This window comes from Condylura cristata, unplaced genomic scaffold, assembly GCF_000260355.1.
Source record: "Condylura cristata isolate star-nosed mole 26May11 unplaced genomic scaffold, ConCri1.0 scaffold00024, whole genome shotgun sequence".
NCBI lineage: Eukaryota > Metazoa > Chordata > Mammalia > Eulipotyphla > Talpidae > Condylura > Condylura cristata.
Window position 1 is genome coordinate 29,305,127 of NW_004567125.1, and position 53,831 is coordinate 29,358,957.

Here is a 53,831-nt window from a genome sequence, read left to right on the forward strand (position 1 = left end):
CAGTGTTTTTGTGTCTTTTGGGTAGATACCCAGGAGTGGGATTGCTGGGTCATAGGGAAGCTCCATGTTTAGCAGTTTGAGGAAACCCCAAACAGTTTTCCATAGTGGTTGTACTAGTTTGCATTCCCACCAGCAGGCACTGCTATTTTATAGATGTGCAAACTAAGACACAGAGAAGTTAATAGTCACTCTATCACACAGCTGCCAAGATTCAGTGTCAGCAATTCTGATACCAAAGTTTGAGCTCTACCGCAAGACTATTCTGTTCCCTGTGAGTAAAGGCTTACGAAGACACCTGTCCCTTAAATGGTGGAGTTCCTCTCATAGGTGAGCTGCAGAAACAGATGGATACATTCAGATTTCCCTGACACACATCACATGTGGATCACATTACCTTCTCCCCCGCCACACACACACACACACACACACACACACACACACACACACACACACACACACACACTGGTCTCAACACACAGCCACCTGAACATCTGTGCTTTCTGGTCAGGACCAGCATGGGGCACCTTTTCTTTTCCTCAAATGTACTGATTTGTCAGTCATTTAGGTAACTACATAATTTGGGGAGTGCAACATTGTGTCTCCATGTGTACACATGATTCACTTTCACCTGCTGCCCTGTGCCAGCCACAGTGGGAGGAAAGTAGGAACTGCCAGACTCTTCTTTCTCTCACACCCACGTCCAGTCACCCGGGATCCTGAAGACTCTCCGTCTCGCCCCCACAACTACCTACTCTCCCCACCACCTCCTTCTGGCCCAACCTGTCCTCCAGCAGGTCACCCCCTCTGCACAGCTGGCTCGGCTTTTCAAGTTGCCCGGCCAACTTCTTGTTTCTCTGATTGGATTTCTCAGTGGTTATTTTACCTTTTCAGGCACCTTATGGATTAAGCTTTTCTTCTCCTGCTTTATAGCAACACACACAAACCAGGTACAACAGACACAACAGGCACACCCAGCCCAAGCCAGTGTCTCGGTGTCTGCTGCAGCCGATAGGAAGGCTTCCTTCTCCCCCAAGAATTCTGTGAAGTGTTCAGACTAAACACTGGTGCTGAGGTTCTTTGTGGCCACTCATGCTCAGACAGTGAACGCTAATTCGGCTGAGTATCTCTTCTCCAGTCATAAGCATACGGTTCATTCAGACTCAGAAAGAGGATTTCCCCATTTCCACCTCAGCTCCTGAAGCTGGATGAAACACTGCTGGCTGAAGCCAGGACACAGGAAGAGAAAGACACATGGCGACACCATGTGTCTGTCCAAACGACAAGTGCTTTGAGTGCTCTAAGGACCAAGCACCCCCCGGTCCGCAAGGTTGACCACTCTGAAATAAAGAAACAGGAACAGGTGATCTTTCTTTCTTTCTTTCTTTTTTGAAAAATTTTATTGACTTATGCATGCAAGAACTGCAGTAAAAGTCAGAGGTGCCAGGGGTTAAAGGATTCACCAAAGGCAGAGTGGGGAGCAGAATAGGCAGATTGACTGAAATACACTGCTGAGGGGAGCAGCGGGTGAGGCAGGAGGGCTCTCCTGTGCATGTGGGTCACTCCCTGGAGAAGCGGACTCATGCTGCAGTGGTTGTGGATAGTTTCCTAGTGCTGAGCTTTAGCGCCTGTGCCACCAGGGAGGGCCCGGAACAGGTGATCTTTCTATCACATGAAAGCCAAACAAGGAATGCTCACCTTTCTTTTTTGGCACAGACCAGGGAGGACACATACTTGGTCCCACAGTAAAGCTAGCTGATTTTTCCAGAAGCCCTTTGCATTCACTTCTCAGTATCCAGTCTGAATGGGAGTCACAGGGGCAATATGTGGCTAGTCCCAGGTGAAGCCCCAAGTCAGCTGGCTAGGTAGCCATTTGTCATGTGTGTGTCACCCCCAGACCTGCAGTGAGTTCACCAGGCATGTCACCAACCTCTGAAAACAGAGCAGGATGAGGCCCATCCAGACTGAGAACATCAAGCACCTAGTTTGCATCACCCACAGCAAACTCAATGCCATCCAGAAGCAAAGAGTCTGCAAGGCTGAGATGCACCTGTGCTTGCAGTTCTGCAATATGAGGTCCACAGCTGCCCCCTGCTGTGACCCCTAGGGCAAGTCTGAGGGAAAGGAACGGAGACAGGGCTGGCGAAGTTTAAGTTAGTCTGGGAAACTCCAAGCCCATCCCGGGGCCCCTGCTACAAGTTTATCACCCAGCAGCATCATGGTCAGAAATATTGGTTTTTGGTATTATAACCTGTAGAAATTGTAGATGGGGGTGAGGAGGCATTTCTAGAAGATCATGCATTAATGCTGGCTGGGACTGTCTGTCTTTGTGGATGTAAACAGTAGCATTTTAGCAGGCAGATCATGGAAGTGCTGAATAATAACTTTTACTCCCATTTAAGCAACCCTTACACCAACAAAGAAAACAAAGAACTGGACAACGAAGGCAACATCACAATTTCTTGGTGACAGTGCTCACTGGCCAGACCTCTCTGAACATGGAGAGGGAGGAAAGCGAACTGCAGTGGGGTCACCAGGGAAGTTCATCAAATGCGTGATAGGAGCTAAGTGTCCAAATTCAGAGTAATGCAGTTGCCTCGGATCCAGCTCTGTGTTATGAGCATAGTCTGCTGTCAGCATGTCCACTACAAGACCTGGAGACTCCCAGAGGCAATGAGATGACATGTGACATCCCTGAGGTGATGGTTGTGGAGTCTGAGTTCCCTGAGGTGATGGGTGTGGAATCTGAGTTCCCTGAGGTGATGGTGTGGAGCGAATTCCTGAGGGAAAGTCTGTGGTATTCAGTGAATTGCAGTTGTATAATTTAATAATTTATCAGAGGGTGTGCTAATATACACTCAGAAAGGTGGATGTATAAGTTTAGTAGTGGCAAAAGAACTTAAAACTCACAATAATAGGCAAGCTCTCCTGTATAGAGCATCCAGTTACAGTATTCAAGTCCATGCACAGTATGTCAGTCTTACTACAGTATATAAATTGAGTCATACTGTGTAAGTTTAGTTATGGTATACAAGTTGGCTAGTGTGCAAGTTGGCTGTAGTAGCCAAGTGCAGTTACAGTATGTACCTTTGGTTACAGTACAAATCAGTTCAGGTTTAACTGTTTAAGTTCAGTCACACAGTATAGGTTCAGTTACACTGTGTAAGTTCAGCTACAGTGTATAATTCTGGTTACTCTTTATGAGTTGTTTGGTTACACTTTATAAGTTATAAGACATGTGCTTACAATTGTCTCTCAAATAAGCCAGTGTGTGAAGAGATTACAACATCGTTGATGGGAGACCCTGGGAGTCTGGGGTCACCACGCTGTGTGGTGACACCTCAGGAGAAGAGCTAAGGTGAGAGAGCCCAAGAAACATTTGAGAAGGTTTAAAGTGGGAGATCAGGGCTCTCCCTAGTGGTAAAATGGGTTAAAGTGGCGCGGCAGACCTCTCCTGACCCTCCCGCTGCTCCCCTCAGCAGTGTACTTCATTGATCTGCCTGTTCTGCTCCCCACTCTGTCTCTCATAAATCACCTCACTGCCCCTGCACCTCTGGCCTGTACCCCAGTTCCGTATGCATAAACAAACAAATCTTTAAAAGAAGAAACTTAACAAAATAAATAAAGGGAGTTCAGGCAGTCCGCAGACACAAGCCGAGACCATCATTCCACAGCGGCAGCGGCAAACAGGCAGCAAAGCCTTGCAGGAAGCAGTCACAACAGAGTGGCTGTGGTGGCTCAGCACCGAAACCGAGGCCAGCACTGGGGGAGGGCCTCGTCCTGGACTCAAGGCCAGAAACCTGGGCAGGGCAGCTCCCTGCCGCCAGGACAGCTAAAGAACCAGCAGACGCGCCTCAGGGCCCAGTGCAGGTGTGCAGATGGCTGTACACATGTGCTGTAGCGGCCTGCGCTGGGGGCGCACCCCATGGAGAGTGTGACCCTGGTGGGGACCAGCTTACCCCTGCTAACACCTCCTACCCCCCAGGGACAAAGCCAGCCTCCCTCCATGACCACACAAGAAATTTGCGTTTGTTCCTCTAAAATGCCAATTGATTTCATTGTGGAGAGTGCCCGGTGCCATTCTTTTCTGAACTGAGTCCCCCACAGACTTTCAGCATATTACTTGTAGGCAGGTGGGAGCCACGGCTGCTCCCTGCTGGACATGCTGGACACTGAGGGGCAGGGAGCACACACAGGCGCCTTTTCTTTCTTGTTTTTTTTCCATTTTATTTCTTTTGTTTGTTTCACACGGAGCCTTTCATAGTGAAGACTGAAAGGATCATGTAGAGACACTGAGGCATTAAAGGAAAGAGTTTCCAAAAGACCACAGGTTGGGCCCTCCCTGGTGGTGCAACGGGTTAAAGCTCAGCACCATGAAGCACCATAAAGCTCAGCACCATGAAGCTAGTCGCAGCCACTTCAGTACCAGTTTGATCCCCAGGCAGGGAGGTGACCCACATGGTGCGGCAGACCTCTCCTGACCCACCTACTGCTCTCCTCAGCAGTGTACTTTGTCGATCTGCCTGTTCTGCTCCCCACTCTGTCTCTGGTGAATCTTTTCACCACCCCTGTACCTCTGGCCTGAACCCCAGTTCTGTATGCATAAATAAGTCACCACAGTCCTAATACAACCATAGCTTGTCACAGTCTGACCATGGTAACACATCCATACTCTGTCTATTAAACAGCATGTCTGGGTCCCTGAAAGGACAGGCACCTTACTTGAAATACTGAGGTGTCTCCAGTTGCATGTGTAATGTTCAAAGGAAAGTGCTAAAAGGAAGGAAACTCGCCTGGTGGTTCTGCCCACAGGGGATGTTTTCACTGTCTCAAACTTTGGGGCAGCCAGGTGCTGCTCTGTATTTCACAGTACACTGGCCAGCCCCCAGAGACTCCCTTGGAGAGAAGGCCTGCCCTGGAGAGCTGGGTAGTCAGGACTGGGTTCCACCTTGTGACCCTGGATCCGCATCTTCCCCTGCTGCCAAGACTGTGTGCTCAGAGAGCAGTGATGAAGGCACCCCTGACTGGCTCTGTGGACCGCCCGATTCCTTCCCCCGCCCTTCAGCTCACCTATCCTTGGGTAAGTTTTGGATTCAATACCATCCTTCTCTTAGACTGGTTTCCCAGAAATGGGGTTAGTGGCCCCCGGGGGATGCGTGTCTCCCTGGCTTTCCCTAAAGAGTTCCCACTGCAGGCTGTTGCCTCCCCTGTGGTGAGTAGACTTTATGTCGTAGGAATTCTTGTTTCTGTTCCCTTCCAATTCCACCTAGTTTCTTAGGGGGCACAGCTCCTCTCTCCTTCCTCCAAAGACAAAATGCCCACAGGACCTCACTTCCTTAGAAATGTTCCTTGCCAGCAGGGGTCGCTGGTGAGGGACCATCATGATTTGTCCTTCATTTCTCAGAGTCAAGTCTTCCAGCAACTTCTGTCGCCATGTATCCACAGGTCTCCAATTGATTCAGCAATAAAATAATCCAGTAAGAAGAACTGTGAGGATCTCCCTGGTGGTTTAGGGGTTAACTCTAGCACTGTCACTGCTGCAGCTTGTATTTGGTACCCGGCCAGGTAGCTGACCCATATGCACAGCAGACCTCTCCTATCCCACCTGCCGCTCCCCTCAGCAGTGTATTTCATTCAGTCAGTCGGTCTGTTCTGCTCCCCGCTCTGTCTCTGGTGGATCCTCACCCCACTCCCTGCACCTCTGGCCTGTACCCCAGTTCTTGATGTATAAATAAATGTTTTTCTAATATTAAATAAATTAAATTTAAAAAGTTATAATAAAAACAAGAGGCCACCATTTACACCAGAGCATCAGTGAACACCGCTGAAGAAGGCGGCCTGGTAATCCAGGGCAATGGCTAGGCTGTGCCAAGCTTTAGTGAGCAAGGCCACCCGTCCAGGGGCAGTCACTTGTATACATCTGGGGAATGGCAAGAGGCATACCACCCCAGCCCCTCCCCAACTGGCCATGGTCTACACCTCTTCCTTTGTTGAAATAGTGAGATTTCTGTTCTCCTTTTTTCCAGGGTAACTTAATCTCCTGATTAAGTCAATGGAGATGGGACAGAAACGACCCTCCCCTGCTGGCATCCCCACCACACAGGGCTGTGGGCTAAGACAGGAGTCACTAGACTCTCAGGGCTGGAGGTTTGGTCTCCTCACCCCTTCCAAGTTCCTCCAGATCCTCCTTGCTGACCAGCCCCAGAGGCACATCTCCTTGTGGACCCTCACCTCTCTCCAGCCCACTCCTCAGGGTGAGATCTGTGGTTCTGGGTCCCAGGGCCTCTTCCTCAGAGGTCCTGGCAAAAAGAGAGGCCCATCACACACTCAGTCCATCGTATGAGACTACAGAATGGCAGAGATGCCTCAGGGGCACAGCTCTGTGGGGGCCATGCCCCTGTGCCCTCACTCCCCTCAGAAGACCAGCTGAAGGACCTTGGCTGTTGAGCGCAAGGAGCCTTCCTTCCCAGGGAGTGTCTGGGCCTTCCAGGGCAGAAAAGACCTTGACCACAGGAACATGCAGCTGCGCTGGGCTCAGACCCTACCCACCCCAGCCAGGGGCCCAGGGCTGGTGCACAGCTGGGCCAGAGTGAAGATCCATTTTGGTGACTGAGGAGGAAATAAATGATTGCTGCATTGGAACTTTCTCATAGCTGGTCAGCATGTGGAGCCAGTCAGGATTGGGGGCCACATCCCTCTCAATGTCTCAAGAGTCCCAGAACCCCAGGAACCTATCGACATGGAGGACTGGACCACCGTCGACCTCATGACTGCCCCTCTGATGCTATGGCTTTTCAGCTTGAGGGGCAGACTAGCAGGGGTCCACACCTCCCAACTCAACCACTTCACCTACTTCAATCCCACAGTGGCACCTTGGACACATTTAATGGAATTATGGGTGCTAGCAAAAGGAGAACTGAGTGGCCCTCCTTGGCTATCACCTTTGTAGCACTGTGCTACCCAGAAAAGCTGAGTCACTGCTCATTTCCCCTGCACAGTTGGTTTTACAACAGTAACGCTATGATAAGACTGTGAGTCATCTTTTCTAGAGGACCTGGGCATGTCACAAATTGTCCCATTACATTTTTGACCTATTTTAAATTTTAAAGATTTTTATTTATTTATGCATACAAGAACTGTGGGGCAGGCCAGAGGTACAGAGGGGATGATTCACCAGAGACAGCTGGGTGCAGAACAAGCAGATTGAGTGAAATACACTGCCGGGGAGAGCAGCAGGAGGGACAGGAGAGGTCTGCTGCGCCATGTGGGTCAGCTCCCTGGCCAGGGATTGAACTCATACTGCAGTGGCTGCGGACAACCTCACACTGCTGAGGTCTAAACCGCTGTGCCACAAGAGCCCTGACCTATTTTAACTTTGACGTTGTTTACCAGCAGATGTGCTCAGGACATGTGGTAGCTGGAGGGGTGTGTGAGCTGTGATGCATCCTTGCACCCACTCATTGGACCCTGCCTGCCCTCCCATGTTCTCCTCTGTCGTGTCATTTCAGACAGGTTTAAGTCTGTCATAAGCTCAGAATTTTTCACTTTTTCTTGTTTTTGTTGTTAACGCACATTCTGCCATTTTCAGTTGAAATGTCATTAGAGACATCAACATCTAGCTACTCCCCTGCATCTGTACTCTTGAAGTCTTGCTGGCCAGTGTCTAGGCCCCCATACCCACCCCCTCCCCACCCCCTGCTCCCATTCTTGCTTCCTCAATGGGAAGATCAGATGGGACCAGTTCAGATGGGACCTCCCTTCTGGTTCTAAAGATGGTAGATCTGGGTTGTTGAGAGAATTCAACAACCTCCAGGCTCAGGGCAGTGTGAGACCCAAGCAGGCGACCCACCACCCCCTCAACACAGCCCTAACCCCACGTCAGCATCCACAGTGACCATTAATGAGCTTTGGTCTGGCCTGGTCTATCACTTGACATGTCCCAGGAAGACACCCATGCTCCTTCATACCAGCGAGCACCCAAATCCTGACCACATATTTTTGGTTCTAAGAGCCTTGTGGCTTCTGACCACAAGGCTCTAAGAGAACCACCTGTCCTGCCTCCACCCACTGCAGCCAGATATGAGGTCAACCTAGAGGAGTCCCATGGGCGGAGGGGCTGCCGGGTCACAGTCACCAGCACAGCAGGGTCCACTGTGTCCCCTCTTGACACAACTCAGCTTTTCTCCACCCAATACATCTTGGAGTGGGCACTTATGTGTCTGGCAAGGATTTTTCTGCCATGAATGAAGTGCCACAGTGGGAGCAGCTTGGGCCATCTGAATATTTACGTGGCTCCCAAAGCCAGTACCATGGTGCCCCTCGGCTTGGCATCTCTGTGGCGATGCTCTGGGGCCTGCCTACTGGGCAAGAGTCACCAAGCCCTCCCAGGGCACCTGTGACCTTCCACTGAGCCCTCCCAGCTGTGCTGCAGCCCCTCCCAGCAGCAGGAACTGGGTGGTGCTGGGAAGCTCCAAAACCACAGCAAGGGGTCTCCGTCAGTCCAGGATATTGTGGGGCCCAGGGCATGAATGGCCATGAGGGACAGCTGGGGATGAGAGGGCAGACATGATCCCTTTGCCCACCTTGGCTAGGTCTACCCAGGTACCAGCCAGAGATCAACCTCACAGCATCCTATGGGTTTTCCTCCCATTGGTAATTTGGGCTTCTTTTATTTGCAGCCAGAAGAGGGCAGCCGACTGCCTCCCTGTGCCCAGGTGCCTGCCCTCTGTCCAATTAACCCCACAACCCAGTGATTCATGACAGATAGGGGCCCTGCTCCCCAGAGGCTACATGAGAGAGAGAAGAGAACAAACATGAGCAGGAAAGTCTGGGGGGCCAACTCACAGCTGGCTTTGGGATGAGGTGATTTCTGATCTTTTTCTAAATTGTGATTATATATGTGTGTGTGTGTACGTATACACACATATAATCAAAATTTGCCATTTTAAGTGGCCATTTCAGTGGCAATCACATCCACAATGTGGTGCACCCACCACCTCTATCTAGTTCCAGCACATTCCAGCAACCAAAAGGAGACCCTGTGCCCATAAACAGTCACTCCCCACCCCCTCCCCCAGTCCCTGCTAACCACTGATCTGTTTTCTGTCTGTGGATCTGCCCATCCTGGACATTTCATATAAACGGATCACACACTGTGTGTGGCCTTTTGTGTCTGGCCTCTCGCTGGGCATGGTGTTAAAATTTGTCCATGTCGTGGTGTGCCAGAACTTCACTCCTTTTGATGGCTGAGTGACATTCCACCGGGGAGGGTGCCTTTTGAGACACAACTTTAGGGGGGAGCGTGCAGAGATGAGAGGTGGGCGGGACAGGCACTGCCCTGACCCAAGATGCCACACAGGTGGGCGGGCAAGAGGTTGTGAGTAATGGGGTTTTCACAGGCTTCCGCCCCACTGCTGTGATGAAGGTAAGCCACAGACAGGAGTGTGGGAGGGACCTGCTATCACCAGGTGACAAGGTGGTCAGTTGCAGGGGAGGGACCCGCTGGGCTCCACACATGTGAAGGCTCTGCAGAACCTGCTGGTCAGAAGGAGCTGGTAGCCTGAGCCACAGGTAGCAGATACAGGGGAACTGAGGAAGAAAGGTAGTTCAGCTCTCGATGGTCAGGCTGGGTGTGTCCATCCTGCAGATGGGCGACTGAGCTGAGTTCTGGGGAGAGGTCTGCTCTGGAGAGAGAAATGTGGAAGTCAGGAGAGGACAGAATAACCACGAAAGAGGAAGTGGGAAGGACAGGTGTCAGAGCAGAGCAGGAGGTGGCCGCTAACACCGGCAGTTCAACGGAGGGGGTGGGGGGCGGCTACCGCCCGGTTCAGAAGGGAATCAGAAGGAATCTTGAGACTCCAGCTCTCAAGAGATTCACAGCAGAGCCGTCTCCGGAGTCTGGGGGTGTGGGGAGGGAAACTGAGGCAACGACCGCGGAGAGCCGGCTGGCAGGCCCTGACAGGAGGAGGGGCCGGGATGTGCTCGCCTAAGCACCTCAGAGAAGCAGGGGAGGCGCGGAAGACAGCCGCGAGCCCGCGTCGGGCAGCGAAATGCCGGGAGGGGCTCCCTGCGCCCGGCAGGCGTGGCGGCCGCTCGGGCGCGCCCCCTTGTGGCCACGAGGTGCTTAGCGGGTCGCCGTTCTCCAACTGGGTTTGGTTTTCTTTTCCTATCCCACCCCACCCCCAGGTCAAATTCTACAGTCTCCTTTTACTAACATCGCATAACGCGCTATTCAAATACTGAGCCTTAAATGTTACAGGAGCACAGTGCCAAACCGCTCCCGCCTGCTGAGAACAGGTGCCCATCGAGCCCTAAGGGGACAGCTGAGTTCACAGAGGCAGTTGGTGGGACTGCGCAACGGTGCAGGTGTTCAGGAAGGCAACCTTTCAAAATGGATTAATATTCAAAACGCACGCCCCTTTCTCCCACCAATTCCCCTAAGGATTTTTCTACAGTTCCATGTATATGAGTGCAAAAAAAAATTTTTTTGTAATAGCAAACAACTGGAAACAAATGTCTGTCATTTGTTGACTGTTCCAATCGGTGTTCATCAGTCTCTAAGTGGAATACTCTACCATCCTTCAGAAGAGAAGTCGCTTACATGCTTTAGTGGAAAGAATAGGGAGGGACACCATTTGTGTGCATTTTTTAAAGTGAAAGAGGGGACTTTATCCAAATATCTTTGGAAGGAGACATAAATCACAGCTGCGGCCTCTGGAGAGGCAACCCGGGAGCTAAGAGGCGCAGTATCTTATTGCCTACATTGTAAGAATCTAACGGGAGCCGGAACCCTTGGAAATCTGACCACCCCCTCAGCCAGTCCTGCTCATTACCAGCACCGCCGCCGCCAACCTGAGGTCACGCTGGAAGATGCGTGACCAGGGATGTTTCCTGAGATGGGGCCATCCTCCAGGAGGGGAACTGTTGGGCACAGCAGATGAGGGTGAGGTCCAACCGCTTCAGCCAAGCAACGGCCACCAGGGGTCGCTGTGACTCACAGACCCTGCAGAGCGCAGAGCTGCAGACCTGGAAACCCAGCCCAGACCTGAAGAGCAGTCGCAACCGCACCAAAGCACCCTCGCCTGTGACAGGGGGGTTCAAGGGCTGGTCTACATAAAGGGCCGTGCTCAGGGTAGGAAAGGGGACTTCCATCGTTACTAAACATTATTTGTTAAAACATTTCCTACGCCATGCATCTGAGAACCCAGGTCCCTTTACTCAAGTAAAACTTGCATGTTTGTTGTTTGATGTAATTTGCATGAGTCACGTTACTGGAATTAAGTTTGCAATGCACTCGCATAGCTTTATCTTGCTTCATTGAGCCAGTTTGGTGGGAAAGAGACTGGGGGGAGGGGAGTGGAATCTGGGTCCTGGGTTACTTCTGAGAGATGGTTATGTTACAGGACACCCCAATGTGAATTGGGTTGCCTGCCTGTGGGTCTTCACCCGTGCGCTTACGATTTAATCTTATTATGGACACACTCAAAGGGTTAAATAATGGATTTATTTATAAGGAGAAAGGTAAAGGAATAACCCAGGGAAAGAGGGAGAGAAACACAGGTTAACTAGGATGTCCTACCAGTTCTGCTGACTTGGACTCTAAGTCACGCTGAAAACTGATTGAGCGCCAAAATGATCAGCTGCGAACCACCAGGCCAAGAGACCCCAAGAGCCCACTTGTCTGGTTTTATCCCAACCTGGCTGCTCAGCTCCGCCCTCACGTCCCTGCGTGCTTCTTCTTGGTACTGATGGGATTTGGAGTTCCAGCATCGAGTGGGGGCGGAGTCCGTGACACCTGTACCTGTTACAATTGGACATTGTAGTCCTGTTACAGGGTAGGGAGAGAGGCACCTCTGAACCCCCAAAACTGCCTGCTCTAAATAGGTTCTGCCATCCACTGCATCGAGACAAACATGTCAGACCTTTATTGGAAAGGAACTTTAATACAATTGTTTTGTCCCAACTTCTGTGACCAGCGATAAGAAAGAAAGGCGGGAGACAGAAAGGCTGAGCAAGCAGAGTTTATTGCTCCCGGACAGCAGCTGAAACGGGAGCCCCTAGGGTGGGGTTCACAGCTACTGCCAGCCCTATGGGGGGAAGGGTCTTTTATATAGAGTCTAAACTCAGATTCCAAAAGGGTGACTCATTGCTCTGTCCCTTGATGTAAGGCCCAGTTCGTTATCACCTTCATCTAGTCCCATCACTGACCCAAGACCCCGTTAATTGGATGCAAAGCCCAGTTTATTACCACCTTATCACCCTTGGATGCAAGGCCTGATTTATTACTGCCCTTATCCAGTCCCTCAGTAAATCTCCGCATTTGGTCACTCCCAACAACAATCAGTGTGCAATACAGAAAAGACAAAGAATATAGTTTCTAAATCAAACATCCAAAGTTCCCCATCCCCTCGTGGGTAAAAGTCCACCCAAAAGGGATTAGCCCAAAGCAAGGCCCGAGAGCCCACCACAAGTCTAAAGCACCTTGTGGCCGGGACCCATAGAAAAGGGTCAGAAATGGTCAGACAAATCTGGGAGGAAAAGAGCAAAATCAAAATCAAGATAAAGGCTGCCATTGTGAACCTTCCCACTGATCTCACACCCACTTCTGTTTCAACAAGTCCAGGACTGTTACAGGACACCAAATTGTTACAGGACAGGGAGAGAGGGACACCCCTGAAGCCCCAAACCTGCCTGCTCTAAGTGGGTTCTGCCATCTGCCGCATCAAGACAAAACAGATAAAGCTATAATGAAAAGGGACTTTAATACAGTGGATATACAATACAGAACACAAAGCATATAACTTCTAAATCAAACACCTGAAGTTACCCCTCCCCTCGTGGGCAAAAGTCCACCCAAAAGGGATTGGCCCAAAGCAAGGCCTGAAAGCTGCCACTAGACTAAAGCACCTTCTGGCTGGGACCCATGGAAAAGGGTCAGACATGGCCAGACAAGTCTGGGAGGAAAAGAGCAAAATCAAAATCAATATAAACACTGCCATAGTCACCTCCCTACAGGTATCTCACCCACATCTGCCTTAACCAGCCCAGGGTCAGGAAACAAGCACGGCTTCTTCCTCACAGACTTGCTGCTCCCATGTGGCTTCCTCACTCACTCTCCATCCTGCTTCGTTCCTTCTCTTCACTCCTTTTTCTCTGCTCAGCTCCACCCTCCTCCTGGGTGGGGCAGGGAACCTGGAACCTCCCCTTTTCCTGGGTCTACTTTGTTACAGTCCCCCTTCTTCAGGCATTGTGAAACCACTTCTCCATTCATCTGGCCAGGTGCCCCAGGTATGAGTGTTCTGTCCTCTGAGAGCCACGGACCCCTAGTAGGAAGGGGCTGGGGCAGAAGTTACGGCAACCTGGGCTGGATTCCAGGCATGGAGATAGTATATACTGATTCAGAGTCTCCAGCCAAGGGAGCTCCAAGGAGAGGCCTCGGCCAGCGCCTCCCTGACAAGTCGCCGATAAGGGTTTACATGCAGGTTCCAGTTGAGTGGACTGGGCTGCCTAGGAATTTGTATTTTCACAGCCCCCAAGTGAAGCCAACATTCTGGCCAAGTGTCCAGGTGGTAGGCTGCTAAGATTCTTTTTTATTTTCTTTCAGTTTTGGGGTAGAACTGGGATGTGGGCCAGAAATGCCAGGGCTGAGAGGATTCACCAAAGACAAAGTGGGGAGCAGAACAGGCAGATGTGCTGAAACACATTTCTAGAGGAGCAGCGGGCGAGACAGGACAGGTTTGCTACACCATGTGTGGGTTAGTTCCCTGGCCAGGGATGGAACTGAGGCAGTAGCTATGATAGCATCGAGACTTACCCCTAGGCCACCAGGGAGGTCCTAAGAATCCTCCTGATTTACACAGTTTATATTTCAATGTCCACATACTAATTAATTAGCACAGCACCTAAAATTGGAGATAAAAGAAGCTGGGTTTCAGGTTTGTTTTCAAGCAGTGGTTAAATGCTTGGCATGTGGGGTCTTTGCCTAGCCATGGACCCACACTTGTCACCTGAGCCTCAGCTTCCCCCTCTGTGAAGTTGGGCTCAGTGGGAACCACGGGACGCATCCACCCAAAGCTCTAAGCCTGGTGTCCATGCAGGGGCCCACCAGAAGGTTATCTCATCCCCCCTCTGCCAAGAACACCCAAGCAGCAAGACAGGAAGCCAATGACCAGGCAAGATCTGCCAGGCTGTGGAGCCAGAGGGTAGACTTGAGGAGGGACTGGGTCCTCCTCCCCGTCTCCACTGGGCAGCCAGGGGGCGATATTCCACAGTGAATTGGACGGGGCCTGTTTACTCACCCTTTTCAGTACCCAGCCCCTGCCCTTTCTCCCTTCATGAACCTTACAAGGTCCTCTCTGAGGTCACCTCCAGCTCCATCCTCCTCCCACTCCCCCTTTCAAAAGCTCGTTCCTGCCTTAGGGTCTTTGCATGGGAGTTCCCTTTGCAGTTCCTTGTGAGAGCCCTTCCTTCCTTTGTCCCCAGGCCTCTCTCCTTTGCTCCTAGTCCACTCCCCAGCCCCTCTCCCCACGGGCCCTGACATCCCAAGTGTCCCTGCTCCAAATCCCTTCTCAGCTTCCTGCTCCAGTAGCCAGTGTCCTAAGACCTTGTGGTGCTTGGGGTGTCTGGGGGAACTGTCCTCCTCTTCTTGGGCAGAAATGGGACAACTTGGTGGCTGCAGGCCTGACTGCAGATGTGTGCTCTGCTACTCTCGCCTGCAGGCAGGGGCTGGAATGTATATTCTTAGGCACCACTCCTATCCTCCATGGGCCGTTCTTCAGCCAGCCTGGGATGGGAATTTTCCAGACAGGATCCCTGGGAAGGGGTGAGGAGCCCTGAGCTCTATGTGTGGAGGTCTTTGACCTCAGTCATCCCTCACTGATCATTCATCAATATTTCATTTCCCCTGAAACTGCACAGAGAATTAGGAGACCCCATGCTTAATGAAATAAGCCAGAAAGAAAAGGAAAAATACCAGATAGTTTCTCTGGAGTATAACGGACCAGGCGAGAAAATAATAGGAGATCCACTGCCAGGTGATCTCGGTCCTCTAGGACCTCATCATGCCTTATTGTGGTGTTTGGTCTCACCCTGATCCTGGCCCTGACCCTCCTCTCCTGCTACTTCACCCCTGGCACCAGCTGCTCCAGGACCAGACCAGCTCCTTCTCCAGCGAAGATGTCAGAGATGTCAGGGTTCACCTGGGGCAGAGGACGGGGGGAAACAGGGCCCATCCTCCTGCTCCCTAGACTCTAGGAGTAGAGGCGCTCAAGTACAAACACTTTTCAGGTTTCCTTCCCTCCTGCCCCTGTCTCCACCTGCAAGAATGGCCACAACCTCCTCTTACAGGGCCACCAATATGGTTGTGCTCCCTCAAATGGGAGTTTTGACACCACCTTCTATGGGAATCCAGAGGTTCTCTACTCCTGAGCCCTGGTAGAAATTTCCAGATGTCCTGGGCCAGTGCATGGGAAGATTGAGAGGGGTCTCCAAGTCCAGGTCTCAGAAATCCAAGCCCAAGTTGGTGGTGTGTGGCAGCTTCAAGGTCCCCACAAGCAGTTTCAAGGTTCTCCACATCAAGTGCCAAGTTCCAGCACCCCCTTATCAGTGAATACCCAGGCCCTATACCTCAAACCCTATCAATATTTCCACTCCCCTAAGGCTTTAGCAAGTTTTTCAAGGCCAGCCACAACAGAGCCTTGGAGAAAGCCTGAAGGCCCTTAGAGCCTGGTGGGGAAACTGAGATCCTGATTTGGTTGTCTTGGGGAGTTTTAGCCTCCCACACAAGCAACCCTGGTACTGGCAGCAGATGAGGGGGGAGAACAACATCAGAGGCTGCTTGGGATAGCCCATTTCAAGTCCCTCTTCCTCTCCTGCTGTTACTGAGGGTGACAACAGCAGGTACCAGATGTCTGGGGCATGCCAGTCTGTGTTCACCATGACCTAAAACGGTTACTGTGGGTCTTGTCCCCACCTGAGGCTGTGGGGTGAGTGGTGAACAGAGAGTCAGGCCTGGACCTGACCCAAGAGGTCAGGCTTTGTGCTCTGGGGTCTCTGTGGTGGTCCAGGGCTCAGAGCCAGAGCCACTGCCCCCACCAAGAAGGAACATGGAATGACCAGCCAATGCACACATGACCACTTGTGACCCAGGCTACTGTTCCCTGGTTAGGCACCAGGAGGCACCCCAGTCAACAAGCAGAGTGGCCCAGCACTTGATGCATCACTATCAGGAAACTGGCTTCACTACTAGACTCTGCCCTGTAACCCCAGAACACCAAGTCAACCCTCTGAGTCTCAGTTTTCCTGTCTATAAAGTGGGACCAGCTTCTCTGAGCAGGGTCAATGAAAAGATGCCAGAGAAGTCCTTAAGCATCCAGTCGGCAGTCAGAGGAGGTGTGGGCGACCTGCCAAGCCTTTGGCTCTGGGCAAGTGGAGAGATGGATAGCATTGAAATGTGACATGGGGCCAGGGGCACATTCTGGGGAGAGACACTCAGGTTCCTTGGGGACACGCTAAATCCAAAGGGCCTGGGAAGGTCCAGAGGCCCAGGGGGAGGCTGGACCCATAGAAGAGTGTGGTAGAGGACACGGGCTTCACTGACCTCCCGTCTAGTAGTCAAGGAAGATCACCCCAAATTATAGACTCCTAGGTGTCAGGTTCGACAGCTGTAAAGGGGTGACATCCCCATCATCAGAAGCATTCAAGTAAATCGGGAGTCTCTAATAGCAGCGCTGGGCCAGGAGCCCAAGCCAAGAGGCCTCATTCTCCAAGGACACACTAAAAGTCAGGTCACAGGCTGATGACAGGGCAGCACTGGCCAGCGGCTGTATTCCCTGGTCAGACAACAGGTTCCAAACAACTACGGAACAGACATTCCTCAACTCCAGGCGCCAGGCAGGCCACTCCTGCCTAGTGAAACGTAAGCTGGGCCTGGCCTCGTGGACTGCGTGTTTTTCCAGTGGCTTCTTCAGCTATGGCCTGACCACAACCTAGATTCCGTTGGGTCGGCCATTTCCAAGTGTTTGTGTTCATCTGGGCCAGACAGCAGGCGGGGGCCAAGGCCAGGGGCCCAGGCCTCCCAGAAGGACTGGAGAAACACCCATGGGCACTGTCAGATACCCCTCTGCCTAGAAACCCCCCACTAAAGCTCTTTAGTAATCAAATGATCAAAAAGGGAGCTTGTATGACCCATAGGAGGCGCCTCTCTCCCCAGCCAGGATTCCAGGTGCAAAGGCACCGCCCAAAGCCAGGCTGACTTGTTTGAGCCGCTCTGGGTTGACTTCAAACCTCAGGGTCAACTTGGGGCCAGAACTGTGGGTCAGAGGCCAAGGTTGTATGTGAGTCCTTCCCTGGGGACCCTGGGCAAATGGTCTCTGATCAGGTCATTTCTGTAGCTGTGAAATAGGGGTGTTAGTAGGACTTACTTAAAGGGTTGTTGACAGGGTCCAAATGCAAAGCAGTGCTTTACAAAGCTAAGCTCTCTGGCTGGGCCCTGTTCTACCTCCAAATGGACTAAATGTTCCCTGAGGTCAGAGTCTGTGTCCTCAAGCACAGGTGGTGAACTGAGACTTGTCAGCCTGCCCCTTCCTTGTTCTCTGTCCTCACAGACAACATGTAAACTGTATAATCAGCTTTCAGGATCTTTAGACATCTGACCTCGGTTTGACAAGCTCCTACTCACCTTCAATTCCCTTATCAAACGCCCTCTTCTGAAAACCCTCCCTGGCCCCACTCTGGGTTTTCCCAGCCCCTGCTTTCCTGTCTGCCCCCACAGGTTAGGGTGTCTATGTCTGGCTGTTTCATGCTTCAGAACAGGCCTCAGTGAGGGCCAGTCCAGGGCTGAGTCAGGCATGATTAAGCACATCCCTACAATGGTTTGGATGGGAGCATGTGCGTATACATCTCTGCGGTACGTGAGTATGTGAGCTTGTGGTCCCTGTGTAGGGCCCCAGGATGGGCAGGCAGGCCAACTTCCCCCTAACCCCCCCCCATCACCCCAACCCCAACCTCAAAAGGCAACTGTGTCTTTAAAGGGCAGAGAGAGGCTGAGCACCCTTCAGGAGGGAGCCATGTTTTGCTGAGTTCATTTGCTCCTTAGTGGGCAGAATTGGGGTGTGAGCTCCCAGACTGGGCCTCTACCAAGCTGGCCTGAGCTCTACCATTAAAGCTCCAGCTTTGTCTGGGGCCCAGGGAAGGGTTGCATTCTAAGAGAGAACCACTCCCCGCCACTCTCAGGGCCACCCCCTCCCCCTGCCCCCCGCCTTGATGAAGGCCCTGCCAGGCTGTCTTTGAGAACATACCTGAGGTTTGGCAGCACCCGGCCCAGGCCAGACAGCCCCCAGGGCTGAGTCAGCAGGAAGGGATTCAGGACTTCCCAGGAAAGGCAGTTGAGACCTTGAGGCCCCCCTCCCAGCCCCCAGCCCCTCACCCACCCACCCCTTGCACAAGCCCCTGAAAGGCAGGAGATAACTTGTGGGCCAGTGTGCAGGGAGGGTCTGGATTGTGGGGTTCCTGGAGCAGTTAGAATTAACCCCAATTCAAGTGGTCTTAGTGGGGTGAGAGCATCCCTAAGTACTGGCCTGGGCCTATATGTGCAAGGTGTTTCTGCCTATGCAGCCGTGAGAGGCAGAGTGACTGGCATGTCGGGTGGTGGGGGTTCAGCTCGTCTGGAAAATCCAGCTGTGTGCACCTTGCAGGGAGAGGTAGGCTGTGTGGGGCTGCCATTGGAAGTATTAGCACAGCCACATGGGTGATAACAAGAAGGTGGCAGGTAGTGTGGGAGGGCATGTCTGACTGGAAGGACAGGGACAGGGCAGGATGAGGACGGTCAGACCTGGGGACTGACGGTGAGGGTGCCTGGCTTCTTATGCCACATCTGTTAGGCTTCATGAGGGCTGTGAGCATGGGCAAGGCAGGATATGACCTACACACCCACCCCCAAATCTTCGTGTCTGTAGCTCCCACATCCCTGGGTAATCCTGCCTGCCCAGAACGCCCACTCCAGGCCCTGGCTGCATGCACCCAAGCATCCCCCCACCAACAACTGACTGAGGCCAGGTCTTCCCGCCAGGCTGGCTCCCATCTTTGGGGTCTGAAACTGGGTCATTCCCAACTCCCAGAGCTGATGAGAGAGACAGGCAGGGCCAGGGAAGTGGTGGGTGGCCGCGCCAGGTCCTCGAGGCCCTGATCAAGGAGCCAGGGATGTTCAGCCAAGACAAGAGGCGGGGAAGGGGGTAGGGGGAAGAGGAAACCCAGGGGGTGCTGGACTACAGGGTCTGAACCTAGCAACCATTGCTGTGTTAAGGCGGGGGTACCCCAGTTCCATGGAAGAAATGCTTTCCAACGATCTGAATTCCATACCAGTTCCAGGGCAGTCTTTGTTATGAGAAATTATATAATCTTCCCCTGCCCTAGCACCGTCTATGGCTCCTGATCACCTGTGTGGGCATCTTAGGCTCACTGCTCTGCTGTCTCCCTGCTGCTGCTTCCCTCCTCCAGCCTTCACATGAACCTTTCCAGCTGCCTGGAATATCCTTCCTGTCTTGCCTACCTGGAAAACTCCTATACATCCTTCAGGACTCAGGGCCCTCTACCCCCTCCTCTGGAAAACATTACTCCTCTTCCGGCTATGGTGTCCCCTCTTGCAGTGTAACCCTGGGCAAGCTATGAAAATCACTTTCCCTAAAAGCATATCTTGAGCACACAAAACAATAAACATGTTAATTGCCCTTATAGTGAGCTAGGGGAAGCAGGAAAGGCTTGCATCCAGTCAGTATTTAGTATATGTTCACTTTTACCTTCTTCTTCCTGGATCCAGTGGTTTTAAGACTCTCATGTTTTAAGGATTGTTCCAAGATTTTTTTTCTCCCACTCACGGTGCTAGGAATTTTAAGAACCCCTGGTTCTAAAATTATAAAAGTCTACAATGCTGTGGGTGGAACCAAGGGCTTCCTTGTGCCCTGAGCTGACCCAAGGATAGCTGAGCCAGGGTCCCTGGGGGAGGGAGGGAAGTTGTTCCCCCACTCTCTCCAGGCCCAGGGGATGTGATCTGGCAGCTCCAGTTTGGGGGGAAGCAGTGAATTTGCCAGGAGGCCAATGGCCAACTTTCCAGGAGAGCAAAGGGGGGTGAAACTCCTGGCTCAGGACTAGAAGCGGCCGTCTCTTAAGGCTTAGGGAGTCACAGGGCTATCAGCTCAAGGTAATGGCTCTCTTCTATTGAGGCCTCAGTTTTTTCATCTGGATATCAGGGTCCAGTACTATCCCCATGAAGGGAGAGCTTCATGGGAAGGAACTGAAACCGTAACTCCTGCCCCATGCCAGTCATTTGCCTGGGCTGTGCCATCACTTGGAACACACACACACACACACACACACAGAGGCCATTTCCTCCCAGTATTTAGGGAAGGGGCTTCAGGGTGACACCCACTCATCCCTATCCTGCCCGAGGAAGGGCACCACCCTGAGCCCTGCCTCCCCAAGCCTGGCAGCAGCTTCTGTCCTAACACTTTCTCAATGAAAGGTATTTGGCCACAGAAACTGACACCTCATCACGCTCGGCCTAGAAACCAGCTTCTCCTGATGGCTCCGGGGGAGGCGTGCCCCTCGGTGGCTCCCGTGAACCCCATCAGACAGCCCTGAGCAGGGCTCAGGGGCAGGCAGGTCCAGAATCCAGACTGCTCTTAATGGGGGCAGGGGTTTCCCTTTTCAAGCAGCCCTGTCACTTGGGGGTATAAACATAGTAAGTTTTACACAGAACACAGGCTCCTGGCTCCTGAAGGGTCTCAGAGCTTCTCCCCTCTCACAGCCTACCCAGGGCCGGGTGGAGTTGCTAGCACCTCCAGATCTCAAGGAGCCATCCTTATGGACCAGAGCTACTGTCCAGGGTTTGACAGTTCCTCCATGACCCTCCAGGCCCCCAAATCTACCTCCTGGGTGGAAAAAGATGTGAGGGCTGAAAAGGTAGGGTGTTGTCAGGTGGAGAGGAGCTGGTGGGCCATAGGGGCTGAGCACAAAAAGGGATTGGGGTCTGGATGTGAGCCTTTCTCCCTGCTAGGGCCAAGGCTTTTCGGGGTTCCTAATGTTGCACAGAACATACACCTCTCAATGCTGAACAGGTAGGTGGTCGGTTAAGTGCGAAGGGGTGGGCAGGTACGTGTACAAAAGGCCTGAGCATGCCCTGGACTAGGGGAAAACCCCACATGTTCACCCCCTGCCATTGTCCCTCCCCAAGGTGATCTTCACATCTCCAGTGCCAAGTCCCTGACACTTGGATGCCTTTCAGGAGCCAAAGCTGACAGTCAAGGGAGTCTTATTTGCTCCAGGGAGACCCTGGAGTTGCTGGGGACCCACTGCAGGGCCCAGGAGCCTTTTGCCTCTGCTTTCGGGGCCTCTGTTTCTCAGTCTAGAAAGTAGGGGTGTGGTAAGAACAGCGCCTACCCTTGGGGTATCCAGAGTACTTAGAGTGTGAGCAAGTGATGATTCCACCGCCTCCAGACTGCAGGTCCTGGAAAGGCCAGAAGAGCCGGGACCAGGGCTTGGGTAGCCCGATCATAACATGGTCAACATGTGGGGTTTCATTTGGGTGTGGCCCAGGGAGTGGCAGCTGACCCCAGCTGAGGAAACACAGGGCAGCCCGCTGCCTGCCTTCCTGCCAGGGCCCCTCCTGGCCTACTGCAGTCCCAGGGCGCGCAGCCAGGCGGGAGCTGCTGGCCACAGCCAGGAGTGCAGGAGGCCAGGGCAGCAGCAGCTGCCATGTTCAGCAGTCAAAACCAAGCAGGCTCAGGTCACTCACGAGTCGGCTCGGCACACACGTGTCACAGACACACTCTGCATGTGTTAGCAGGACCCGTGGACCTGTGTCAGGCATGTCCATGAAACTGCATGCATACCCACACCTGTGAGTGTTTCTGCCCACCCAGGTACATCTGGGTGTACCAGCAGTCACTGTCTCCATCCTGAACACAACACTGAAGCCAGAAGCTGGAAATGAAGCATCTTTAATGGATTCCCCGCCCCTACCTCTTGGGGTGGGGGTGGGGTCTTAAAGCACCAAACATGAGAAATGTGCCCTATTCCTGCCCCAGAGTCAAGAAGTCCCTTACCCAGACTTTCTCTGGCCCAGAAGAGGGAGACCCTCTTCTCCCCCCTGTGACTAGCCCTGCAAGCTTTGTTTCAATAAATAACCCCTGGAACAGAGCTCGGGGCAGAGGACCTAATAAAGCACCCTGAAGAGAGAACTTCAGGACGAAGGTCAGAAAATCCAAGGAGCAGAATATCTGAAATCAACATCAAAATACACATGAAATCAGCCAGCATATGAGCTAGGAACATTTCCCTCCTGCCTGAGGGTATCCCAGGACGCTGCTCCCAGTCATTGAACTCTCTTTCTTGTGAATCACTGCCTAGTGATTCTACCATCAGACCTTCCAAGTTCTGGTCATCACTCAGTTCTGGGCAGGAGTGAGAGAGGGGACCCAGAGACTCCGAAGGGACCATCTGAAGAAGAGGGTGAGACTTCTGGGGAACAAAGGAGTCTGGAGAAAGGCAGAGGAGCGAGGCAAGAGCCCAGGTCACTGCCGGGTCCTGGCCCGACGCGTGCGGAGGGGATCTGTGGCTTGGGACTGTGCCCGGACTACCTCACCCATCTCTCTTCGGATGTCACCAAGTGCTCTCGCTGGGGACTCCAGCAGCCTTTGGAAAAGGCTGGGCCTGCCGGCTGGCAGCTCCCGACACTGGAAGGTGACAGCTGTGCCAGCATCTGCCTTCATCTCTCTAGAGAAGCCGTCAGAGGAGCCGTCAAAGCAGCGGCCAATGGCAATCTCCTTGGCCAGCCTTGGACTCTGATCGGTGACTGTGTAGACACCGTAATTGTGACCTAGAGGGTCCAGAGGAGCCAGCATGGCAAACGCTGATGAGTCATTGGACTGAGCAGGTGGGGGATGCCTAGCTAAATAATCCCTCAGGAGAGTGTTAACAGCCACACGGCGGCAGCTGCCCTGGGGCATGATGGTCACCAGTGTCCTGTCCACCTGTCGCTGGTCGAACAGCATCCCGCTGCACTTAAACTCCACACAAGCAGCAGAGGTACCGGGGCGCTGGGGATCTCTTACACTCCGGGCATCCCGAAGCCCATATAGCTGCCCCTGGGTGCGTGGGTGGCTACCCCCCGCATTGTGGGAGCGGATCATGTATTCCTGGGGACCCTGGATTTTCACCTTGAGGAAGCAGGCCCGGAACTCCTGGGGGTTGGGCCACCAGGACAGGAGATCTCCGGTCCAGGAGGCCGGCGTGCCCTCACGGAACGGGACTACGTTGTACTCATATTTGTCTGCCTCCACACGCGCAAAGCGGAAATGACTGGCAGTCACCGGGGCTTCCTGGCACTCTCGAAGGCTACGCCATGGGTACACCGGGCCGTTGGCCTCAGAGGGGTGACCTGGCCTGGGTTTGGCGAGGTTGATCTGGAAGCCATTGCGTTTGAGGGCGGGGTCGTCGTGGTCTGTGCGGCGGTACCCTAGGCGGTCCAGGTAGGGCTGGGCCACGCCTATGGTGGCCGGCGGTGGGCGGGGCCGCGACGGGGCGGGCTCCAGCTCCTCCCCACCCAGGGTGGCGGTGACCAGGGCCGTGTAGGCATCTGGCTGCTCTGCGTCGCAGAAGGCAGGGAGGCAGGCGCCATTGGGACCCGTGACAGCGCTGTCAAAGCGGCCCCAAGCTCTGGGGTTGGCAGCGAAACCAGGGGCGGGTTCCAGGTTGACCAATGTGACCACCACACCCTCCACCTGCTCGTTGGGGTTGAATTTGTCGTTGCCGTAGGCACGCACCTTCACGAAGCAGCGCCGGCGCTCCGGCACGTCAAGGTTGAACAGGCGTCTTTCTCTGATTTCCACGTTGCCCACCAGGAAAACCCGCTCCTCCCGACGCACCCGCGGGGCCGAGGACCCCTGGCGCTGGAAGTGACTCTCTTCCTCCCACAGGCCGGTGTCAGGGTTCAGTGACCACAGTTTGAGGGCCTCTGCGTGGCCCATCATGCGGATCTGGCCAGCGGCCACGCGCACCTCCACGGGCCCCGTCTGCAGCTGCTCAGTTGAGCCAGGGGCTCGGAGGTCGACTGAGAACATGCCGTAGGTGCGCAGGGGGGCCAGCTCGCCATCACTGTCTACAAAGCGCAGGTCACTTGGGGCGGCCGCCGCAGAGGAGAGGTCTCGAGGGTCCACGAACGTCACGCGAGCCTCCACGGCCCCGGTATGGGGTTTACCATCGGCCCTGCGGAAGGATCCCGGCGGGAGGACCAGCTCGCCCAAGGGGGCCTCATCTTCCATTTCCCCAAGGGGGATCGTGTTGCTCTGACTGGCATCCAGGATGACCGCCGCCTTCTTTCGCATGGCTTTTACCTCATGGTACACCCCAGCACCCCGAGGATCAAAAGGCAAGACCCTGACAGTGTCCACGAACTCACCCGTGGGGTCCAGGAAGGTCACCACCAAACGCTGAGTGGAAGGTGGCACCTCCAAAGTGAAGTCACCTTGGTAGGAGGTGAAGCCAATGGGCTCCCGACCCAGTAAGATCTGGGCAAAGCGCAAGGGGTCCCTGGAATCAGCTGCAACCACTCTTCCCTGGACCAGTCCCCGAGGGGGCAGACATTTTTGGCAGCCACACTCAGCTACCACCTTAATTGGGAGGAGGAAGCCAGAGCAGTGGATCTCCCTGCTCTCCAGGCGGCGCACAGAGCAGCAGCGGGAGCTGGCATCGCCACAGCGGGGACTGGACCCCACAGGACTGGGGCAGAGGGTGTCAGGGCAGAAGCCCACGTCCAAGTACGTGGGGCCACTGCCTGGTGGGCTGCAGCCATCTGGGAGCTGGATCAAGTGCTCTCGAGGCTGGGGGTCGCAGGCTGCCTGTCCAGGTGCTGGAGAGCAAGAAATTGACCAGATCAGGATAAGGGAAGTGTTCCCATCCCAGACCAAGATGAAGGGGTTGGACTGGAGTCAGGAGCTCAACCCAGGGGCTCAGTGAAGGCCTGGCATGAGACTCAGCGAGGTCAGAGAGCATTCTGAAGTTGGGGCTCCATTTGGAGTAAAGTTTTAGCTGGAGTCAGGGCTCAATTTTGTGTCTGGGCTTGCTCAGGGTGGGGGGGGGGCCTGAGGATGCTCACCAAGCACGGTGAGCCGGGCAGTGCCTGAACGAACAGCGCCTGCGTCATTCCACGCTTTGCAATGGTAGGTTCCTGCTTGGTCTGGGCGTAGCCCCTGAAGCTCCAGGTGGGCCCCATACCTGTGCTCTCGCCTGTCCAGTAGGGTCCCATTGTGGAACCTGGGTGGAGGGTAGCAATACCGTGGGGGTCCTCAGTATGAGAGAAGGGCTACATCTGCCCCACCCTGAAGGCAGCCCAAGGAGATGGTAGCCTCCCCCAGTCCTCCCAGGTACCACATGTCACAGGAAGTCCAATCCAACCCCAAAGCTGGGTGTGAGGCCATTGAGCATAGGGTAGAACACTCACCAGGCGTATTTCTTTGGCATGGGGGTGCCCGAGGCTTTGCAGCAGAAGGTCACATTCTGGCCAGCCTCTCGCACTCGGGACTGGGGGTGCTTCACTAGGTAGGGCTTCTCTGGAGGCAAGAGGGCAAAGGTCAGGACACTGCCCCACCCTAGCTCTCCCAACAACCCTCCCCAGAGCAGGGCCCATCCTTGCCTTCTCCAGACATGTCCTATTTCACCTGTGTCTCTTCTGATGACCTTCCTCTCACTCAGGTTTACCCCACTCGGCTCGAGACGGTATCCCATCTTAATGCTTCCTTCTGCAACGCCATATCTCACCGTCTCTGTCACATTTTATTTCTCCCCTCAGTGAGCCCTTCTGAATCACCTGCTCCCAAGTGCTGAGTGTCAACCAGAACTTCCTCCCCAGGTCTCAGTTCCCTTATTTCCTTACCCAACTTATCAAGGACAACAGTGACCACTGCAGAGATGGAGCTATTGGCCTGGGCTTGGGCCATGGCTGCAGAGAAGCCATTCTTTTGGACACTGACATTGGCCCGGCTGCTGGCACAGATTCCAGGCATCTGGAAGTTTCCATGGTCATCGGTGGTTGTCACAGTGCCAGGTTGGTCTTGCAGAGAGACCCTGGCTCCTGGTAGTATTTGCCCAGATGGGGTGACCACTCGGCCCAGGAGAACATGGTCAGGGCATCCACATATCTTGGGACTGCACCCTGGCAGGGACACAGGGAGTAGAGAGGTCAGAGGGACTACGTGATTCCCTCCTGAGGAAGACCTTCTACTCACTCATCAAAGATCTTCCCTTGTGATCCTCAGATGCTTTGCTTGGCCCCCTCTTTGAAGCAGCTCTAAGTGTGAAGGGGGGAGGGAAGAGGTGGAGAAGTCGACTGGGTTGGGGGAGGGACCTGGGGCCCAGAGGTGTAAGAGATGTCCTGGAGTTGCGGACAGGGGTGGTGACTCACAGGACAGAGATACTTCTACCAGCCTGAGAGCAAATGTCCAGGCTGGGGCTGGGGGCCCAGGAAAGGATTGGGTCTTGGAATAAGAACATCTCCTTCCCAACCCCGTGGTTTCTCTATAAAATGGAAAATTCCACTGGAAACTTCAGGGCAGAGGCGTCGGGAGGGCAGAGTCAGGCTGGGTAGGGTGGGGACCCCACCACCCCATTGGCCACCATACTCCCCCACCCTGCTTTGGGCTCTGCCGGCACAGTCTCCAGACCGTGTTTGTGGAGCCCAGGCGGGATCGGAATTTCCAGTCGCCTCCTGGCTGGCCTGCTGTCTGGCCCTGGGAGAGCATGGGCATCCTGTCTGCCAGGGTGTGAGCGCGTGTCCGCGTGGGCGTGGGGGACGTGTGGGGGCTGCAAATGCCACACGTGCGTGCACCCCAGTGCATTAGCCAGCTTCTCTGTGTATGCATGTGCACGGGGACATCCAAACACTCTGCCATGCACACGGAGAAAGTGCCCCTTCAGATCTGCCCACTTAGGCATGCCCCAGGTGGTGTCCTGGGGACCAGATGTACAAATTCACAAATATACGTGGGGGGGGGGCGGGGTTAAGGGACGGGTAGGGTAGAGGGGATAGGGTCTAGAAGGGAAAGGCCAACTTCAGGTGATCCAAGTTTTGGCCCCCTAGGCCCCGCCCCTGCTCACAGGCCCCGCCCATTCCTACAGAGCCCTCTCTCTGGCCCCGCCCCATGCAAGGCCCCGCCTCTAACCCAACCCTCTCTTTCAGGCTGTACCCCTCCTACCTGGACAAGGAAGTCTCACGCATTTCTGTGTCTCCAGGGGACGCCCTGGACACCTGTCCCCAGTGGGGCTTGGGCAGCTGCGACGGCGCAAACGACGGCCTGGCCCGCAGCTCCTTGAACAGGGGCCCCATGGGCCCCAGGTGCTCCAAGCGGCCTCTGTGAGGAGGGCAGGGAGGGAGGGAGGGTTAGGCGCCATCCACCCCTGGGACTGAGCCTTTTGAAAACCTGGAGAAAAGGTGAGACTGGGAAAAGACCCCGCCTGCCCACTGGCCACATCAGTGTTCCCCAGGCGCACCTGTGGACAGTTCAGTGTGGTATCCCACCATAGCTTCCGCTTAAAGTTCCCCCGCTCCCGAGGTTAGTTAGCCCTATTGTTCTCCCTGCGTCCCATACACCTTTTAGGCTCAAAGCATTCCACAGAAGTAAGCTGTTTCAGATGTGCAAATGAAGGCAGCGACAGGGAGATTTTCCGGGCCCTTTTCTGCCCCCAACCAGCTATTTGTCGGACTCTACCTTTCAAAGCACGGTCTCTAACTGCTCTAGCTTCTCTTTGGTCATAGATCCTAAAGGTTCCTGCCTCTTCATACCCTCATCCAGGTCCATGAGACCCTGACCATTCACCAACGGAGTCCCATTCTTGCCCCACCATCCACGACCTCAGCGGTGGGTTCCATCCTCCCCACACCCCACGCCGCCCAATTTACCTCTGACACCTCCCACCCTGGCCCAGCCCATCCACAAGGCCCCGCCCATGCATGGGCGAGTGGCTGGGGGCGTCCGGGTGCGAGGGCCCTTACCAAGCGGACAGCGGAAGCGCACGTGGTAGTTGGAGCACCGGCGGCCGCGCGGCTGCTCGCGGTTGAGGCACCAGAAGCCGCGCGTGGGGTTCAGATGCACGCGCTCGCCAACCGCGGACGGCAGGGCCCAGTCGGTGGTGCGTGCCTCCAGGGCCAGCGGCCGCGGGCACACGCGAGCTGGCCCGTAATAGAAGCGAATGGCGGCCAAGCTTTCGAAGTCACCGTCGCCGCCCGGATGGTCCACGTTGAACCAGGACGTCCACTCGCTGGCCTCTGCGAGCACATCAACGCTCTGGGACCCGGGCCTGTCTGTCTGTCGGGCCCCATCACTGAGTGCAGCGAGGAAGCTGCAGCTTGCCCAGCCTCAGGTGCCTGAGGAGGTCCTCCCCTCCCCCTTATAGTACACGGGCTGGCTGAGATGCAGGTACCCACCCGAGCAGAAGGAGCTGTAAAGGGATCAGAGAGTCTGACCGCCGCACTCCACCCCCACGCCTGTCCTAGTGCCTTATGTATTAGCTGACCCATTGGTGGACGCTGAGATCTTTTCACTTCTCATCAGCTCCCACACTCAGAATTTAGAACTCACAAATGTGAGGCAGAGAAGGGAGCTACCTGTGACTAACCCTAGCTGTGGCTTTCTAGGCCTGGCAGCTTCTGGTGAGAACCATCTGGAAGCTTAAACCCCTGGGGCAATCTCTGCTGAAGCAGAAGCAACTGGAAAAAGGGCCTGACCTTCCCACAGGTCATCTGCTTCTATCAACCCCAGTTTCCAGAATGCCTAGGTCCTTGCCTTACCTGAGAAGATTGGCCCACCACCCCACCCTACCCCCAGCTTCTTTCTTGGCACACAGCCTGGACTTTTTTACTCCCTGCTCCTAAAACTTAGACCTCCCAGGGTACCACTACTAGGAATTGCCATATCCAGGGATTCTGCCTCTTCACCTAACCTGTATCCTCTCCTCATGTGACCCCCACCAGCCAGAGCTCACACAGTGAGTCCATGGGAGCGCCAGTACTCAGTCACAGGCTGACTCACCTTCCCAGTCCTCCAGGGCTGGTGAGGGCTGGCCAGGACCGAGTGTTGGACCTTCAGGGCCCCATGATGAGGATGCTGTGGGCTCCTCAGTGGTGGTCGTGCCTGAGGGAGGAGTGGGGGTGGGCGGAAGCATACTGTTGGGACCACTATGGATTCCTTTTATGCAAAGTGCTATCCAATCACCCCCATTTCACAGAGGAGAAACTGAGGGTATGAAAAGCCAAACCCAAGTACTATAGTGCTTCCTCCTCTAGAAGCCTCATGACCTCCCCGACTGTTCCCCAAAACCCTTATTTCCTTCTGACAGCCCCCACACTATGGTCTAGAGGAGTTTCTCCAGATCCATTTTTCCTCCAGGGTGTCTTCATCAACTGATAGTTCAGCCAGCTGTCCCTCTACCTCCAGGTTGGTCTGCATTCCCACATTTGGAGGGTTGGAAGTCCATCCCTCAGTACCTTCCCTCCCTGCACTCCAGACTCAAGCTGTCAGTAGGAAGCCCTTGGAATCTAACTTGGATTCTCTGCCTGAAGTTCTCTGAGGTAGTTGGGCTGGGTGATGGCCTCTGATAATCCCCTTCCCTCTTGGGGCCTCAATCTCTTCATCTGAGATATGGGCCCAGTTCCCTGCACTACTGAAATTACAGGAGATAGAAATTTCTTTTCTGAGTGGTATGTGTGTGGGAGGGGGAGTTGGGAAGCAATGGCTCTGTCCTCTTCACCAGGGGCCAAAGGATGCTTTAGGATCCTTACACTGGGGTTCAGAGAGCACCCTGCAGTCCCGGGGAACCCAAAGGAACCTGCTGTCCAAATCTACATTTCGGGTGCCCCTAGCGTCTCTTCCAGGAGGGCAGAGAGCAAAAGGTGACCCTCCCCACCCCAGATTCTCTCCCGTTGCCCCCCTCACTAGCTCCCCCCTTACTCTGCCACCAGGCCAGCCTGGGGAAGAGATCAGTCCCTGGGTTCTTTCTCCAGGCCCGGCTGCAAGTCAAGCTGCTGCCAGACACTCGGTGCCTACAGGGCTGGGCTGGGGTCTGGGGGCGCCTCACCTAGGGCCCCCGCCAGCAGCGCAGCGGCGATAAGGAAGCAGAGCAGTAGCGGCGGTGATGCCATGGCCGGTTCTGAGCATCGGAGGGAAACTCCTGGCTCCACAGTGAGCTGGGGTTGGCTCGGGAGGGTTTAGCAGGAGGCAGAGGGTGTGGGCGGGAACCCACGACAAGCCACGCCCTACGGCCACGCCTCCTGCCCCCGGGTGACTTCAGTACTCTAGCAACCACTATGGGTCGCCCCCTGGGTTTGTCCGCTTGTGCCTCCGCCCCCAGGCTGACCTGAGTTCCGTTCCTTCGGTCGGCTAGAGTCCCTCTCACAGCCCACCCTTCATCCTCCTCAAGCTGCCTGCAGGAAGAGCCTCTTGGAGTTGAGCCCGAAGCCGCCCGAAACTCCACGCTTTCCGCGACTGGAAATCCTCTTTCCAGTCTAACTTCAGTCGATTGGCTACTGGCCACCAAGCAAGCTGCAAGTCTCCCCTCTCTTTTTCTCCTCCACCCTCCACCAGACTGTGGGAAGTGCCTCCAGAGGCTGCCCACCCTCACGGCGGCCCCGCGGACAGAGGAGACTGAGCCGGGCGGCAGAGGAACACGTTTATTGGCACGGGGGCGGTCACGGTCACAGCGCCGCAACGCAGTCGGTGCCCGAGTACCCTGGAAGGCGCAGGGCGAACTTTCGGCGCACGTCGTCGGGCACGAACCTACCGGCCACGAAGTGGTGGCGCCCGGAGAAGCGGCCTGCGCAGCGCTTGGGCGCCGCGAGTGATACCAGCACGTCGGGCCGGAGCCCGTCTTCGGCGTCGCCGCCCGTCTCCGCGTCCCAGCCTTAGGGAGGAGGGCGGGAGAGGGTCACCGTCAGAGGAGAGTCCCGTCGCCCCGACACCCACTTCCTCTTCCGGGTGAGACCCAGGTTCTGCTCTGATACGTGAGTCTTGGTCACACCTGCCTCCCCAAAGAACTGAACCTCCACCCTCCACCGGTCACTTCCCATCCTTGGAGGTGATTCCTTTTCCCTCTGACCAGAGCCTCTGCCCTCATGTTTTCCTGGCCCTGCTCCCATCCTGCTAACCTTCCTCCTGCATCTGACTCGGCCTCTATCTTCAGACTACATCAGTTTCACCTGCTGCCCTTTCCCACTCAGGCCCGCAACTCTACTTGCTGACCCCTGCCTGTCCCCATACCTCCCTCCTCTCAATCCCGTTACTTGGAACAATGGGTCTTCCCATCCAGACTTCAAGACCAGCCTCCCCTCTGACTAGAGACTTGCCTGCACCCTAAAGCAGACCTCCCTCATCAGACCTGTCTCCTTGCTCCAGGTTCTTGCCTCTGACAGGATATGCCGCTCTCCCCACCCCAACTTGAGTCCCCATCCCCTTCCCTCTGATTAGAGATTTTCCTCTGACCTGACATCTTTCACTTTGGCTAGATCCTTTCTTTGCATGACATGACTCTCCCCACTCCCCACCACTGAACTTCTCAACTGGGCCTCCACTCACAGATTAGGGGTCCTGACTTCTTCCCTGCCTCTATCCTGAGCTGGGGCCTCCTCCCTCTGATTTTAGCCCTTCATTCTCGGACCCTAGCCTCCACCCCCAGACTAGAGACACTTAATAGCCCTCTTTGACCTAACAGGGCTACCCTCTCTGTCTCTGGCTATCCATTCAGACTGAGCCTGAAGCCTCAGACCTGAGAGTCCACCTCCTCCATCGGCCCTCCTATCCAGTTCCATGTCACCCTGATGGGATGGCTCCAGGGTCTTGCAAACCCAGGGGCATCCCTGAGTCTTGCCACTCCTGTGAAGGGTCCGGCTGGCCAGCGACTGTTTGTTCCATCTGCCCATTGCCTAATGGCTCCAACAGGCATGGGGCGGCGGCCAGGATGGGCGAGGCCTTTGCTGAGTGAGCTCACGTCTGCCCGGGAGACTGGGCCAGGGTAGGCAGCAGGCACACAGGACTGGGCATGGGAGGGAGGGAACCTGGGGTCACCTAGGCATCAACCTTTTTCCTGTCCAAGGGATGGATACCTGTCCCTCACCCTCACCCAGGATACGCCATCTATCCATGCTGGGGAAATTAAGGTTCAGGGCTGACAGTCAGATGGGGTTGTCAGAAGCTGGGATACTGGGAGACTCCACCCTAGCCCCCAGGACCAAACATGCCCCCCTCCACCTGGCATGCCTGAAGGAATGTCCAGGCTCACAAGGGGGATGGACAGCAGCTTGAGTGTGGCCAGCGCACGTGTGCAGGGGCCCCCAACCTCACCCAGCTCCACGCCGGGGCCCAGCACGGCATCCACTACTAGCCCATAGGCATCATTGATGAGCTGGACCTGGTGGGCAGGAAGGGTCAGGAGGCAGCCTTGGGGCATTGTCCCCCACCTCCCCACCCCAGTTGCCAAGAGTGCTGACCTCTGTGGGCAGATAGGAAAGGAAGGGGATGTCCATCTTCTCACACTGGGTGGTCAGGTCCTGGTGTAGAACGTCCAGGGAGCGTGTGGGATAGAAGATGGTTGGTTCATACTCCTGCAGGGGGGCAGGAAGAGGTCAGACCTGGGACCTTCTCATCCTCTCCACTGACCCTTAGTCCCCAGATCTGGGTACCAGGCAGTAGACCCCACCATTGGCAAGGCAATTTCTGTGGGCATATTCTGTGACCTGTTTAGCTTCAATGTCCCCCTGGGGTAACATGAAGGGGAAGAAGTAATTTCTGCATGGACAGAGTGGGTGTGACCCTGGGAGGCTGAAGGGGTACTTGCTACTCACAAACACCCGCAGGTGCCGGGCACAGACCAATCCCACAGCCCCATTCTGCTCCGGGCCGCATACCACCAGTACTGTCCTCTGCTTCCGGGAGAGAGCAGGCAAGGGGAACACCTGGCAAGGGACACCGCAAAGACAAAGCATGGCACTAGAATTCCTCCTCATCCAGGGGGGGAAACTGAGGCCCAGAGTAGCAATGGGAACAGGGCTTGGATCAAGTGATGGTATTGGATGGAAGGTAAGGGCATTCTGGGGAGAGGCAGGGCATCTGAGGGCTTCACTTTCCTCATTGGAGTCACAGACTCCTTGCCTCAGGCTCTGCCAAATCCAAGCAGGAAAACGTGCTTCCTACTGCAGGAACTGAGAGTGGTTTGTTTATTCTCAGCCTGAGTTGCAGACATTCTTCCACTTTTTTCCACCATACTGGCTGCTCCTTCCCCACCCATGTCTCCAGGCCTTGGCCCCTCCCAGAGGCCCCAAAGTTGAGGAGGGCAGAGGGGAGTAGTTTTCCAACCTACCATGACATGCCCTCCTCCTCTCTCCTTCCATTTGCCTATTTCACCTCTTTCTGTCTCAGACTGTGTCTCTCCTCATCACCTTCCTCCAGTGTCTGTCTTTGTCTCTGTATCTCATCCTCTCAGTATGTCTCTCAGGCTCTATGCCCTTGGGAACCTGTGCATATAACCTCTTCTTTATTTTTTTTAAGGATTTTGTTTATATATGTATATTATAAAAGAACTGGGGTATAGGCCAGCGATACAGAGGTTGAGAGGATTCACCAGAGACAGAGTGGGGAACAGAATAGGCAGACTGAATGAAATCCACTGCTGAGGGGAGCAGCCGACAGGACAGGAGAGGTCTGCTGTGCAGTGTGGGTCACCCCCGGGCCAGGGGATCAAATTCATGCTGCAGTGGCTGCAGACAGCTTCATAGGGCTGCACGTTAACCTGTTGTAACACCAGGGAGAGCACATATATCCTCTTCTTTAATTCAGTAGTTATGAGCACTGGTTTTCTGTTCCAGGCCTACCCTGACTCTCTGGTGACTCTGCTCTCCCCAACTTGTTTGGCTCCATCAAAGGGAAGTTAATAGCTGACAGGCACCCTTACGGAATCCAGGTCTTGGCTTCCCTGGTGGCCTAGGGGTTGAATCTCAGCACTGTCACTGCAACCATCTGAGTTCAATCCCCACCAGAGAGGTGATCCACATATGGCACAGCAGACCTCTCCTGTCCCACCTGCTTCTCCCCTCAGCAGTGTATTTCCGTAGATCTGACTGCTCAGCGCCCCACTCTGTCTCTGGTGAATCCTCTCACCCCCTGCAGCTCTGGCCTATACCCCAGTTCTTCTAAACAAAATAAATAAAATCTTAAAAAATAAAAAAAAAGGAACCCAGACTTGTCTTTGCATGTCTGTGGTGGTCTCAGTCTTTGATTCCCCCAATGTCCACTTCTCTGAGGACCCCCATCTTCGATTAACCCTAGCTGATATTATGAATCTTGGGCCCTGCCCGTCCAGAAGTGATGATTCTCTCTGGGTCTCAGTTTCTCCATCTGAGAGATGAGCTGGACCATCCTAGCCTCAGAGGCACTAGGCTGTGGTACAAGGGCACTGCCTGACTGGATGGGGTCAAGGTCAGAGATTAGGATTCAAGTACCTTGGTTACAGCCACAGCACTAGCATGACCACACAATTCCACCAGTTGTTGACGCCCAAAACGATAATCCTCCAGTAGCTCACGCTCCAGAGCAGCCGCCTCCGCTGTGCTGAGCGATAGAGTGGGCAGTGATAGTCAGAAATACAGACAGTTAAAGGCTTAGAGACAGAACCAGAAATGTTCCACCAATGTTCTAGCCCATCCTTATGCAGCTACTGTAGCCCAAAGCATCCCCCATTTCCCCATGTGACACACATCATTGAATGACACACATCACTGGGAGCAAGAGTTTTGAGTCGGAGCCTGAGGTACGGGCGCCCTCTGGTGACCATGGTGGCACCAGTTGGGTCTACTGCCCCAGGCCTCAGGAAAACTAGATCCTGCCTAGGTACAGGACCCCCAAGGCAGGAGGAAACTACAAGGGGAAATGAAGAATGAAGGACTTTGATGGAGGTGATAGATGGATTTCAGACAGTGGAACTACTAAGCAAACTCCAGGTAACTGGAGGGGTTGACTGCATTGGGGGGTTAGGGGGTGTAGGTCGTTGAGCTTGGAAGGCTGCCAAGGAGTTTGATGGCTCACTCCAGGCAGTTATGAGCCCCAATGACAACCTGTCTTTAGGGGAGGTGATAAAATAATTATGGTCAGATAGGGTCAATTCACTTGATGTAAGGTTTGGGCACTGACTCACTATCTTATCTCTCTGAGCTGCATTTTCTTCATGAATGTGAAGGGACCACAAGCTGGATCTTTTGAAGCCCAGTGCAAAATGCAAGTGTAGGGGGGTCTCTTATTTTAAAAATATTAAGAATTTTGACCTCCATGGTGGCATTGAGGTTAAGCTCAGAGCTATCACTGCAACCACCTAAGTTCCATCCCTGTTCAGGGAGTGACCCACATGCAACTAACCCACAGGGCACAGCAGACCTCTCCAGTCTCACCCAATGTTCCCCTTAGCAGTTTGTTTCAATCTACCTGCTCTGCTCCCACTCTATCAGCACCTCGATCCTACACCCCAGCTCTTTTATACATAAAGTTTTAAAAATTCAAGAATTTTTAAGGTGGTGAGGGCCCTCTCTGGTGGCACAATGGGTTAAAGGCAACACTATGAAGCCATCCCCAGCAACTGTGGCCGGAGTTCAATCCCCCCAGGGAAGTGACCCACCATTCCTGTCTGGCCTGCTGCTCCCCTCAGCAGTGTATTTCAATTGCCCGTTCTGCTCCCCACTCTGTCTCTAGTGAATCTTCTCACCCACCACACCTCTGGCCTATACACCAGTTCTTATATGTATAAATAAATAAATCTTTTTTTTTTAATTTTTTTTAAGGTGGTGACAGCAGAGCACTAAACCAAGTATTGAACCCTTACAGGTGTCGGGACCAAGCTTTTCCTGGTTTCAAGGGCTTCCAAGGAGCAGGTACTTTGTGTCCGCAGCAAAAGAGAACAGGCATTGAGCATCTGAAGTTGTTTCTCACTCCAAACTCAGATTCAGAAGGCTGGGCAGAACTAACACCTGATACCAGCTTCCCCTAGGCAGGTCCTCTACCCCCAGCTCAGTGACCCCAGAGTGTGTATAACAATAATGATAACAAAAGAACCAGGCTTAGGAAAAAGAAGGTAAGTGATGTGCCCAGGGTCATTCAGGACAGGGTTCCCACCTTTACGGTCCATCTCAAGGACCGCACACAGGGTGTGAGCAAGGCAGAAGCAGACTACAGATGGCAGAAGTTTGGTGGAATGAATCCTGAGATTCCTCTTTGAGCAGAAGACCACAGTCTTCTAGCCAATTTTGCAGCTCAGCTTCCAGGGCAGCAGGAGGGGTGTAGGTGGGGAACAAGGAACGCCAAGTGATGGGAATTCAAGAGGTTTCCTGGAGGCCTGGAGAACTATGGGAGGTAGTCCAGGTGGCAAAAACACTGAGGGCCATGGCCCAGTGATGGAATGAGCTTGATGTGTTCAAGAAATAGATGAGAGACCCATGTGCCGGTAGCAGAGTGAACAATACTAAGAAACTGGGTCAAGAAAGCACTTCTGAGGGACATACACAGATGGAGATGGATGCTTAGGGAAGGGAGGTGATATCACTCCTAGACTCAACCCCAGGTTTGACTGCAGCCTATGTGGGATGAGGTTAAAGGATTAAGTGGGGTAAAACTCATGGGACCAGAGGCAAGATGCCCCCAGGCAGGCCTGGTTCCCAGGGAAGAACATCAGAGGAGAGTTTAAGAGTATGGCGCATACATCCTCCTTCATTTTATGATAGCTCTAGCTGCTCCCTCAGGGAAGGATCATGGAGGAGGGTGGGAAAACTCCATTCCTCCTCTTATTCCTGTGCCTTCAAGCTTTGGCCTCTGGCCACCACTTGGAACATTATTTCCTGACTAACTGATTAGAGTGATAATGGGGACTCCTTGGCAGAGAGCAGTCTAGGCTGGGAGCCCAGCAGGGGGAAGTGACAGGGCAGCAGTAGGTCCGGATGGGATATAAGCAGTATGGGAGGGATACAGGGCAGAGATGTCATGGGTAGAGGTTGGGGGGAGGGAGGTGACATTTAAGGATGCATCTTGCTTCTCCCAACTTCACCTTATAGAGAATAGTGAGGACCCAGGATTAGCCTGTCAGCCCCAGAAGGGCTAAGATGTTCTAGTTACCAAGGGACCGGGGCTTGGCCCTCCCATGATACTTTCCAGAGGCTGAGGAGGGCCCTGAGGTGAGTGCTCATACCAGATCCTCCCTGCTTTCAGCTGTATCTGCTCCTTTCCACCTCATGCTTCTACCCAATAGTCCCCTACTATGCTCATGTGATGCCTCCAGCAATCTCATGCCCCCCAAATTCACTACAAGTTCTGGGGGTTTGAAATTTGAATGGCAGATCATATCACTCCATCCCCAACTCCTCAGTACTGAGAATATTCAAATTCTTCACTAAGCCCACACATACCCCATTATGTCTGCAATCTCCCTGCCTTCTCTCCGCTTGCTAGTTCCTCCACTACCCACTCCTAAGCACCCCACCAACCCCCACAGCAGCTGAAGTCACAGCTCCAGCTTCCAGGATACTCTCCTCCCCCTGCCTAGGTGTGCTAGGTCTCTAGACTGAGTCACTGGTTTGTATTGGCTTGAGAAGAGTGAACATAGGGTCAAACAAGAAGCTGGCTTGTGGTGAGGTCCACAGTCCTGCTGGGATTATATGGCAGACGTTAGAGGATACAGGAGCACCACTTGGAACATGGTGAAAAACAAGGCCACAGCTGCCAGATCCAGACCCTAAATTCACCAACCCACTGGCACCTGGCCACGTGTTCAGAATTCATCCAAGCCTGGCTCCGGCTTGACTTCCTCCTCTACCTCTCAGTATCCTATGGACAAGGGGTGGACCACCCAGGGATGTGATCATTTGAGCTAAAAAAATGTTATTCTTACCAGGTGGGGAACTAGGTTTCCATAGTGCCTGCAACTGAGGTATAAGAAGATGGGTCCTGACTGGGGGTGATAGGCAAGATAGGTGAAGTCACAGCTTAATGAATAATTCACAAGGGGTGGGCCTGCCATGAAGGCAGTTTCCCCAGCAACACGGCTTTGCGGGCCTTGGAGACTGGCTTAGTCTCTTCAGTGAAATCTGGGATGGGGCTGGGATGCCCCAACCCACTCTGCAGGGTCCCTTCCAAGTCACATCCCCATCTATTTTGCGGTGTCCTGCCCATGTCCACTGGTGCCACCCCACCCATGTCTCAGCCTCTTATCTATGCCCACCAAATCCCTGCTCCCTACCTATGGTCTGCATCCAATCCATTACCCCAAGCCCCCTTTCACCCATGTCCTCAACTGTTGTGGAAACCCCAACTGACCTGAGGAATTGCCGCTCCTCGGGCGCCTCCACCGGGTCTGAGCTGCTCATGGCCGAAGCGAGCCGAGCCGGAGTGCGCAGCCAGCCTCACGGCCTTTTAAGCGCATCCTGGGGCAGGGAGCGCCCACCCCTCCATCCACCCACCTCGCATCAGCCAATCAGGAGACACTGAGAGGGCGCTGCACGAACCCATTGGCCAGAGGGCGCGGCTGACTTAACCCTTTGGTGCTGAGGGAACCCGAGGTGTGGGTGGTGTCCAGAGAGTCGTTGGCAGGAAAACCAAGGCTGAAGGCAGTGATAGGCAGGCCACTGGGGTATGGGGTTTTGAGCTGGGGGCAAGGAACAACTCTACAGCTCCCCTATGCCCCTGAGCTATCTGGGCTCCCAATCCACCTCCACACCCTTATGAAGCCCCTAGTCTGGAAGGGTCTCAACAATGAGGTGAGGGCTCAAGCATGTTTGGGGGCCCAAGGTGGTAGTGAATTCGGGCACAGCTTCTGGGTGGTTTGAGGCCCCCCTCCCAAGTCTTCAAACTGAGCATTCAAGCTGTTTGTGACAACCCCACCCACCACCTAAGTAACTCAGTCCCCGGGACACAGATGGGTGGTCTCCAGAGTCTTTATTCTCTTCTGGTAGGGAGGGGTTAGGGTGCAGACATCCAAGGGGTGCAGGCTCTACGTGTACCATATAAAGCCGTAGGTGGCATTGACAATCTCATCGTTGGGGCGCATCCCGTACAGCTCACCCATTATAGGGTTAACCCACCGCGTTGTGTGGAACATGGACTCGCCCACCTGCAGGGACAGTGGTATGGGTATGGGTTAGTGCACTTCACCAGGTCTGATAGCCACTGTGGGTACATCACAGGCTGTTGCTACCTCATCCTCACACTGGACACCCAGTACCCCTCCGGGTTCTGGGTTTTCTATTCTTACCCTTCCTTCCCAGACCCACCTTCCAGTCAGGCACATCCTTCATGATGATGGCCTCCTCCTCCAGGTTCTCCCGGAGCATCCGCAGGACCCTACAGTGATAGCAGGAGAGGTGGGGGACAAGCTCCAGCTTCTCCCAAAGGTACTAATTCCCCTCTGGTCTACCCCATCACCTCCCCCTGTCCATCCTGCACATAATGACCCTTCTGCCTCAGCCCAACACCCCTTCCTGCCCTTCCACTTGGGTATCTGCTGGGGGTCTCTCTGCATTTTGGCTGTTAAGTCAAAGCACGCAGGTCCATGCCCTTCTGCCCCTGGTTGTGGCAATCCAACCTCCGGTCCTTCTCTGCCTGAAACAGCGGCATCAGTGCAATTCGGGCCTCAAAGTCCTCAATCTGTAGGCGCCTGCAAATCCAAAACCAATACCCAGATCAGACCAGGGTGGAGTTGGGACTACCTAGGGTGATGTATAGGGAGGGTGGAGGGGCCCAGACACCCAGGGTAATGGGTGGGAAGGGTTGGGGATGAGGTAAGCCTTTGGATACAGCCTCGGGCAGTTGAATCTGCCTATAGGGGCCCAAGATGAGGGTGGAGGTAGGAAGATGATGCAGGCTTTGGTTCACAAGATTGCTGGCTTCACACTTTCTTTTCAATTAAAAATTTTTTTTAATCCCCAAAATAGCCTAGGCCTGATAATTGTGGTACAGGGAATGTTCAGCACAGGACTCTGGGCCTTACAAAACCATGTCCTATTGTCTCAAAATAACTGGGGTATCAAAGGGCAGGCAGAGCCTGCATACCCAGTGATGTGGCCCTCTGGCTCTATTCTCTTATTATAAGGAGTCTCACAGCATCCCAGGGTAAAAATTAAGTTCCCTCTCCAGCCCCTCTTGCCCTCTCTACTCACTTACCCCTCCTCATGCCCAGGGTAGTAATCCTTCCAAACCACTGTCCCCACCATAGTTGTACAATGGGGTAGTGGCTGTGTACATCTCCCCAAGGTGGTGCATCCTGGGAGTCTGGGCCAGGCCTCAACTCAAGTTAGGTACTCCTGAGTTCATCTGTGTCCAGCAGCCTCCACTTGCTGGGCCTGCTCCAGTCCTGACCACCAGAATTCCCTGCCCTGTGATGGTGGTGGGTGGGGGCACAAGTAAGAGAATTCAACAGGGTACTAGGGACAAGGGGGTACTAAGTGTAGAAGTGGGGGGTGGGGGAGGCAAGGAGGTATGCAATGAGGGGCCACCTGGCAGGGTATCTGGATGAAATGAGGAAGCTGAGTGAAAACAGAAGCCACTGCAAGCCCTGATGGATAAAAGGCCATTGTCTCACATGGACTGCTTTCTGAGGTCTTGTTAACTTGCTGTCTGTTCATGACCCACAAGATAACACTAAGAGAACACTCCCAGCCTGTCCTCCCTACCTGCCCCTCCCACACCCATCCCACCCCCCACCCCCACAGGTAACTAGCCCCCAGGTTTACTACTCATTTCTTGAGGGTAAAGACCAGGTGTAGACCTGCTGGGTCAGTGCTGCATATTCAGGGCCTAAAGGATGGTAGGGCCTTATGTATCCCCTCCCCCAGACGGGGACCTACCTGCGTTCCCGGTTCCACTTCACCATGCTCCAGTACCCGAAGAGCAAGGTCCCAATGCCCACAGCAAACATGCTGTAGCCTGTGGGGAAAGGGCCACAGACTCAGCACATGGCAGAAAGGCAACCCTGTCCTTTCTTCTTGTGAAGCATCATCCAATCACTGTGTAAATTCTCCAGCAGCATGAATGAAACCCCTCATGCCTCCTCCATCCTACTCACAGATACCAGCACCATCACGGATACCCATTTCTTCAGATTACATTTTTGTTTCTGAGCATGCCCGCTGGCCCTCATCCTCAGGCCTGCTCCTCAGCAGCTGCTGACTGCTGTCTCACCCACTCAGCAGGCAGAGCAGCGGGCTGCCTCAGCTTCTCTTACCTCTGCCCCCATGCTGAGGCTTCTGGAAGGTACTGGTGGGCAATGACTGTGGGAGGGCCCAAGGGTCTAGATGTTTATGTTTGCAGTCAGCGGGCTGGTCCCATGGGGAAGGACAGTGTCCACAGTTAGGTCCCGCTTCATAGAAGCTCCCAGATGCCTGGGTTACCTCTCTGTATGCTGCCCACAGGGAGCTGGACAGAGCTGCCAGAAACAGGCAATGTCCTGCAGAGATGCCCAATCACCCCTGAGCACCCTGAGGGTATTGCTGCCTCTCAGCTTAGTGGGGTGAAACCTCCTGCCCAGACTCAGGGGGACAGGCTTCCATGAATATTAATGAGCAACAGCAGGCTCTCCCACTGTAATCCTGACTGCCAGGCTGGGGGCCTGCTGGGGTCTTCAAGAAGGGCCCATCTCCTGAGGCTTGACTGGAGCTGGCTTGCCCAAGGCCCTCATCTTTCCACTTTCTTCTCTGCACAAGCCTGGCGGTTGCTGGGACAGTTCTACTTCCAGATAACCCTGAGTGAATAGAAGGGCAGTGTCAGGGCTCTGAGAATCTGGGTTCTATGTGGTATCTGCAAGGACCGCCCATATCCCTGCCCTTATCTTTTTTCTTCAGTTTTTTCTTCTGTGCTCCAGCACAGAAACCTCTGTTGGATGTGGAGAGGGATGACAAGCTGGCTCTGTCATTAACCCTACCTAGTTCATTCAACCTGTTAAAAATGAGAGCTTGCATTGAGATACTTCCATGGTATCCGAGCTGAGAAGTGAGGGTACCCTGATTCCTATGTTTGCTCAAAGGCAAGCCATCTTCCAAGAGGTCTAAGTGCCCAGACCAGTTCCCTGTTCTCTCAATGTTTTCTCTCTGGACAGAGCATTGCAGAACCACCTCAAGCTTCCAACAGCAGCAGAAGGACCCAGAGGCCTCCTTTCTTACCCAGACCCAAGTGAAGGTCCAAAATGGCCTTTAGAATGATATAGGCAATAACTCATCTCTCCTTTGGGGGTGGGAAGGCCAAGGCCCTCAGGGTGTGTGTGCCTTGAAGCTGCCAGTCAGGTGTAGAGGCCAGCAAGGAGGAAGCCAGAAGGGTATTTGGTCATGTATAAGGAGACCTACATATGTGGAAACACATGTTGTTTTCTCAAGGATTGAAATTTAACATTGTTCAGACAGCAGCAGTCCCAAACTGAGGTCCAGAATCAATGCTGTCCTCATCAGGCCCTAATGTCCTCTCCATCAGAATCCTGACTCTCCTTCCCATTAATCCCAATCTCCCCCACCAGAATCCCAACCTACCCCTCCCTCACCAGAATCCCAACCTTTCCCTCACTAGCCTTGCAGAAATTGACAAGCAGATGGTGAAATTCATAGGAAATGCAAAGGACCAGAATAGCCAAAACAATTCTGAAACAGAACAAAGTTGGAGAACTAAACTTCACCATCCACAGCTGTGTGTACAAGAGAGAGCTGCACTGTCATAAGGCTAGATACTTACATTGATGGGACAGAGTTGAGATTCCAGAAATAAACCCTAACATTTATGGTCAATTGACTTTGGACAAGTGTGCCAAAACAATTCAATGGGAAAGAACAGCCTTTTCAGCAAATTGGGCAACTGGATAGACACATACAAAAAGAATAAAGTGTGCTCCCTCCTTCCCCCAAACACAAAAATTAATTCAAAATGTATGAAAGACCTCAATGTAAGAGCTAGAACAATAAAACCCTTACAACACAGTGAAGGAAGTTTCCATGACCTTGGATGAGGCTATGGTTTCTTAGATATGACACCAGAAGCACAAAAGATAAAAGAAAAAAGCAGATGAACTTAAACTTAAAACTTTTGTCCTGCAAAAGACACCATCAATCAGCAGAATTTCAGCTCAGTTGTATAGATACAAACACAAATCTGTGTTATTAAACATAAATCACGTATCTGTATAAATAATAACAGTATAAGTCATATTTATCTGATAAGGGAGCAGCATTCCAAATATATGAAGACCTGTTAAAACTCAAAAATGAAAAGATGATCAACCCAATTCAAAAATGCGTAAAGGTCGTGAACGGAAATTTTTCCAAGGACGCTACACAAACAGTCAATGGACACGTAATAGTCAACACCATTAGTCACCAAGGAAATGCAAATCAAAACTATAATGAAATACACCTCACACCCACTAGCATGGTTAAAATTTTAAAAATAAGGGCAAATAGTCTTGTTCAGGTGTAGAAAAACTGAAACTCCCATATGTTACAGGTAAGAGCATAAACTGGTGCAGTCAATTTGGAAGGCTGGTAGTGTCTCAAAATGTTAAATGTAGACTTATATAAACCAGAAAATTCCACTCCTGGGTGAAATTTCACCCAAGAGAAATGAAACCATCTTGACCAGAAACATGTAAAGGAATGTTCAAAGCAGCACTGTTAAACAACTGCCAAAAGGTGGAAATAACCCAATTGTTCAACTGGTAAATGGATACATAAAATGTGGTCTGGTCACAGGATGGAATACTATTCAGACATAAAAAGGAAGCTCTGGCATACACGAAAACATAGAACCTCAAAAACTGATTGAGAAAAGGGCCTCCCTGGTAGTGCAGGGGTCTAAGTCTTAGCACTATCAAGCTACTGACAGCCACTGTGGCATGAATTTGATCCAGGCCAGGGATCACATAGCACCGACCTCTCATGTCTCACCTGCTGCTCCCCTCAGCAGTGTATTTCAGTAGGGCTGCCTGTTCTGCTTCCCACTCTGTCTCTGGTGAATCCTCTCAACTCTCCTTGCCCACCCCCACCCCACACCGCTGGTCTTGTATGCATAAATAAAAATAAATCTTAAAAAAAAAAAAAAAGAGTGAGAGAAGCCAGACACAAAAGGTCACCTACTGTGTGATTCCAGCTATGTGAAATGTCCAGATCAGATAATACACTGACAAAAAGAAAGTGGGGGTAGGCCCCTCCTCCTGCCCCTCTAGCCCCAGTCATGATGAAGGAATGGGAGTCTCCTTTTAAGTGATGAAAGTGTTCTAAATTTAAATCATGGTGATGTTCACACAACTGTGAGCAGAGTTTAAAAAGTTAGTGCTTTGTATACATTAAATGTATGAGCTATACAAAATGTTATGTGACTTTTTTTTAAGACTTATTATTTATGCATACAGAACTGGGGTACAGGCCAGAGGTGTGGGGGTGAGAGGATTCACCAGAGACAGTCAGGAGCGGAACAAACAGATCAATGATCTATACTACTGAGGGGAGCAGCAGGTGGGTCAGGAGAGGCCTGCCATGCCATGTGGGTTGCCTCCCTGGCTGGTGATCAATCTCGTGCTACAGTGGCTGTGATAGCTTCATAGTGCAGAGTTTTAACCCATTGTGCCACCATGGAGAGATGTTACATGACTTTCAATAAAAATGGTTGAAGGCCTAAGAAAAAAAATCCTGCCTGCTGGGTGTAGAAGGGAGTGGAGAGCTGGGTGACAGAAAAGATTGTCACTTTTGGGGAATCATGGCTCAAAAGATGCAATTTGAGGGAGGCCCAGGGGACAGATGCAATTTGAGGGAGGCCCAGGGTGGATGAGTATGGCCTTTGACCCTGCTGTTCCCTCCACTTAGGGACTCCTCGGACACTTCCCTTCAGACTACTTTGGTCTGAAGAAGGCCCAAGTTATTCCAAATTCTTATCACAATGCAAAATCACGATGTGATACGTCTGAATCCTCAGCTGGGTTGTGAACTCAGGACGCATCAGGGCCTAGTACTATAAGCACACTTGACAACTAGTTACTGAATATAGTAGGTACAGAGACAAACCCACCAGAAGGGGGTGGGTTTGTAAATGCTTCAGCAAGGATTGATTCAGAGATGCAATCTCAGGCACAGTATTTAGGGCACATGGGAAGCACTGCTGTGTCATAAATAGGAAGAAAACTGGGATAAAGGTATTGTTTATAATATACAAATGAAAAGAGATGCTGGGGCCCTCCCTGGAGTGCAAGGGGCTAAAGTGCAGTACTATGAAGCTATTGGCAGCCACTGCAGCATGTGCAGCATAAGTTTGCTCCCCGGTCAGGGAGCTGACCCACATGTGAGGCAGACTTCTCCTGTTCTGCCTGCTGCTCCCCTCAGCAGCGTACTTTAGTCAATCACCTGTTCTGTTCCCCACTCTGTCTCTGTGAATACTCTCGCCCCTTGCACCTCTGGCCTGTACCCCAGTTCTTATATATCTAAATAAATTTCAAAAAAAGAAAAAGAGATACTGACTGAGGGACCTGCAGTGAGGTCTAAGGAATGGGATCCTTCTGCAGGCTGGTCTAGGTGCTAATCACATGGATGTACATCTGTAAACAAATCTTATGGGACACAGGAGGGGTTCACTGGTCTGGGTGTTAAGTGAAACAGTCAGTCTTCCCTATCAGCAAGCTATATATCCTTGATGGATTCAAACAATCACAACTTAAGGATATGTTTAGTTAGGCCTATAAGCCTGAACAAGGATTCTTTTTTGTCACTATTATCTAAACAGAGCATAACAACTATTTATAGAACAGTTACACTGTATTAAATTACTAGAGATGATTTAAAGTATACAGAAGGATGTGCATAAGCTATATGCAAATATATCATATGGATATGAAAGACAACAGTACCTTGAAAAAGAAATGAAGAGAGACAGATCACATTATATTCTTTCATTCTATTCTAAAGTCTGAGTCCCCACGTGGTGCCAAATTTGGCCTCTACCTTGGTTTTGTAAGGCTCTTCAGCTGAAAACACTTTTATATTGACAAACAGTGTTAAAAAATAAATAAATAAAACACAAGATGCCGTACATACACATAATGGAATATTACTCAGCAACCAAAAAAAAACAAAAACAAAAACAAAAACACATGCCTTTGCAGCAACAAGGATGGAGCTGGAAAGATCAAGCTTGGTGAAATAAGCCAGAAAGAAAAGGAAAAATACTGGATGGTTTCACTCATAGCAGGAATATAATGGACCAGGCAAGAAAATAATAATAATGATGAACAGCTATATACCAGAGACATTTTATGGGGGTGGAGTGGGATCAAAAACAATGAGGGGGAAGGAAATGCACTCGACTATGGTAATGGCACACGGGTGATTTGGTGATGGGAAGCCCACGGGGATTACAACTGAGATGGAAAAATGCACAAAATGACGTAAAAATAAACTATTATATATATATATATATATATATATCTATATATATATATATATATAACAAAAACAGTAGCAGTGGACAGAGACCATCTGTCCCACAACTCCAAAATATTTGTCTGCTCCTTTACAGAAAAAGTTTGCCAATCTCTGTTCTGAAACACAAAAACAAGCACAGAGAAAGACTTGAGTTTTCACCTGTTTAAACTTTTCCACTGTTTGAACTATTACAATTTTTACCATGTTCATAATTTTTTTGTTGTCTTTTGAAGCATAATTTATGTAACATACACAAGTTTTTAATGTAAGCTTTGATGGGTTATGACAAATATATTCACCTGAACTCGTATATTTTGGATGCAAAACATGAGTGTGTTCCGTTTTCTTACAAAATTGTTTTAAAAAGATTTATTTACTATTCATACAAGAACTGGGGTACAGGCAAGAGGTTGGGAGGGTGGAGGTGAGAGGATTCACCAGAGACAGAGTGGGGAGCAGAACAGGCTGACTGAAATATACCACTGAGGGAATCAGCAGGTGGGGCAGGAGAGGTCGGCTGCTTCATGTGGGTCAGCTCCCTAGCAGGGGATCGAGCTCGTGCTGCAGGGGACTTCGGAGAGCTTCATGGTGCGGTCCTTAAACCTTTGCGCCATGGGGGGGGGGGGGCTCTTTCAAAATTTTATGTGTTGAACTCAGTAACACGAACTTAATGAGACATATTCCTGGGTCATCGTTTGAGGGTGGGGATAGAGCAACATTGAGGACCCACAGAACCGAACATCTTTAAAATCCCCTCAGTGTTGCCGGCTGGACTGGAAGGCCCAGAAGAAGGTCGCAGCCTCTCTGGGGTCTCAGCTTCCCTATGAGTGAAGCTAGTGACGCGGGAGTGTGGCCTAGGGCTAAGGGTACGGGCTGCACTAATCTCCTAATCAGTTGTAAATGGGTTATTATTAACGGAGTCAACCTCCTGGGCGGCTGCCTGGGGGCCAAGAGCGAAGTAAGCGCTAGACAATCCAAAGATGTCGCTGTCATAAGGAAGCCATCAGGGACCCCTGGATCTGCCTCCCGTCTCACGGTAAAGAAAACTGAGGCCCACCCCACAACCGCCGCAGCGTCCCGCAGGCCCAGCTCCTGACCCCTAGGCACAGGGTGACACTGACCCGACAGTCCCCGACGCGGAAGGTTCCGCTTGTAGTCGATGGGGCCGTAGCCCCCGGGAGGGGGCATGTCCTGCTTCACCTTCGACGCCGCCATGTTCGCAGGATCTTGCATTTCCGCTCGCGGGCGGAAGTTACGCAATGGAGGGCACCGCCATGATGAATGCGGCGGAAGCTGTCGCGCAAGTCTAGAACGAGGTTGGAGAACCTGCGTCACGTGAGGATTGCGAGCGGCGGTGGAACGTGGGGTACTGTGCCGCCTGTTACTGAAATCTTGTTTTTGTTCACATCAGGTATAACACATGGATTCTGTTGGGGTGCCCTGGCCGGTACCCTAAAATATCTCCGGGTTATTTTCCACCTGGAGCGATGCACATGGCAGACAGAAACCCCAGCCACTTTGAGGGAGGCAGGTCACTGAGTCAAGTCCCCTTGCCCCTGTTCTCCCTCTCAGGGAACTCTGCGGGCAGCTTCGGTCTCCACAAGATCAGGGCTAGGTGCACGAGGTTGGGGGCAGCCAGCTGCTTGTTTTCATACTCACGAAGTACCCCATTCTAATGCTAAACATGGATTCTGCTCGGCCCCCCCCAAGACCCCCCCCCGCCCCGTGGTAGTTGGGACTCCTCACTAGTGACTCTCATCAGGAAGTTTGATCATTCAAAATTATATGAGTCACAAAGCCCGAGGACTTTGGGGGCCCCGTGGGTGGGATTGGGGGCCCCACCCCGAGACAGGGTGACGCCGGCAGTCACTTCACAAGGCAGAAATTGTTACCTGGGTAATAAAAGGTACCGCGGCGGCGGGGACCTGGGGAGTGGGCACATGGGGGTGCGGGTGTGCAGGTGCCAAGCACCATGGGTTAGGCCCGAGATCGGAGTCCGGCCGCCCCCCGACAGCAGCCGCCTCCTGCTCCCCGCGCACCCCAAGCGCCACCATGTCGGGCGACAAACTTCTAAGCGAACTCGGCTATAAGCTGGGCCGCACCATAGGCGAGGGCAGTTACTCCAAGGTGAAGGTGGCCACGTCCAAGAAGTACAAAGGCACGGTGGCCATAAAGGTGGTGGACCGGAGGCGTGCACCGCCTGACTTTGTCAACAAGTTCCTGCCACGCGAGCTGTCTATTCTGCGGGGCGTGCGGCACCCGCACATTGTGCACGTCTTCGAATTCATCGAGGTGTGCAATGGGAAGCTGTACATCGTGATGGAGGCAGCCGCCACTGACCTGCTACAGGCAGTGCAGCGTAATGGACGTATCCCCGGTGGGCAAGCGCGAGATCTCTTCGCCCAGATCGCCGGCGCAGTGCGCTACCTGCACGACCACCACCTGGTGCATCGCGACCTCAAGTGCGAAAACGTGCTGCTGAGCCCAGACGAGCGCCGCGTCAAGCTCACCGACTTTGGCTTCGGCCGCCAGGCACACGGCTACCCTGACCTGAGCACCACCTACTGTGGTTCAGCGGCCTACGCATCGCCCGAGGTCCTTCTGGGCATCCCCTACGACCCTAAGAAGTACGACGTATGGAGCCTGGGTGTCGTGCTCTACGTCATGGTCACCGGATGCATGCCCTTCGACGACTCGGACATCGCTGGTCTGCCACGCCGCCAGAAGCGCGGGGTTCTCTACCCCGACGGCCTCGAGCTGTCGGAGCGCTGCAAGGCCCTAATCGCTGAGCTGCTGCAGTTCAGCCCGTCGGCCAGGCCCTCGGCCGGTCAGGTCGCGCGCAATGGCTGGCTGCGTTCGGGAGACTCCGGCTAGCGGCCGGGGCTCCAGCTATTCCCCCTTCCCACGCTTGGAGCACTGCGCATGCACTGCGCCCGCTTCGGAGGCGTGTCTCCGCGGTCTTCCTAAATCGCGAGGCGCCACTGCGCATGCGACCTCCCCTCTTCCCTCTACCCCCTTTATTCCCGCTGCGGGCTACTGTTGCCCCAGCTTGGAATCTAGCTCCTGCTCCACGACCCCAAGAGCAGGAGGGCGCTTGGACAATCCTTGTTTCTCCCGCGAGAAGGCCCCGGGATGGGGCGGGACGAGGAGACGCATCATTGCGCCTGCGCGGAACGAGCAAACGCGTGGTTCCAGTCCCCAGCTGGATGCGCTTGCCTTGGGGGACAGCTTGCTCCGGCCGCTGCCCCCAGTGGAACTGGCAATAAACTCGCTCTTCCTAGCACCTGGCTCTAGTAGTGAACCCCGTTTACGGAACAGGAAGGGAGGGGGCCCTACCCGGGGAAGTTTTAAAGGTTCGTGGAGTACTCCTTTGAAATCTCAATAGTTGGGAGAATGCAACCCTGGCCTTTGCGGTTCCCCAGCCATCACAGGCCGGTGTTGGGAACGGAGGTGCTGGACTATTGGACCTCAAACCCTCCCGAGGGGTGTAAGCGCAGGACGGCAAGGGTCTGTCTCGATACAAAATTCGTTAATAAGGGAGTGGAACCTATGACCTCCACCAAAATTTGAACCCTGGGGTTGGAGAAATAGCATCAGCTTTCTTCAGTAAGGGAGAGTCGAGGCTGGGTCATGAGTGGGCCAGACTAACCGGTTCGTTCGGTCTTCTTGATTCCCGTTTCTTGAGCACCTGCCAGGCTTTGGACTCCGCAAAAAGGGCTCATCCGTACCTCAGGGAGAAGTGAAAACAAGAATGGCATGGAAATAAAATTATTAAGTAGTCCTGAATGTATGTGTGTGTATACAGAGGTGTAAAGCAGATATCTGAGTTGTGCTACCAAGGAATCAACTGATAGTGAGACCGGACAGGAGATTGCTGGTGGGTTTGATTCCCCCAAGTCCTGTGACTACCGTGGAGAGGAAACGGTATGGGTCTGCAGAGGGTCCCCACAGGACCTACAGGAGTATGGAAGTTACTTTGCCTGAGTTGTTACTGGGTTTCCTGACAATGGCTGTAATTTGGAGTGATGGCAAATGTCTCAAGTCTTAACTCTACCTGCTCCCGAGTCCGTGGGAGCAGCCATTTATTGACTGAGTGTGCCCCACCCCTGCTTAACTTTCTTGGCTCTCAGATGCGTTGGGAATGGGTCTCCCCTTACTTTGCAATTGAAGAAACTGAGGCTAAGAGGGGCAGTGCCTTACCGGGCTGATTCACTTCAGATGGCTCAGACAAAACATTTAAACCCTCTGGCTTACACCAGGACACCTTTCCTTACCCGGACTGCATCTTGGGTTGCTCACCTGAAAAATGGGGACAAGAACTCATTTTGTCAAAGTTGGGGAGAGCTATAGCTCACTGGAGGCCTGTGGTCTGCTTTCCTGAACATCACACTGCATTTAGACAAAAATCCACATCCTTACCCTTTGTCGAAGCTCAAAGACCTCATAATCCTCAACCTTGCACTTGGTTTGACCTTGAGCCTCGCACTCATATTCCTTCTTTACATTCAAGTTGGCCTAAAAGGCCACAACCTCCCTACCAACCAGCTCTTTCCCTCCTTGCCCTGTCACATGTGTGACCTCAGCACCTGCAGTGTGGCACAGGTCACAGGCTTTCTTCTGTCCATGGAGGATTGTGTGAATGGGGCCTATTTCTCCCACAGTAATCACAACTCAGTTCAGAGAGGAAAAGTCCCAGACCAGAAAGTGTCCTATTTGTTCAGTGGAGGAAACTCCTGAGGCTCACCCCTGGTCTTTTGAGGAGCCTGACCTTGCAAAGCATGTACGGAAGCACTGCCTAAGTGCACTTCTGGCTAATACTGGGGCATGAGACACTTGTCAGGATGCCCTAGGTGGAGTGGGACACACTTGGGAGTTAATTTATCATGCCTCTTACCACCTCTGTGCCTTTTTCCAAGCTGCAAATTGGCTGTGGCTGTGGAAGGGTCATCTGCCCCAAGCCAACAGCAGAAAAATAAAAGCACCCAAGACAGGTTCATATTTTATGCAATTGGAATCAATCAAGGTGATGCTTCACTTTATGAATCAAACTTGAAAGTTTGTCAACATCTGAAAACAAGTTTTTACAGTGAATTGTTTTAGAGCTAACCCAATGGCTATGCTTAGAACCTGTGTTAGAACCTTTTCTAGAACATCCTACAGCCTATGCCATGCCCAAGTATGCAAAGCACTCTGGAAAAACCTGACATTCTGGGGCAGATGCTTTCTGGGCTAGGAGCCAGCCAAATAGGCAAAACCCATTTGCATTCTCACCCCTCCCCCAGCCCTATGGGTTCTGGTGGAAATGAAGGCTGAATCTACCACACCCAAACCAGGTGGAGTAGACTTTTATCCCATGAGAAGTGAAGTTGAAAGAAACTCAAGAATTAAGTGTTTCATCCTTTGCTTCCCTGTTTGGTCACCCTGCCATCCCCTCCAAGCAGCCCCAAACCAGGGCAGAGGGGACAAAAGAAAAAGACTCCACACATTAACCATTTCTTTATTGTCCTTCTGATTCTAAAATGTCCCCCACACCACCCCCGTGACATGGTGTATAGCCATTGATTCCAGCTTCTATTGAACTTCTATTCCAGTTTGAAGGCAAACATTTTTTTTACATTTATTATCAAAGATTTAGAGTCACAATAAATACAAGTGACAACCCTCCCCCCAAAATAAAACCCCTCCCATATACCCTGCACTAGTGTAAACGTCTATTACACTTTTGTTAAGCATTATAAAACTTTTTTTAAAAGCTCAGTCCAAGTCCTTTAAGCAAACGTCATATGCAGCATAACTCGGCATCAAAGAAAAGCCCTATGGTGAAGCAGCAAGGGTGTCTGTTCTATTACTTACACCCCTGTGATAAAAACATTTACATAATAAACCCCACACCAGTTCACCCTACAGCACTTGTGGGTGAGGCACAGGAGCTAAGCAGCAAGGCTGTGCTGTTGCCTCATACCCTCTGCACTGTGGTGAACTTCTGCTTCAAAAAGGTCCAATGGGAGAAATGACTGTTAAGCTGTAACTTCCCTCTCCCTCCCCCTACCACACACAGAAAATGCCTGACATTCTGCAGTATCCACTTGCCACCATGGGATTGTGACAAGGAATTGGGGATGTTACAATCACTGGGATATTCTCACTGCACAGGGAGCCAGATCCCTCAGCCTGGAGGCTGTCATGACAAGGATCCCAGCACTGAGACCAGCTCTGAGGGGTCTTGTTTTGCTGTTAGAACACCCTATCATTAATAGCCCTTTCCTAGGATGTCCAAACCCCACACACGAGGTATTTAATAATACTCTGCTTTCTGTAACATCACAAATTCTACCACACAACCACCCACTAGAGGAAGGTAATTATACCAAAAAGGGTAAGCTAATGCAAAAAGGGAAAGAATATTAAGAACTGAAGATTAAGGCATCTCACACTCTTGACCGTTAAAAAAAAGTGAGGTTTTTTCATCACAGTTAGTGGTCCCTGATGGGCCAGAGGAGCAGAGCCAGATCCAAAGATGAAGGAGTCCTGCCAGGGAAGTGGCGGTTCCTGAGCAGAAGAGGGAGATTCTGACACGTCACAGACTGGGGTCAACCCCAGGTGCAGTACTGAGGTAACTGCCCACACCCGATCTGTTACTGCACAGAAGTGAGGTTTGTTTGCCAGGGAAGAGGTGAGCCAGGTGCTCCATCTCAAAATTACAACTTGGCCAGGTTGTTGAACAGAGAGGGATAACAGTTCAGGCTAGTATAAAGACAGGTGTTTATTTGCCAGGCACACAGAAAAATTTGAGGAATAGAAATGTTTTGCATACTCTTGATTTTTTGGTGTAGAAACACACCCTCCCCCCGCACCTCCTGAACATCAGTTTCCCTCCTTTACCCAAGTCCCTGGATCTTGGAATGAAAGCCTCCCTGCCCTCCCCACCTTCAGCCCATCTATCTTATGCACTCAACATCAAAGAGAAACTTAGAAGTTGTACATAACAAAAAGTTTTGCAAAACTAGGTGTCAGAAAGGTTTTCTAAACACCAATATTCACACAGCATGAGAGGGGGTTAAATGAGCCTTTATTAGAACGTGGTAGCAGTGTGTTTGAAGAAGGCAGCCCTACAAAACAAAGATTTTAAATTAAGTCCCTAATTGCATGGATAGGAAAACCACAGCTGGGGCTGAAGTGGGGAACAGCATACCCGTTGTCTCCACGTAGACACGGTGGAACATACAGGATGCCTCACACAGGCACGGAGCTGGCCTGCCTGAGTGCAACACACACACACACACACACACACACACACACACACACACACACACACACACACACACACACA

The 53,831-nt window shown here is 52.7% G+C and overlaps 4 protein-coding genes across 6 annotated transcripts; 1 reads left to right on the forward strand and 3 right to left on the reverse strand.

The window, feature by feature from the left end:
* Positions 1-22,562: 22,562 nt before the first annotated feature.
* On the reverse strand, positions 22,563-30,181 carry CILP2 (cartilage intermediate layer protein 2). The gene is made up of 8 exons (XM_004688162.1): positions 30,118-30,181; positions 29,073-29,174; positions 28,037-28,309; positions 27,240-27,395; positions 25,922-26,200; positions 25,490-25,598; positions 25,145-25,302; positions 22,563-24,898 (listed from the first exon to the last, which is right to left on the reverse strand). Exons 1-8 carry the CDS (start codon positions 30,179-30,181, stop codon positions 22,563-22,565), a joined length of 3,477 nt encoding a protein of 1,158 aa, XP_004688219.1.
* A 510-nt stretch (positions 30,182-30,691) lies between these two features.
* On the reverse strand, positions 30,692-38,493 carry YJEFN3 (YjeF N-terminal domain containing 3). 3 transcript variants are annotated; one of them, XM_004688580.2, is made up of 6 exons: positions 38,379-38,493; positions 34,529-34,637; positions 32,876-32,986; positions 32,522-32,635; positions 32,292-32,442; positions 30,692-30,939 (listed from the first exon to the last, which is right to left on the reverse strand). In XM_004688580.2, the coding sequence occupies exons 1-6, from the start codon at positions 38,426-38,428 to the stop codon at positions 30,734-30,736; spliced, it is 741 nt and encodes a 246-aa protein (XP_004688637.1). In that variant the 5' UTR covers positions 38,429-38,493; the 3' UTR covers positions 30,692-30,733. The 3 variants fall into 3 exon arrangements, with proteins under 3 accessions (XP_004688637.1, XP_012584583.1, XP_012584581.1); XM_012729129.1 differs by having other exon boundaries at positions 32,522-32,581; positions 32,939-32,986; positions 38,379-38,481; XM_012729127.1 differs by lacking the exon at positions 32,876-32,986 and having other exon boundaries at positions 38,379-38,481.
* A 486-nt stretch (positions 38,494-38,979) lies between these two features.
* NDUFA13 (NADH dehydrogenase (ubiquinone) 1 alpha subcomplex, 13) lies at positions 38,980-47,752 on the reverse strand. Its single transcript, XM_004688581.2, has 5 exons — positions 47,623-47,752; positions 40,904-40,982; positions 39,643-39,714; positions 39,332-39,401; positions 38,980-39,171 (listed from the first exon to the last, which is right to left on the reverse strand). The coding sequence occupies exons 1-5, from the start codon at positions 47,732-47,734 to the stop codon at positions 39,052-39,054; spliced, it is 453 nt and encodes a 150-aa protein (XP_004688638.2). The 5' UTR covers positions 47,735-47,752; the 3' UTR covers positions 38,980-39,051.
* A 686-nt stretch (positions 47,753-48,438) lies between these two features.
* On the forward strand, positions 48,439-49,375 carry TSSK6 (testis-specific serine kinase 6). The gene has a single exon (XM_004688582.1). The coding sequence runs from the start codon at positions 48,554-48,556 to the stop codon at positions 49,373-49,375; it is 822 nt and encodes a 273-aa protein (XP_004688639.1). The 5' UTR covers positions 48,439-48,553.
* Positions 49,376-53,831: the final 4,456 nt, after the last annotated feature.

What these genes read in the sequence shown, in the direction of transcription:
- CILP2 (XM_004688162.1), bottom strand. Translation starts at nt 30,181, where the DNA reads ATGGCATCACCGCCGCTACTGCTCTGCTTCCTTATCGCCGCTGCGCTG. An exon ending in TGTTGTCCTTGATAAGTTGG is followed by an intron (nt 25,599 to 25,921) that starts GTAAGGAAATAA and finishes TCTTGCCTCCAG; the next exon opens with AGAAGCCCTACCTAGTGAAG. An exon ending in ATGCCAAAGAAATACGCCTG is followed by an intron (nt 25,303 to 25,489) that starts GTGAGTGTTCTA and finishes CCCTCCACCCAG; the next exon opens with GTTCCACAATGGGACCCTAC.
- YJEFN3 (XM_004688580.2), bottom strand. Translation starts at nt 38,428, where the DNA reads ATGAGCAGCTCAGACCCGGTGGAGGCGCCCGAGGAGCGGCAATTCCTC. An exon ending in GAGGAGCGGCAATTCCTCAG is followed by an intron (nt 34,638 to 38,378) that starts GTCAGTTGGGGT and finishes TCTATCGCTCAG; the next exon opens with CACAGCGGAGGCGGCTGCTC. An exon ending in TTTCCTATCTGCCCACAGAG is followed by an intron (nt 32,443 to 32,521) that starts GTCAGCACTCTT and finishes CCTGCCCACCAG; the next exon opens with GTCCAGCTCATCAATGATGC.
- NDUFA13 (XM_004688581.2), bottom strand. Translation starts at nt 47,734, where the DNA reads ATGCAAGATCCTGCGAACATGGCGGCGTCGAAGGTGAAGCAGGACATG. An exon ending in AAGTGGAACCGGGAACGCAG is followed by an intron (nt 39,715 to 40,903) that starts GTAGGTCCCCGT and finishes TTGGATTTGCAG; the next exon opens with GCGCCTACAGATTGAGGACT. An exon ending in AGGATGTGCCTGACTGGAAG is followed by an intron (nt 39,172 to 39,331) that starts GTGGGTCTGGGA and finishes CTGTCCCTGCAG; the next exon opens with GTGGGCGAGTCCATGTTCCA.
- TSSK6 (XM_004688582.1), top strand. Translation starts at nt 48,554, where the DNA reads ATGTCGGGCGACAAACTTCTAAGCGAACTCGGCTATAAGCTGGGCCGC.